Source organism: Pinus tabuliformis, chromosome 6 (genome assembly GCF_031772625.1).
Source record: "Pinus tabuliformis cultivar Carrire ecotype Pingquan chromosome 6, CPIR1, whole genome shotgun sequence".
Taxonomy (NCBI): Eukaryota; Viridiplantae; Streptophyta; class Pinopsida; order Pinales; family Pinaceae; genus Pinus; species Pinus tabuliformis.
The window spans coordinates 1,910,784,661-1,910,856,749 of NC_142292.1; positions in this window are offsets into that span (position 1 = coordinate 1,910,784,661).

Below are 72,089 nucleotides of genomic sequence, written 5' to 3' on the forward strand. Positions count from 1 at the left end.
TGAGTAGAGGTTGAGTAGAAATGAAAACTCATCTCTAGAGCAATCTTTCAAGACCCAGATGTCCTTTGGAAGAGGAAGAAGTCAAGGTAGAGGAAACAAGAGAGGAAGAGGTAGAAGCCATAACAGAGGTGGAAGGAACAGTCCTGCAAATGCTCAAGGAAGAAGTAGCAATCCAAATAAGAACCAAGGTCAAGGCAGTAGCCAACAAAGTGGACAACATCATGCTCAAAGACAAAGGTATGAAAAATCCAATGTCCAATGTTATTACTGTGAAAAATATGGGCATTATGCCAATGAATGTAGGAAGAAGCAGCATGATATGAGTAATAGATTTAATGCAAATATTACTAGAGAAAATGTCAGCCAAGACAATGTGTTGTTAGCTTATAACATGGCTGAAACAAATAGTGAAGATATATGGTTTCTAGACTCCGGTTGCAGCACCCATATGACAGGAAAAATAGCTTTGTTTTCTGCTTTAGATCAAAGTGTGAAGTCACAAGTCACACTTGGGACTGATAGCAAAATTTCTGATATGGGTAAAGGAGAAGTTAAAATATTTATAAAGCAAGGTGAAAAGAAAACCATAGCAGATGTCTATTATGTTCCTGAAATGAGATGTAACATCTTAAGTATTGGACAGCTTGTCCAAAAAGGTTACAATGTTTTCTTTGAGAATGATGTATGCACCATAATGGATATTACACCCAACAAATGATGTATTGTTGAAGTGAGGATGACAAGGAACAAAATGTTCCCTCTTAAAATAAGAGCAGATTTGAAAAACAAAGAAGAAATTGCAGCAGTTTCCCAAGAGGCTTTCCAAAGTATGCCAAAGGATGAAAATTGGTTGTGGCACTTGAGATTTGGACATCTCAACTTTGGAGGTCTTAACCTGTTGAGCAGAAAAGGAATGGTAAGTGGATTACCACTGATAGAGAAACTGGACAGCCTTTGTGAAGGTTTTATCGTGGGGAAACAACATAGAGAAAGTTTTCCATCAGGGAAAAGCATAAGGGTGAAAGCACCCTTAGAGATTGTCCACTCAGATTTATGTGGACCAATGCAAACCCCATCTTTAGCAGGCAGCCAATATTTTCTAACATTCATTGATGATTTCACCAGGAAGACTTGGGCTTATTTCTTGAAGAACAAAAGTGAAGTGTTTGAAAATTTTCGAAATTTCAAAGCACTTGTGGAGAATCAAAGTGGGCTGCATATTAAAGTCTTGAGAACTGACAAGAGGAGGTGAGTATATCTCCAAATAATTTTTATGTTTTTGTAAAGAAAATGGAATTCACAAGCAAGTTACAGCTAGGTACACCCCACAAAAAAATGGAGTTTCTGAAAGGAAGAACAGGACCATTATGGATATGGCAAGAAGCATGTTGAAGGCAAAGCATTTTCCAAATGATTATTGGGCTGAAGCTGTAAATTGTGCAGTATATATCTTGAATAGGTGTCCTACAAAAGCTGTGATGAACAAAGTGCCGGAAGAAGCATGGAGTGGGAAAAAGCAAGGAGTCACCCACATGAAAGTTTTTGGATGTGTGGCCTATGCACACATTCCTGATCAGTTAAGGAGCAAGTTGGACAACAAAGGGGAGAAATGTATCTTCATTGGATACAGTGAGGAATCCAAAGCTTAGAGACTGTATATCCCATCCACCAAGAAATTCTTTGTGAGCAGAGATGTTTAGTTTATTGAGGAGAAAGCTTGGGATGGAAGCATAGAGAAAACATTTAGTGTTAAAAACTGTTTGTCTCATGATGAAGATGATGAGGAGATGGTAGAAATACATCCCCAAACAGCAACGCCAACACAAGGATAGCAAGAAACACCTTTGAGGAGAAATGAGAGTGCTTCTCCAAGCACACCACAAGGAGGAAATTCAAGTGCATCTTCAAGAACTTGCACACCAAGTGAAAGAGGTAAGAAGTTCAGAAACTTGAGTGACATTTATAATGAAGGAATTAATTCTTTGTTTGCATTATATTGTCATGTTGATGACCCTATTCATTTCGAAGATGCTATTAAAGATAAGAAATGGATAGAAGATATGGATGAGGAGATGAAAGCCATAGAAAGAAACAAGACATGGGATTTGGTTGAGCTACCAAAAGGTAAAGAAGTTATTGGAGTTAAATGGGTATATAAGACCAAGTGTAATGCTGAAAGAAAAATTGAAAGACACAAGGCAAGGCTGGTTGTCAAGGGATACAAGCAGCAATATGGGAGAGATTATGAAGAGACTTCCGCACTGGTTGCAAGAATGGAAACCGTGAGAGTAGTGTTGTCCATTGCAGCACAAAACAAATGGAAAGTCTACCAGATGGATGTGAAGTCGACATTCCTAAATGGAGTGCTGAAGGAGGAGGTATACATTGAACAGCCACTAGGCTATGAGAAGAAAGACCAAGAACCCAAAGTTTGCAGATTGAAGAAAGCTCTTTATGGGCTGAAGCAAGCGCCAAGAGCATGGCACAGTAGAATAGATTCCTATCTACTGGAAAATGAATTTGACAAATGTGAGGGAGAACCCACCGTCTACATCAAAGAAGAGGATGGAAATATTTTAATTGTTGTCTTGTATGTTGATGATGTAATTTTTACAGATAATGATGACTACCTCACTAAAAACTTCAAATCAGTCATGAAAGAGGAATTTGAGATGAATGACATGGGTTTGCTCAGATACTTCTTAGGAATAGAAGTAGATCAAAATGAAAACGGAATTCTTATCTCTCAAGCAAGATATGTAAATGAAGTGTTGAGCAGGTTTAATATGCAAGAGTGCAAAGCAGCAGACACTCCCACGGTAATGGGATTAAAACTCAGCAAAGAGGACAACAACAAGGATTTTGATTCTAGCTTGTATAAGAGCATAGTTGGCAGCCTTATGTATTTAACCGCAACTAGGTCTGACATAATGTTTGCTGTTAGTTTTATTTCCAGATTCATGGAGAGGCCAAAAGAGGCACATTGGCAGTTAGCAAAAAGAATTCTAGGGTATGTCAAAGGTACAAAAAGATTTGGCATTTTGTATACTTTTTCATAAAGTTCAGATTTAGTTGGATACACTGATAGCGATTGGGCTGGAAGTGTGGATGATCGGAAAAGCACATCCGGTTACGTTTTTCACATGGGTTCAGGAGCAATTTCATGGGCTTCCAAGAAACAGCCAATCGTGGCGTTGTCTACAACAGAAGCAGAGTATGTGGCAGCTACAGCAGTAGCGTGTCAAGCAGTTTGGATGAGGAGACTGTTAAGAAGTCTATGCCAAGAGCAGAAAATAGCAACGGTGATTTTTTGTGACAATAGCTCTGCTATTGCGTTGTCCAAGAATTTTGTGTTTCACAAGCGAACGAAAGACATTGATACAAGGTTTCACTACATCAGAGAATTGGTGAACAACGGAGAAATTGTTTTACAACATTGCAGCACTCAGGAACAGGTTGAAGATATTCTGACCAAGCCATTAGACCAGAAAAGTTTTGAGTTTTTAAAGAAGTTTCTGGGTATGATTGATAACCCAGCAGTTGAAATTAAAGGGGAGTGTTGAAATATAATTTCAACTGTAGCAAACCATTTTTCCTTACCTTTGCGATGCGATGAGATCGTAGATCGCAAATCACAGTACCCTTATGCTAAGCCCTCCGCCTTTCTGGGATGCGATCTTGCGATGCGATTGCAAATCGCAGATCGCAAGTTTCGCCTTACGCGTGTTATGCTCCTGTCTCTCACAATGCGATATGTTTTAGCGATGCGATATTATCGCACACCGCTGATCGCTCATCTCTCAACTTGTCTCAGCCTCCCGATAGCCTTCTGCGATGCAATCCAATAGAAGTCAATGGTTGAAGTACAGGCCAGCAGCAAATGAATTTGACGTGAAGTAAAAGTTTCTTTACCGCCAGTAAATGTCAGTAGAACAGTAAATGCAATTTACTGTGGGTTGGTAAGTTTTGGTAAGGATTTTAATTTTATTTCAGCGGGAGTATGGGCACAAGAAAAAGTTGGTAAAACCATTTAATTTTTATTATTTCTTTTACGGAAGCATGGCAAATGAAAATGTGAAGTAAGTTCTTTTTGTTGTCATATATATATGTAATATTTTTTTTGTGTTGAAGTGAGAAGAGGGAAGAACGCAGCAGCGCGTATGAAAATATACACAACAGTGTAAAATGTATCGTAATGCACAAGAGTGCGAAGTAAAAAAATAGAACGCAGCAGCGTGAGAAAAATTGATGTGTAATTTCCACATAGCAGTGTGTTGATCTCTTTAGCAGAGACATAAGTTTTTTTTGTAATGTAGTGTAAATCCTTTTCAAAAGGAGAGACAGTGAGTGTTTATTTAAAACTGGAACTGAAGTGTTCTTAGTGAATCCCTCTGAGAGAGAGGAAGAAGTTTGTAAACAACAGATGCCTTTATTAATGAATAGAAATTTGTTGGTGTGTGAGAACTCTGTCAGCTGCAAATATTTTTTTTTTAAGTTTCTACTGTGTTAAAGATCATGTGTTTCAAACAGAGCTTCCTTGTTCTCTGTTCTGTAATTTTGTTTTTGGAATTTTACGAGAAAAATTCCCAACAGTGGTATCAGAGTGTTGTTCTCTGGTCTTTTGAGTTTGAAATCACCTAAAATTTCCAACATCTTGCTTCTGTGTTCTGTGACGATTGGCCATTCTGTTCTCTGACAATTCGTGATTTCAGGCCAGCCTGCTTGTTCTAGAAAATTTGTTGGCTTTGCTGTGTGAGGTAAGCCATTTTTTCTTGTCATACTGAAAACCCATCTCTACGGTCTTCAGTTCCTGATGGAAATTGGGAAAATTGAGGTTTCCTTTTCTTTTTTCATAGATAATCATGGCTTTATTTCAAAAGACAACAATTTTCTTTCTATTTCTTCCCTCTTATATGAATTCTCATTACACTCTAAATTAATTCATATTGGATTCGAAGTACTGGAATTGGTCATTTTTAGATGGGACCTTATAAACCCTGAAATATAGTCGTAATTAACCATTGTTTAGATAGTCAAAAAGTTTTTTAGACGGGTTACATAATGTTGTTTCGAATCATACTTACCGGCACATACATCCACTTCCCACCATTTATTAATAGTAACTAGGTGTAATAGGTTAATTAGGCTGATGATCCAGGTGGATGTTGATGGCCACACACCTATCCCACTTGGACCCCCACAACTGTCTCTTTCAGTTTTTCAGTTTCCTTAAGTATAGCGCAGTTTACTATTTTTAGCAGTTTTTTAGGGTCCTAAACTTTCGGAACCATTTTGAGGCCCTAAACGACGTTTTTTGGGAAATCTACCGCCAGCGATATGTCTGATAAAAATCGTCTTTTTCGTCGTAGTCCTAGGAGAGATCTTTCCAATGGGCAATCATGCGCGTGAAACAGAGATAATACGACCAATTCGCGACCCCGAGAAGTTGGCTGTCCAACTCACCCCAAAACGGGGCCCACAATTTGGTGTTTCATCTTCTAGGGTTAGGTTTTGGAATGTGAAGGGTTTTCCATTGTTTCTCAATAATAAATAGGCTTTCGAGCCTCATTTTAAACACAGTTCGAAATAGTTCAGAGGCATGTAGCCGACACATCTCTTCTCAGAGATAAGCTACCATCGCCCTAGCTAGGTTATTTCTATTTGTAAGCATATTTCAGTATTCTCCATTAATGAAATGAAGTATTATTTCCGCTGCATCTTTGTTTTTATGGTTATCGCATCTCTGTATTTATGGTTATCTCTATAATCTATTGCACTCTTGCTTAAATCCGGATCAGTGGTATCAGAGCGGTCTGCTTTTTCTTTGTTTTTCTTTGCATGTCCCCAACGAGGTCGGGATATAAGGAGTTAGGGCTTGAATTGGTCGAACCTTTGCAAGACCAACCTCGCAAATCTCGACGACCTCCCATGGCGGATGAGAAGAAAGACGAGGGGGCAGGAGATCCTATCAGAATCTTGCTCGAAGAAGCCCTCGAGCGACAAGGGAACGCGATGATGGATAGCTTTACACAGATCCTTCAGCGACTACCCAGAGGTTACGCATCGGCTTCCAACAACTAATCTGGAAATGCCACGCCGTTTAAGGTACAAGTTAATTTTGAAATCCCCATCTTCGAGGGTCAAATAGACGCAGATGCCGTAGATAAATGGTTAAATCTGCTAGATGGGTATTTTTCTGTTCATGAATTTTCAAGTCGGGAAAAGATCGTTTTCTCTCTTCTCAAAGCAACCCCCCACGTCAAGGACTGGTGGGAAACATACTGCGAGAAAAAGGATGAAAGTACAGGCTCACTGTTTTCAGCCGCCCCCACATGGAATGACTTCCGGGATGCCATCAAGGAGCAGTACTACCCTGTCAAAAGCTATGAGGACAAATACATCAAATGGACCACACTGCGGCAGGGACGAGACCAAGATGTGCCAAAGTTCACAAATATTTTTCATACCCTTCGCACACAGTTGGGTATCAAAGATTCTGAGCTGCATCTGGTACTCAAAAACCGCAGCTGCCTACACAGATACATCCAGGAAGAGATGGAGTTCTTGAACATCTCCTCACTCGGCACAACATACCGATACGCTGTCAAAATCGAGCAAAAGTTCAAATAGAAGAAGCGAGACTTTGGATCTGCAAATCCAAAGCCCAAAGGACAAAGCCAAGGCGGGGTGACCCAAGACAACCCGTCGAAGCCGCAAGAAAAGAACAACACCACGAAGCCGAAGAAGGACATAGGAAAGTGGTGTGAGTTCCACAAGAGTCCCACTCATAACACAAGTGAGTGTCGGACCAAGCAGTCATTGGTGGCCGAGTTGAAGGCTTCCGAATCAGATGCATGTTCCGACTCTGAGTCAGAACCCGACAAGGGGAATGACAAAGGGAAGTAGATCATTGATGCAGATCCCAGTGCCACTGTTGCTACTGTCAAGATCCAGAAAAATGAGCCCGAAGATCCAGAGGAGGGGGAACGACTTTTCCACTCACAGATGTGGGTGAAGGGTTTACCGCTGCAATTCATTGTCGACAATGGCAGCCAAAACAACCTCATTTCAGCAGAGGTCGTGAAGCGGTTGGGCCTACAAACTACACCATACCTACAGCCGTACAGTATCGGTTGGCTTCACGAAGGACGAGATCTCAAAGTTCGCCAGCAGTGCAACCTTCCCTATAGCATCAAGCCCTTCACAGACGAGGTATTGTGTGTATGAGTCAAGGCCGTTTTGAGGCCCTAAACGACGTTTTTTGGGAAATCTACGGCCAGCGATTTTTCTAATAAAAATCGTCTTTTCCGTCGTAGTCCTCGGAGATATCTTTCCAACGGGCTATCATGCGCGTCAAACGGAGGTAATACGACCAATTCGCGACCCCAGGAAGTTGGCTATCCAACTCACCCCAAAACGGGGCCCACGATTTGGCGTTTCATCTTCTAGGGTTAGGTTTTGGAATGTGAAGGGTTTTCCATTGTTTCTCAATAATAAATAGGCTTTCGAGCCTCATTGTAAACACAGTTTGAAACAGTTCAGAGGCATGTAGCCGACACATCTCTTCTCAGAGATAAGCTACCATCGCCCTAGCTAGGTTATTTCTATTTGTAAGCATATTTCAGTATTCTCCATTAATGAAATGAAGTATTATTTCCGCTGCATCTCTTTTTTTATGGTTATCACATCTCTGTATTTATGGTTATCTCTGTAATCTATTGCACTCTTGCTTAAATCCAGATCAGCTGAACATAATCCAATGCTCAGAAAGGATCCTCACGACTTGCAGGAATCCTACAAATGCTATCACAATGTAGATTTCGAGCTTCCCAATGCCGATAACAGAAACTCTGAGGTTAAGTTCAGTAGGGTTTCACAAGAGAATTTTCTTGTCCGTGTCATTTGAATTAGCAAAAAGAAATAAAATGTTTGATTGGCACAATCAAAGAGTATATTGGGTATGAAACTGTCATTGTGCTCCAAATTTAGCAAATAAGCGTAGTTGATCACCACAAGAATTTAAACCGCCCATTTTTCAAACAAACAAAGAGAATGATCCATCATGGAATCTTCAAAGCTTGAGCAACATTCATAAATTTGAGGAGTAAACCCATCGTAGGCAAGAGTAAATGCAATAAACCAAACTATTGTGCAAGTTCAGGGTATTTGAAATGTTATATGAAAATTCCATTTCAAAATTGATATCTTCTTTCAAAGAGAAATGCCAAGAACTCGAACAACTTGCAAATACATTTGATCATTCCCAAAACTCGCATTTAGAACAGTGAGGGCTTATTTTTTTAGGTAATAAGCTCCAATTTGCAACATGGCTACTTACTAAGAAACACAATCTAACTAAACAACCTTCTTGTTTCATAAATAAACCTAAGAAGCATCATGTTCTAGTTGTCTCATTATTTTTATTTCTACAACTATATGGTGTCAGAGGATCCAAATTTTAAGAATAATAATCCTCTCATGCTATTCAAATAATTTTCTATCATTTTAATGGAATGTGAATAATATAGCCTTCATTGAAGATGATGTCATAAGCATTGTCTCCTTTCCACAAAATCTTAGAAAGTGTCTAGATTTAAATTTGAAAAATAATTCAGGTAATAGTGTTGCATAGGCGTAATACGAAGTACATTCAACCTTAATGACTCTTTTTTTGTATCTATTGTGATATAGTGCATCACAGGTGGATACAATGAATGATTAATGTGATCTACCAAAAGCAATCTTCATGTTATTAGACAAAATAATTCAGGTAATAGTGTTGCATAGGCTTAATACAAAATACATTCAACCTTAATGACTCTTCTTTTGTATCTATTGTGATATAGCACATCACAAGTGGATACAATGAATTACTAAGGTGATCTACCTTCATGTTATTAGAGTATCGAGGCTGAAAATTATAGATAATTTGGTTCCATGTATAAAACATTGTAGTAAATATTTATGAATTACATAAAAATGACCTATAGGGTAGGATTTCATATTGTGCGCATAAATTCTCTTTTTCGTGTGTAATTTCCTCAAGCCAAAGTGTAACTCTAAAGGTGATCTAAGAGAAATTGTGACAACAAACTTGCATAAATCAGTAACAAGCATTGCAAAGTGCACAAAGTACCTCAGATAGAGTTCTTGAATTTTAAACATACTTTTCCTCTCTCGATCAATTGCTTTATTTCACTGAAATAAAAATCTAGACTATACTCTTGTATGTGTTTTCATTATTTGTTTGAAACTACAAATTATGGCTTGCAGATTCTGTTAAATATAGAGCTTACTAATTTTGTCATCTATTTGTGTTTATATAAAACACATTTGTAAGAATTCTAAAGTCAAACACAGAAAGAATGAGTGTTGGTTCTATTTTGACATTAGTCAAAATTAGTCTTCTCATGCAAATTGGACTTCCTCCACCAAGTTGCCACATGGCACCATTGTAATATGTGTAGGAGATAAGTTGCTCCTTCCAACTAGCATATCATAATTGCTTGCAAAAGACACTTCATAAACAATTTTATCTTCGGCCTTAGGGAGTGGTTCTCATCAATATGTGTGCAAAAAGGTCCATGGTGGCTCTAGCCACCATTAGAACCATGACGCCTTTAAAGATTTGTGCTTTGACTTTGATTTATGCTTGATGCACCCTTGGAATATGTCTGAGGAGTAGATTTCTTCCTTCAATAGAGCCTTTAAACCTTCAACTCTGTCTTCACTAACCTTCAATATCCCTCTAGGTAGGGAACCCTAGAATTTAGGTGAGATGCTTGATAATTTTTTTTAAGAATCCTTGGTTCCAAAATAGAAATAATAGTCACTGAAAGGGGAGCTGCTCCTCAAAGTTGTACACTTTGAAATTTTGTGTAATTGTCTCTCTCATTTGATAATTCTACTAAGTCATCTACTTGGTTTTTTGGAGTTATGTTCAGAGGCGAAAGTCTTTGTGCTAATTGGGTATATTATTGCAAATAAGAGAAGGCTCTTAGGTTAAAAGTATGTTTGGTAAAATTTTTTGAAAAGGTATAGTTAGGGTGTAATAAAATTTATTTAAGGCTTAAAGTTAGCCTACATAAACTTAATACATGCCAAATATACCCAAGAGATGAAACTAGGTTATGGAGTGGTCAAGCTTAGCATATGGATTGAAGGATTGGAAAGTGAAACTTGGAAAGAATGACTATAGCTCCTATTTTGAGATGAGTCAAACTTAATATTCTCATGCAAAATGGAATTCCTCCATCAAGCTCCAACATGTGACCCTTGCAGGAGTTATGTTTCTCCACCCAACTAGCATATCATTATTGTTTTCAAAACACACTTCATAAACTATGAGTTACTTGTCCCTATGGAGTGGTTCTCATGAAGATGTGTGAAAATAAGGTCCATGGTGGCTCTAGCCACCCTTACAATTAGGATTCCTTTATATCTTTGTTCTTTGAATTTGATTTATGCTCACTCAAAGTTGATGCAATGATGCACCCTTGGAATATTTCTGAGGGGTACATTTCTTCCTCTAATAGATCCTTTAAACATCTAACCCAATCTTCTTTAACCTTCAGTATCTCTCTGGATAGGGGGCCCTTAGAATTTATGTGAGTATATTGATAAAAAATTCTAATAATCCTTGGTCCCCAAATAATAATAAAAGTCACTAAAAGGGGAAATGTTCTTAAAAAATGTGCACTTTGATTCTTTGGGTAATGCAATAAAACCCTGAAAATTTAGCCTTATAGGCTATGCTTTATTGGTGGGCATACTTGGCATGAACTCAGGCTCATTAATAGGGCCTTCTATGCACGTTGGCATGTTGACTCTGCACCTAAAATTGTGCATTCAGTAACAAAGATATATATTGAGACATACACACCCAAAATACGGTTCATATGGGTTTGATTCATGTCACATGAAGTAATGAAGCAAATTTTTTCAAACACATGAAGAGAATGGCCTAGTCATGGAATATTCAAATCTTGAGTAGCATTTAGAAATTTAAGTAAATGCATCATTGACAAGAGTAAATGAAATAAACCATATGTTTTTCCAAGTTCATTGTACTTGAAATGTTATATGAAAATTCCATTTCAAAATTGTTATGTTCTTTGGAAGAGAAATTCCTAGAACTCAAACCACTTATGAACACATTTGATCATCCCCAAACTGGCATATTGAATAGTGAAAGTTTATCTTTTAGGTGATGAGCTCCAATTTACAATATGGCTACTTACTAAAAGAACAAAATCTAACTAAACAACCTTCTTGTTTCATAAATAAACCTAATAACCATCATATTTTTGTTGTCTCATTACTTTCATTGCTACAACTATATGGTGTGATAGGATCCCAATTTTAAGAATAATAATCCTCTTATTCTTATTCAAAGAACATGCTAGAATTTTAACAGAATTTCAGTAATATAACCATCAGTGGAGATGATGTTATAAGGATTGTCTTCTTTCAAAAAAACCAAAGAAAGTGTCTACATTGGAACTTCAAAAATAACTCAGGTAATAGTGTTGCATAGGCATAATATATAGTACATACAAGTTTAATGACTCTTCTTTTGTATGTATATTGATATAGTGCATCAAACGTGATTATAATGGATGATTAAGGAGACCTACCATAGTTACCAAGAATATTTTTAAATTTCCCTATGGAAAAAAAACCTTGATGCTATTTGAGTACCCACGATCAAAAGCTGAGATAATTTGGTTCCATGTATTAAAATCTAGAGTAAATATTTATGAATTACTTAAAAATTACTTATACGGTAGGATTTCATACTGTGCACAAAAATGGTCTTTTTACTGTATAATTTCCTCCATCAAAAGTGTACCTCAAAAGGTGATCTAAGAGAAATTGTGACAACAGACTTGCAGAAATTAGTAACAAGAATTGCAATATACACAAAGATACGTAATATAGAGTGCTATTATTTTAAACATATTATGCGTCTCTAGATCACTTGCTTTATTTCAGTGAAATAAAACTTTGGACTCTACTATTATGTGTGTTTTTAGTATCTGTCTGAAACTACAAATTCTAGTAAATTCTATTAAATATATAGCTTACCGATTCTGACATTCTATCTATGTTTATATAAAATACATTTGTATGAATTTGAAAGTTAAACTTAGCAAGAATGAGTGTAGGGCATGTTTTGACATGAGTCAAACTTAGCCTTCTCATTTAAAAACCACTTCCTTTGGCAAGATGCCACATGAAACGCCTAGAATATGTGCAGGAGATAAGTTTCTCCTTCCAACAAGAATATCATAATTTCTTGCAAAAAAAAACATCATAAACGATGCGTTCTTCATCATTAGAGAGTGGTTACCACGAAGATGTGTGCAAATAAGGTCCATGGTGGTTCTAACCACCCTTAGAATGAGGACACCTTTAAGTATTTGTGCTTTGACTTTGATTTATGCTCATTCAAAGGTAATACAGTGATGCACCCTTCAATAGAGCCTTTAAACCTTTAACCCAGTCTTCATTAGCCTCCAATATCTCTCTATATAGGGAGCCTTTTAATTTATGTGAGATGTTTGATAAAACTTTTGTAAGAATACTTAGTCCCCAAACAATAATAATAGTCACTAAAAGGTTAAATTCTCCTCAAAACTATGCACTTTGATTCTATGGGTAATTGTTTCTCTCCTTCAATAATTCGACTAGGTCACCTATTTGGTTATTTGGAGTTCTGTTCAGAGGTGGAAGTCTTGATGTTCATTGGGTTTTATATTGCAGATAAGAGAAGGCTCTTAGTTTACAAGTATTTTTTCTAAAATAAAATGAGAAGGGCCAGTTACGGTGTAAAATACTTTATTTAATGCTTAAATTTAGGTTGGATAGACTTAATACATGCCAAATATATCCAAGAGGTGAAACTAGGTTGTGGAGTGGTCAAACTTAGCATATGGATTTATGGATTGGAAATTCAAACTTGGAAAGAATGAGCCTTGGTCATATTTTTACACGAGTCGAACTTAGTCTTCTCATGCAAAATGGAATTCTTCCACCAAGTTGCCACATGTCACCCCTAGAATATGTGCAGGAGGTAATTTGCTCCTTCCAACTAGCATATCATGATTGGTTGTGAAAGGCACTTCATAAAATATGTGTTCCTTATCCTTAGGGAGTGGTTCTCATGAACATGTGTGCAAACAAGGTCCATGGTGGCTGTAGCCACCATTCGAATAAGAATTCCTTTAAGGCTTTGTGCTATGACTTTGATTTATGCTCACCCAAAGGTGATGTAGTGATGCACCCTTGGAATATTTCTTAGGGGTAGACTGCTTCCTCCTATAGATCCTTTAAACATTTGATCAAGTCTTCATTAACCTTAATTATATCACTAGATAGGGAGTCATTGAATTTATGTGAGAAGCTTGATAAAATATTTGTAATAACCCTGGGTCCCCAAATAATAATAACAGTCACTGAAAAGGGAAATTACCTTCAAAATTGTGCACTTTTATGCTTTAGCTAATGGAATCAAACCCCCAAAATAGAGCCCTATAGGCTATGCTTTATTGTTGGGCATACTTGGCATGAACTCAAGTTCATTAACATGACATTCTTTGTACGTTTTCATGTTGACTACGCATGTAAAATAATGCATTCATGAATAGATATAACTATTGAGAGAGGCACACCCAATATAGGGTTTATATGGGTTCACTTCGTGTCACATTAAGCCATGGTACCTACTTGTTCAAACACAAAAAGGGAATGATCCATTCATGTAATATTCAAAGCTTGAACGGCATTTAATTTTTTTAGTAAAACTATTGTAGGCAAGGGTAAATGCAATAAACCATATTGTTGTCCAACTTCATTGTACTTGAAATGTTATATGAAAATTCATTTTCAAAATGGATATCTTCTTTCGAAGAGAAATGCAAAGAACTTGAACAACTTGTGAATACATTTGATCATTCCCCAAACTGGCATGTAGAAAGTGAGGGTTTATTTTTTAGATGTTGAGCTCCAATTTGCAACATGGCTACTTACAAAAACAACACAATCTAACTAAGCAATCTTCTTGTTTCATACATAAACATAAGAAGCATCATATTTTAGTTGTCTCATTATTTTTGTTGATACAACTATATGGTGTGACAGGATCCCAATTTTAAGAATAATAATCCTCTTATGCTTATTCAAAGAATGTGCTAGCATTTTAATGGAATGTCAATAATATAACCTTCAATGGAGATGATGTCATAAGGATTGTCTCCTTTCAGCAAAACCATAGAAAGTGTCTAGATTGGAACTTGAAAAATAATGCAGGTAATATTGTCGCATAGGCATACTACATAGTACATACAACTTTAATGGCTCTTCCTTTGCACCTATTCTTATATAGTGCATTACACTTCGATAAAATGAATGATTAAGGAGACCTGCCATAGGTACCAAGAATATTTTCAACTTTCCCTATGGAAAAATAACCTTCATGCCATTTGTGTACCTAGGCTCAAAAGCATAGATAATCTGGTTCCATTTATAAAACTTTGGAGTAAATATTTATGAATTACTTAAAAGTGAGTTATAGGGCAGGCTTTCATACTATGCAGATAAATACTCTTTTTCCTATATAATTTTATTACAACCTGAACAAAGGTACCTCAGATCGACTGTTATGATTTAAAACATACTATGCCTCTCTAGGTCACTTGATTTATTTCAGTGAAATAAAAAGCTAGATTGTACTCCTGTGTTTGTTTTCATTATCTATTTGAAACTGCAAATTTTGGTAGCTTTTATTAAATATATAGCTTACTAATTCTTGATGTCTTTCAATGCTTATATAAAATACATTTCTAAGGATTCAAAAGCCAAACTTTTGGAAATATTATTGATAGGGGGGGCTGAATAAGTATTTCCAAATAATAACCTTTTTATTTCCATAATCAAATTTATATACGCTACTTCAATCAAGGGAACTCGCGTGTGCATGCAAATGTTCTCAAGGTAATCAACGTATATCCAATGAATTTATGATTCAGTTAATTCATTATATGTTGATCTTTAATCAGTGCATTGGTACTTTATTAAACATTAAAGAGTAACTAGGTGCAGTAATAACACAGTAAACCCCCACACATAAGCAACACACATGAACACCAAGATTTAAGGTGGAAACCCAATGTGGATGAAAACCACTTGTTGCTGTCATCTCTATCTTATTTTAATAATAAGAAAATATGTTTACAATCTTCTCCTGGTGTAGACTCATACCAGTACACATGCACCCACCTGCAGAAGGCTACAACCTTCTCTCGTTCTCTAGCTTCTACTGGAAGGGAATAATTATAAGTTCACTCCAATTCTTGATGTCAGACATACGCAGATCGCCACATATAAAGGATGAAACATGAGTTAGCAGTGAGATCTAGCCAATCCATTATCAAATCACATAATGATAACTTATTATGATCCCGATCCATCATTAGATCTCATCCATCATCAAAAGCTCACACGCATACTTAGTCTAGATCAGGCAAAGCATCAGAAAACCATAACATGAATATTTTCTTTTGATATAGCACTTCATGAGATATTCATTACGACTGCACTCAGCCCTTTGATCTTCTCCTCCTTGTAGAGTTTTGGCCTTTCTCAATACCTCAGACCAAAACCACTTAGGACTAATACCTTAGAACAAATACCTCGGACCAAATACCTCAGACCAAAACCTCGAACCAATACCTCAATACCTTAGATCAAAATCCTCAGACCAAAACCTTGGATCAAAGCCTTGGACTAATACCTTGGACTAAAAACCTCGGACCAATACCTTGAACCAAAAACACACTTAGGATCTGTGGTATTCTAGGACAGGATCAAATAGTCATTACTCTGCTCAATATTGTGGGCTAATACAATGGTATAGATCCCTAGTATTCCCTACTCTTGAAATCCCTTGATTTTCCTACCTATATGCACCTTTCCTCTTGTGAAAGTGTGTGCATACACATACGCCTTTTTTTTTGTGAACCTGCATGTATACACTACTGGGACAAGGTGAACTATCGTATACTTCTTAAATCATTCTCTTTCTTCAGTTTTTTGATTCTGAACTGTAGTCCTTTGTTCCTTCATCCTATTCTTTTTTTTACCATTACTTTGTTCCCATTGAATAAACCTGTTATAATGCGATTTGCCATATTACTTCTGAAATTATTCCTTTGAAATGCGCTACATTTTGTGATATCTATAAACTCAACTGCCATGCATTCTGTCACATCTGATATCTCTCCAGTAGATTCATATTGTTACCCTATACAAGTGATTTGTTCTTCTACAAGTGGGTTTCCTTCAAGTACAACACATGCATCATAATGACAACAATCTCCCCCTTTGGACTTGATGGCAACCATGTTGGTGTTGATTACTACAAGGTGTAGAAACTATTAGAAATAATAAGCAACACCAATATACTCTCCCGTTTTGACATCAAGGGTAAGGGGCAGACCAAGATATTCTTTGTTGGGTGTGGAACCTGATTATCTTCTATATTCAAAGGTTTCATCTGGATGTATACCCCAGGAAGACTGTACACCCCTCCATGCAGGGGGGTGCAGGGGGGACTTTTCCCCCCTGCGGGGGTCTGAGCCAGTAAATTCCCCCCAGCTGGGCGGTCTGGAGGCTAGCAGTCCCCTGGCGGGGGTTCGAGGCCGGTGCCCCCAAAGCTAAAAATAGATGTAAAATTACCTTGTAAAAGTCTAGTAATTTCTAGTCAATCTAGGTCGTTCATTAGGCAGATGATATGAATGTAGAAGTTATGTTTAATTTAGGATTTTTTGCCCTAGGAGGCAACCCCTCACCATATATGAGGGAATTTTATTGTGTCTATGTAGATCTGTATTCTGATTGAGGAATAGAGATGACATTGAGAGTGAAGAGGGTGTTACAACGGATCTGTTGTAGGTTGTATCTCTTCCGTTTGCTGGATAATATAATAAAAGAAGGACTAGTTGTTTCATCATGGATGTATCCCAAACTGGGTGAACGACATACATATGTGTCTCTCTTGTTTTATGCATTTTTTGTGTTTATATTTATGCAATATTTTATGTGTTCCATTGCTCCGCAATATATAATTTTCTAACATTCTCCCCCTTTGATATCAAGGGAAAATGGCTGACCAAAATGAATACTTTCATATCTAAACATTTGAATATGAACATTGATCATGCTCCCCCTAGGAACATGTTTAATTCTCTGATTAGAATCCCCCTTTGTACATGCTGAGATGCAGTATATTGTCCATGCTCCCCCTGAGAACATGCAGAGTCTGCAAAAAATATTCTCCAAAAGAATAACATGACTCTATAACTAAACTATGTGAGTATGACCTTCCTATCACTAATGAATCATACATACATCAATCTCCCAACCAAGTGGGGATATACCAAATTTGACTCATCTACCCAAACAAGTTGAGGATATACCAATTGTTTATACATGACTGAAATATAGGAATTATTACATCATCCTTCCCATGCATAGTGGGGGTAAAAATTACATCATATGACCAAAAAGGACTCATTAAAAGACTATGATAGACAAATAAGGATTATGGGCATTTATATGACCTTTACATCAAGTTATATACTTCACATTTATAACAAAGACCAAAGATCTAAACAAGACCATGACAAAGTATGCTGCATATAGGTATCAACTTATCTTCTTGATCTCATCAAGATAAACTTGCTCTATTTCCTTAGTAGAAAGAACCTTATCATAACCTATCATCATAAATTAAGAAGGCATCGTCATTATGTGACTGAGTAAGCCATGTCTTCATGAGAACTGCAATAACACCATTCTCTTGGCCAACCAATAATATTTATCAATATGCAACCTAAGTAATCATCCATGTATCCAGCATAATGTATATCCATCAAAGAGATAGAAATGTGTATCTAGAAAACCATGAGCTCATAGCCACTTGTTAAGCTTTCTTGATACCATCAACGGTAACAATCCTCAACTATGTGAGAGATAATAACTATAGGAATCCTGCATCATAATTGCATCATATCAACTCTATGCATCTTTGGAGGAATGATGACAACAACATAAAATAAATGAGTGGCTCATCATCAAATAATGAAGTTGTGTACTCAAGATTTGTAGTTCTCCTTGTCCTTATGAATATCACCATGTAAGCAACATATATGTATTTTATGCATCATCAAAAGGTCATCGACAATCATCCATAAATTTGATCTGAATAACAACTATGTAACCCCAAGAAATACAAGTATCATCTGAGACTTCATCATAGGCAACTCATAACTGCAACATAGCATGATGCATCATTTAAACAATTTAGCCACATAAGCATCATCAGCATTGATAAGAAAAATTAGGTACCAAATACTTCTAAACATAATTCCAAAAATTCATTATTATAAATATAACATATTCTCCCCCTGAACATGTGCCACCTGTTCACTCCCAGATCTGATCATTGCATATATCAGTAAGAAATATCAGGGCATCATCATCAATCAGGTATACATCAAGTCATCAAAGACTTATGAGGATAAGGAACACTTCTAAATAACATCCACAAACTGTAATCATCAATAATCAAGACAGAAATGATAATTGGTAACTGTCTAAACCATATCAGATCATTTTTGTGAGTCTATTCCACTGCTTCTTCATCAAACCAGCATATATGTGACTGTGCAGCTTCTAACTCACATATATACCTGACTTGTCTTCATGATATTTGCGTATGAGAATTAGAACACTGAAATTTCATACTTTCAGTTTCTACTGAGTCTATTCTATCTGCATACTGGGCTATGCCACATATTTCGGGTTGCACTTCCTTCTTCTTCTATATCTTGGAGTGTGATGATGTTTTCTCCTTTTGTTATGTTGGACAAAATTTTCTCCTGCATTTTTTTGCTACATGTCCAAACTTGTTACAAGAATAACATCTTATATGTTTCATATTCCCTCTATAAAATTTAATGGCTTTGTGACCAAACATATTGGAAGAAAATCAATATCCCTTGAAGTGACGTTGTTAGCTTAGACCATTCTACTTCTGCATCTAGCTACAACATGTCCAAAATTATGACATATAAAATATTCAACATTATTCATCATAGGAAAGAATAGATTAACACTTACATTGTTAGGAGTAAATGATTTTCTTTGAAGACTTTATGTTTTTGGTTGTCGATGTGGTTGACCTCTTATCTCATTGTTGAGAAGATTTTATTTTGCACTAGAGTTTGCTTCAGTTTGAGAGTTAGATTCACCTTTAACAGTTTCATGAAAACCAAGACTAGATTTGATGGCAGGAGACCTTTGACTACTATGAATATCATCCAAAACCTTAGTACTATCATGAAATTGTAAAAGTTTATCCTTTTCTTCTAATTTACCTTTTAGAATATTTACCTCAACCTGATATTGCTCTTCGTTTTCAAGATATTGTTTCTTTATGATTTGTTCAGCTTTTCTTTCTTCTTCCACTATTTCCTTAATTTGAGAACTTCATTTTCTTTTTCTTCAAATGCTAGGAGTAGTTCTTCATTCTCCTTATCTGAATTTTTGAGATATTCTTTTAGATAAATGACCATAGCTTCAAGACCTCCACAGTAGCTAGTTCTTTCTATAAGTTTCTAGGTTGTTGTGTCCTTTTCATTCACTTCATTTCTCAATGATGTCACTTCATCTTGCAGCCTTTGACATTGATATTCATTTTCCTTATATTGCTTCCTTACATTGTTTCCTTCTTCCAACTGAGATTTTAATATGGTAACTTCTTCTTTGTAGGAACATTCCCTTTTACCAATTAGATCTTTTTGATCTCTAATTGTGTCCGTGAGCGCCTCTATTTGATTTCTTTCTCTTTCACCCATAAGAGAAAATTCAGTTTTTTCGTTGTCACGTTCATTATATTCAAATGAATAGAGAAATGTATCACCAGAGGATAACGAATTCATACCTGATAGTCCTTTTACTTGTTCATCTTCATTTTGAGGTGATTATGAATCTAAGGAGTTTCTTCCACATAATGGCCAATCGTCTCTTCCACTTTCATAGTTATGTTGAGATGTCTTCTTCTTTTGAGGTTCATTCTTCTTTAGCTTCTTTCCTATTGTTTCTACGTATCTCCTCCAAGCGATCAAGCTTCTGCCAAAGGATCTGCTCTGGTACCAATTGTTGGAAATAATAGTGACATGGGGGTGAATCAATATTTACAAATCAATAAATTTTTAGTTTGCATAATAAAATTTATATACGTTTCTTCAGTGAAGGGAACTTGCATGTGCATGCATTTGTTCTTAAGGTAACTGGCATATATCTAGTGAGCTTATGATTTAGTTAATTCATCATATGTTGATCTTTAATCAGAGCATCAGTACTTTATTTAACATTAAAGAGTAAGCATGTGGAGTAATAACAAAATAAACCATCACACATAAGAAACACACATGAACACCAAGATTTAAGGTGGAAACCCAATGTCGGAGAAAACCACCTACTGCTATCGTATCTGTCTTCATTTAATAATAAGAAAATTTATTTACAATGTTCTACTGGTGTAGACTCATACTAGTACGTAGGCACCCACATGCAGAAGGCTACAACGTTCTCTCATTCTGTAGCTTCTACTGGAAGGGAGCTACACACCCCTAGTCCTTGTACTAGCCAGTATGTTTACTAGTACTCAGGCTCTGACCTACAAAAGGCTACAACCTTCACTCATTCTCTAGATGGTACTGGAAGGGAGCTCCAGCCCCCTGATCAAATCACTAGCCACTACTGGAAGGAAGCTTCTACTTCCTCACTGAAGGCTCCAACCCTTAGTATCCTTGAGGGACCACATTTCATAAATTTTCACACTCGATACTCCTGGTACACAATACTGCAATATGAAGGACATGATTCATCAAATTTTCACACTGGACCCGTTAGTAATATTGGTGCTCAAAATTGATCACCACTGGAATACAACCATCAAAACCAATCACTGAAACTCAATCATCAATCTCTAACATATCTGAAACCAATAATCAATCTCTGAATCAATCATAACTGAATCAATCAATCACTGAAACCTTTGACATACTAAATCATACAATCACTGAAACCTCTAACATCCCGAATCAAACAATCATTGAACCTCTGACACAACTGAATCAACCATTCATTCAAACTTAATAAAATTCAACCAAACAACTGGAACAGACATATCACTATAACCAGTACATAGATCTGTCAGATCACTACATCAATAACCAAAACTATTTGTAACTTCAGAAGGAATGTGTCAAAATGTATACGCTCCTTTAATGAATCTAACCTGCGTGTATATGCTACTTCCTTTAGCCCAACATGGGTATACCTCTAAAGATATTGAATCATAAAACCTCTGAACAACAAACTATACCAATCAATGAAATTCTGAAGATCTAATGTCATATTACAGAGTTCTAAACATATAGAGACAAGGATCACCATTTTTTCTCAATCAATCAATCAATCAGACTTAATTTCCTTATACATTCAGTTCTACTTTCAGGTCTAAGAAGACATCATTGACAAACAACGGTAAAACAACAACAAAACAACAATATTAATCTAATAGATCAGTCATCCCTCAACATCAAGATTTTCTTTTGCATACACTACTGGGAAGAGTTGCACTAGTGTGTATACTCACATTTACCAAAGAGAACTAGTGTATATATCTTCCAATACTTACTTATAACTTCGCTGCAATTCCCAACTTTAGACATACCCAGATCACCACATATAAAGGATAAAACATGAGTTAGCAATCAGACCTATCACATTGATTATCTTATCACATAACGATAATTCATTATGATCCTAATCCATCATTAGATCTCATCGATCATCAAACACTCAAGTTCATACTTAGTATAGATCAAGTAAAGCATCAAAAACCCATAACATGCATATTTTCTTCAGTGAAGGGAACTTGCATGTGCATGCATTTGTTCTTAAGGTAATTGGCATATATCTAGTGAGCTTATGATTTAGTTAATTCATCATATGTTGATCTTTAATCAGAGCATCAGTACTTTATTGAACATTAAAGAGTAAGCATGTGGAGTAATAACAAAATAAACCATCACACATAAGCAACACACATGAACACCAAGATTTAAGGTGGAAACCCAATGTGGGAGAAAACCACCTACTGCTATCGTATCTGTCTTCATTTAATAATAAGAAAATCTATTTACAATGTTCTACTGGTGTAGACTCATACTAGTACGTAGGCACCCACATGCAGAAGGCTACAACGTTCTCTCATTCTGTAGCTTCTACTGGAAGGGAGCTACACACCCCTAGTCCTTGTACTAGCCAGTATGTTTACTAGTACTCAGGCTCTGACCTACAAAAGGCTACAACCTTCACTCATTCTCTAGATGGTACTGGAAGGGAGATCCAGCCCCCTCATCAAATCACTAGCCACTACTGGTAGGAAGCTTCTACTTCCTCACTGAAGGCTCCAACCCTTAGTATCCTTTAGGGACCACATTTCATAAATTTTCACACTCGATACTCCTGGTACACAATACTGCAATATGAAGGCCATGATTCATCAAATTTTCACACTAGACCCGTTAGTAACATTGGTGCTCAAAATTGATCACCACTGGAATACAACCATCAAAACCAATCACTGAAACTCAATCATCAATCTCTAACATATCTGAAACCAATAATCAATCTCTGAATCAATCATAACTGAATCAATCAATCACTGAAACCTTTGACATACTAAATCATACAATCACTGAAACCTCTAACATCCCGAATCAAACAATCATTGAACCTCTGACACAACTGAATCAACCATTCATTCAAACTTCATAAAATTCAACCAAACAACTGGAACAGACATATCACTATAACCAGTACATAGATCTGTCAGATCACTACATCAATAACCAAAACTATTTGTAACTTCAGAAGGCATGTGTCAAAATGTATACGCTCCTTTAATGAATCTAACCTGCGTGTATACGCTACTTCCTTTAGCCCAACCTGGGTATACCTCTAAAGATATTGAATCATAAAACCTCTGAACAACAAACTATACCAATCAATGAAATTCTGAAGATCTAATGTCATATTACAGAGTTCTAAACATATAGAGACAAGGATCACCATTTTTTCTCAATCAATCAATCAATCAGACTTAATTTCCTTATACATTCAGTTCTACTTTCGGGTCTAAGAAGACATCATTGACAAACAACGGTAAAACAACAACAAAACAACAATATTAATCTGATAGATCAGTCATCCCTGAACATCAAGATTTTCTTTTGCATACGCTACTGGGAAGAGTTGCGCTAGTGTGTATACTCACATTTACCAAAGAGAACTAGCATATATATCTTCCAATACTTACTTATAACTTCGCTGCAATTCCCAACTTTAGACATACCCAGATCACCACATATAAAGGATAAAACGTGAGTTAGCAATCAGACCTATCACATTGATTATCAGATCACATAACGATAATTCATTATGATCCTAATCCATCATTAGATCTCATCGATCATCAAACACTCAAGTTCATACTTAGTATAGATCAAGTAAAGCATCAAAAACCCATAACATGCATATTTTCTTTTGATCTAGCATTTCATGAGATATTCATTACTTCTCCACTTAGCCCTTTGATCTTTTCCTCCTTGTATAGTTATGGCCTTTCTCAATAGCTCGAACCAAAACCACTTAGGACCAATACCTTGGACCAAATACCTCAGACCAAAATCTCGGACCAATACCTCAATACCTTGGATCAAAAACCTCAAACCAATACCTTGGAAAAAAAACCTCGGACCAATATCTTGGAGCAAGAGCACACTTAGGATTTGTGGTATTCTTGGACGGGATCAAATAGTCATTACTCCACTCAATATTGTGGGTTAATACCATTGTATTGATCCATGATATTCCCTACTCTTGAAATTCCTTGATTTTTCAACCTATACACGCTTTTCCTCTTATGAAAGTGCGTGCATAGGTATACACCCTTTTTGTTTCAAGAGAAACTTCAAACACTATGTGTTCTTTGTCCTTATGGAGTGATTTTGATGGAGATGTGTGTAAACAAGGTCCATGGTTTCTCTAACCACCCTTAAATTTAGGATGCCTTCAAATCTTTATCGTTTGACTTTGATTTATGCTCTATCAAGGGTTATAGAATGATGCACCCTTGGAATATGGTTGATGGGTAGATTTCTTCCTCTAATGGAGCCTTTAAACCTTTGACACGATCTTCATTAACCTTCAATATCTCTTTATATAGGGAGCCCTGAAATTTATGTGAGATGTTTGATAAAAAAAATTGTAAGAATCCTTGGTCCCCAAATAATAATAAAAATTTCTGAAAGGGGAAATGCTCCTCAAAACTATGCACTTTGATGCTTTGGGTAATTGTATCTCTCCTTTGGTAATCCTACCATTCATCTACTTCATTAAATTTATCCATTCTAGAATTTCTTTCTTTTATAATAACATCTAATGAAAAAGAAAGGCATGGACCACTAAGTAAGCACAACAACTTGTAACTCTACTTTCTCAATGAACAGTTAACAAATTTCAAAAGTAAATTAAAAAAAAGTATCTCAACAAATGGCAAACAATGCCAACAATGTCCCAAGGTAAACATTAAACGTCAACATGATTGCATAGGATAAAAGTAAAACATATCTCTTCTATCAATAAATATTAGGCTAGAACTGATTGTTGGCACAACCATGATGCAAATTTAACTTTAGAGGGAATAATGTTCTAGAGTGTAGATCCATCAATCCATCTTCAATTGAAGGAGATATATAACTTTTCCTCATTTTTCCATGAAATTGAACTATTAAACTTGAAATTTTGACCAGGTGGTCAATAATGAAATTCCAAAATTAGTGCATAGGTTCAGTAACATTCCCTTTCAGATGGTACATTAGCAACAGCTTACATAACAATAATTACCACTAGATCTAACTATTCAATTAAGTGTACTAGCATATACTATTTTTCTCTAATTTTAAACATACTCTGGCTCTTTGTATTACTTTCTTTATTTTAGTCAAATAAAATCTAGACTGTAGTCTTGTCTCCCAAACATTTGTACTATCAGACGATTACCTTGACCTCTATGGAAATTTGGTAATAGAGAAACATATCATTCGTAAGCATACTCTACCTCTTTGGACCACTTACTTTATTTAAGTGAAATACAAATCTTGATTGTAAGCATGTGTGGCTTCGTATTGAGTTTTAGTTTCTATTCCTACACAACTTCAGGCTCATACTCTAAACATCTCTCTTTCTCCTTTCACTTCTTCATGATGTTGACCCTTGGGACTACATTTGTATCTATCGTGGAGCACTAAAAGACTTCTAGTAGTACATAGACAAAACCTGCTCATGTACATTACCTCTTCACCCACGATTGTTGGCACACCAATGATTCAATTTTAACTTTAGAGAAAATAATGGGGTAGAGAGTAGATCACTAAAACTATCTTTAATTCAAGGATATATAACACGTTTTGTTATTTTTCCATGAAATTGAACTATTGAAGTTGGAATTTTGACTGGGTGGTTAACAATGAACTCCCAAAATCAATGCATAGGTTCCATAACATTCCCTTTTAGATGGTACATGAGAAAAAACTTACATGGAAAGACTAACCATAGGATCCAACGATTTAATTAAGTGTAGTAGTTTATACGTTGTTTCTATGATTTAAACATACTCTTCCTATACCTTTTCGATTGTAGTTTAACATTACGTTGTTACCTTCCATAGTTTTCTATTTATCATAAATTCAGTGGTAGTCCATACAATGGATTTTATCTGATTTTCTTTAGATCACCTCCCAATGACAAGAACAACTTTGTGAATGTGCTATAGGTTTCATAATTGTTCCTGAGATGACCTGTAATATAGAAAATTTCACATGAAAGAAGTATGCATTCATAGTTTTCCTATGTTATTATCACTTACATATTCAAACAATTTGTCCTATTTAAATGCATTTATATTGCAAATAGCACCTCAATATTTTCATACTAACATAAGAAAATTCATTTTTTTGTTTATAATTTTAGACAACCATTAAATTAGAATCAGTATGGACGTGCTTCATGCCCCTTAGTTCATAAGGATATTGTGAAGTTTTCATGTAGTGTTATAGGAATCTTATTAATCGTAAACATCTAATGTGAGAAAAACCACATACAAATAATTTTAAAGCAAATTCCACCTTTATGAATTTTGTTCTCTATAGTACATATTCTGTTATCCTTGCTTTTATAAAATGGCAACAAAGCATTATGAGAATTATATTTTCTCAATGCTCTCTAGATCAACTGATATTCAACAATTTCTACAAATTGTTGAAATTGTCCCTATTCAATCGATGCAAAGTTTGTGTCTACGATATCACACTGATATCTCTGATGGAACACATATGAAATGTGTTATGCTTCCAACATATTTCAATGACCTCGTTGCAACAAGATTGCTTCATAAGGGTTCTATTATACATGTTAAAAGTTGGACAGCTTTGACAGTTATTGGTCCATCGATGTAAGTTTGTTACAAAATTTTAATTTAAACTTGACATATTTTCTTCTTACCACTTTCGATTCTAACCATTACTCCTATGACTATCATTTACTATGTAGGTCTATAACAGTACTAGACTTCGATATTTCTACTACATCTGCAGCCTTAATTGGTAATCCATAAAAATTTAGTATCCCAATAACTTCTCAAGAAGACACTCCCTCCTCATCGAATGAAGATCCTTCATAAAAAAGGTACTACCCCCTTCCTTCTATTCCAACCCCATCCATCATGCTAATCCATATTCCCATAAAAGCACTAAAGCCTTACGATTCAATCTGGTGCATAAAAGAATATGTCCAAAAAAAGAAACCTCTTCATCAATTTCAAAATCAATTCGGACCCGGTAAAGTTTTTTGCTTCAATCTCTTTGATGAAAAAGGTGGATAAATACACATTACTTGTTTCAACAATGTTGCTGACTATATTTTTGACAATATGCGAGTTGGAAATGTCTACATCGTCTTAAAAGGAAACGTGAAAATGGATAATAAGCAATATAACCACTTAAAAAATGAGTCAGAAGTTTTGTTAAATGTAACATATACCATAGAGTATGTTTCCTATGAAAGAACATACAACCCTATGGTGCATTTCAATATAAAATCCATCAATGATACCAGAACAACAAATGTCAACTTGATTCTTGATGTTCTTGGTATTGTTCCAAACATTTCCAATCCGTGCACTATACGTAGAAAATACAACTTTGAATTTACTAAAAGAACATTGCACCTTCAAGACATGTCTGGATATAACATGGATGAAATATTTTGGGGAGGAAATTTCAATGATGTATCAAAAAAATATTCCTCCTTATGAATTGCAAGAAATAACACCATAATTGAAATTATCTCTACTCGTGTAGGAGAATTCAATGGAAAAAATGTTAGGACTACATAAAAATCCATTATTATTGTAAATTCTAATATTGAATACGTCAACACGCTAAAGTCATTGTTTAAAAAATAAGGTTCCACTTCAACTTCTACATTTGTAACAACAAGATATTCCGCTTCTTTTGGCCATTAACCAAAAACAAAAGAAATTTTTTATATTTTATACTATCAATTCCTTCGAGAAACTGACATTCTACCAGTTCAAGGGCACAATAACAAAAATTTGGGTAGATAGGTTTTACTACCTTTCTTGCTTATTTATCATTGATGGAAAAAAATGCATGAAAAAACTTATTCCAAAAACAAAAGCACATGGTATTTCAAAAAATGCAATGTTGAAGTAACTGACTCTGATTACAGATATTTACATAAGATCAACATACAATATTGTAACATCCCTTCCAACATATACCTAAGAAACTAGCTAGTCAAGTTAAACATCAGCTAAAGGTCACGAGGATAATATTAAACCTCCTATGTAAGCTTAAGGAATTGGAAGTGACGGAAACACAACACATCAACCTCTCTCAGGAGTTTCAAGACACCCAGGAGCTAATCCACCACTCTAGGTGCCCAACCCCTGAGTTAACCTAGAATTTTAATGAATTAAACCCAAAGTCACTCCCATGACAAGGCATGCATGTGACTGTAACCGTATAGTCTCTCCTAGAATTCCTGCAAGGGAGAGATTGCAGTCTCCCTTAGCTAGTTCTATGCTAGAGACTATGAGATTTAAGCCACATTTTAAGGGCTAGTCTCCAAACCAATGCCTATAACTTGATTAGAATTTCCAAGACATTTAAATGACACCAAGGCAAAGCCTCTAACACAAAACTTAATCAGGCACCTAACCTAACCAATCCTAATCATCACAGGGATTTCGTCAAACATATCCTCAATATGCAATATATAGGTGTAAATAACATAATTAAGTATAGGGATCTCACACTTATATGAGAATTAGAATGAACCATTGTTCCCTCACGACATTCGTTGCAGTATCATCTAGTAGGCTATAGATACGTTATCTATTCATATACAAGTAAAGACATGATATAACCATGCTTATAACCAACATTAAACCATGTAAATATTAGAGATATGACAACCATAAAATCCATATATAAACAAGTGAAAAAGTAAGAGAAATTAGCTTTCGTTAATCATAGGCAAATCTGACTGGGTTTGGAACTTCCACGTACCACCCGATAGTAGACACGGCTAAACCAAATCTTTCTTTCATCTAGTCACCCCTGTTGCATATTCGAAGCATGAATGTGGGATCTCATAAAAAAATCAATCCAAGAATAACCAAGGGAATCTAGAGGTTAAGCTACCTTCTCCCTCATCAAACCATGATCACAGCAAAACTAGTACTTTGAGCCACAACCAAACCAAACTTGGAATTCCATCAAGAATCCATCACTATCCTTGAGGAATTTTCTATCTCCTTGTCTCTCAAGCTTTACCAAAATCTAATCCAGGATCACTAGGCTCTAAAATGAGATTGGTCTCTTAAGGTTTACCACAATCCAAATCTAGATCACTAAGCCCAAAAGTGAGACTTCTCCTTTAGGCTCTACCATGTACCTTGCAAAAATAGCTTAAGTGATTCCTAGGCCTTTGGAAATGGAAATTTAGAAAACCTTTGGTCTGGATTCTGAAATCCCTCCGAAAACCAAAGCTCAAAAACTGAATGAAAAATCCCAGCACCATGGCATCTAGAAAAAGGTGAGGCTAGGATGAAAACCATTTTCATAACCTGGAAAAAAACATGCCACTGACAATAAGAGAAAAATACACCAACATGAAATCCATGCATTTCCAAACCAACTAGGAATTCACACATGAAATATGTTACCTGCAAGTATTCCTCTTGAAACTGCTTCGTCCTTGCTTTCCTTCCTTTCTCTTGCTTTATTTTCCTTCCTTGATCCAAAAATTGAGTGCTCCAAGAAAAATCTAAGTGACCAAGAGTGAGAGAGAGAGAGAGAGAGAGTGTGTGTGTGTGTGTAATGAGAGATATCTAAACTTGAACTGACCAAGAGCTTATCCTAACCAAGCTTGCCAACTGATCTTCATAATCCTTTCTATCAATAAGGCCTCTAATTTCCACATTTTCCATTATTCTCTGTCAATTTCCTCCTTACATGCAACCTCTGACCTTTTACCTTCCTTTTATCCTATTTTCATTTATTTTCATAAATAAATGTGCCAAAAATTGCTTTCTTCCTTTCAATGCCTTTTCCTTAGCCTTTCCCAATTTCCTTTAGCCGAAAACACACATCTAGTGATGCCCACTAGGATATATTTTCCCAACATTCAACTTGGAATAAATTTCCCTTGTAGTTTTATTTTTCCTTTATTAACTTGTATTACATGGAATTTTCACTAGGGTTGTTAAAGAACACTCCCCCTAGGGGAACAGGTCCTCGGTGTTAACCACACCAAGATCACTAAAAAGAAAACAAATTGCCCATGGATATTTATAACTTAGCGCGTTGCATCATTTACAATGAATGACCCGCTCAAAAGTCAAACATGATGAAAACATGACAAGATAAGAACCCTACCACATACTGTAGCTTTATAACACAACTCATTAAAGTATTTACAATAACGACATATACACATATGCACATTAGCTAAACTAGAAAATAATATGATATGGTGCTTGCCTCTGCAACAAGGTAATCCAAAGGCTCACACCTACACCCTTAAACTAATACCAGGATTCACCTCCTTCGTAGGATGTTGAGAATCCACTGTCACAGTCATAGTTGCAACCAATGTCCAACACTACAATATTGTGCCACTTGTCCCCTCAGTGAATAGTTACTAGCTCGTTGTTCCAGGGCACACTCCCAATGTGCATTTGATTCCATCTCGCAATGTTAATAACCAAAACCAATATATCTGTGAACTTCCCTTTTCTACTACATAGTCCCTTGGGAAATTCAGTCACCCCCTTCCATGTAGTCACTCACCTTCTAATCTCCCCGGAATCAACTATCTCAGGCGATCATCCCTTGTAAAGTCTCCCTCACATGGAAAGATATCAAACAAAGGCATATACTTGCGTCGAAAACATCAAACTAGTCATACCATGCCCATGGAAGTCAATGGACACTATTGGGTACTAGTGTGCCATAATGGACTTGTTCCTAAAGTTTTTTACCAGCATACTGCTACATGTTCCAATTACATTTGTTTTTGTTGCCAATTCTTGCAGTCGATTTCAACCACCCAAATAAGCATTTTCATGCATTCATGTTCTAAGCACATAATTTCCATTAGATTCAAATAAATTCAAATAACCTTAAAGCATACCTCATTGGTAGTTCGTCAATAAGGTACACTTGCAATCCTATTCGCTTCCTATCGCAACAAGTAAAACTTAACTGTTTGATAAAAACATCATGTATAAACATGTCACATATGATTACGTAAAAATACAACCATCCTAGATCGACATCATAAATCACATGTAACCATTATAAAACAAAATCATAGATCACATATAATCATCATATATCATAGTCATAAATCAAATGCATAGTAAAAATGAAATAAAATGTTGATACTTATCCTTTCATCAAACCATATCTTCTACTTTTGTCTTTATCCCATACGCATTTCAGATTGGTTGCCACACTAGACAAATACCCAGTGCCTTCTCCTCAACCATGTGCACATACACATGGTGTGCATCACACACATACAACTACACACATCATACAACACCATGCAATACATGCATCTACACAAGTACCATATGTAGCACATGTACACAGTACCACCTGTACATTGCAACCACCTACACAACATGTACACAACATCACATGTACACGACACCCCCTGCATAATGTGTACACAATCCCACATGTACATTGCACCATTGTACAACATGTACGTGATACCATATGTACATAGTACCACACACATCACATATGTTTGACACCATATGTACACATTGCCACATGCACAACATGTACACAACACCACATGCACACATTCCCACATGCACAACATGTACACAACACCACATGCACACATCACTACTTCCAAAGTCATGGACACAACAACATATGTAGATAACACCACAAGTACAACATGCACACAACACCATATTTGCATAACACTGCATATACAACATGTACATAACATCATCTATATAGAGCACTGCATATCCAACATGCACAAAGCACCATATGCACACAACGCCATATATACATCATGCGCACAGTACAATATGTGCATAACACTACATATCTAACATCTACATGGCACCATCTATACCTATCACTGCATGTGCAATATCCACACAAAACTAGATGCATAGAACATCACATATGAAACATTTGTACAACAATATTACCACACATCCAAAACCACATTGTCTTTACCAAGCAATCTTCCCTCTAGTGCCTTATCTGTGCTTGTCCCGACATGTCACAAACCACACTGCTTTCATTTTGTTGTTTTAACCCTTAGTATAACCTATCCATAACATAGACATAATATAATCCCATAATATCAACTCATAACCATATGATACTGACCTTGTATATTTGTTAGGCTACTCTTCCCACTTGCTTCCTCATGAACCGAGAATCTCTTCATGCCATTCACCTACATAAGAAATTATTCCTATACAATAAAGATCCCTGACAACCCTATCAGATAGTGACATAGATACATATATACACACACACACACACAGAGGTATATATATATAGATATATAGATAATCATTGTCATAAAAAATCATCTTGTTATACAATGACATACATACATACATGTATATATATATATAAACATTAGCATAATCATGATCATAAAATAATTACCAAATAACATATGGTCTAGATTGAGAGAAATTCCTCATTTGTGCACAACATGCACAACATTGAGAACCATAGTTCCCAACATGTCCAAGGCATCTAACACCTTAGATCCATTTACTTTACCTTTTTTGGTTACCATTTCATGTCTATGTTGTCACCTTCCACTTACCACAAAGGACCCAACCAGTTCAACTAATTGTCATAGTCTTACGTTCCGCTACACTTACTTATGCATCGAGGTACACCCATGTCTTACATATTCTATTGGTTACCATACAACTATCCTAAAAATCCGTTAATTTCCTTCTTTCCCAACCAACTCCCATGGCTCAAAACATAAAAGCAAATACCAAGAAATAAATAAGAAGCGAAACCATGAAAAACAATTACAACATGACACCGCAACAAAGTGGCATAGCTATGCACGAGACACATGAAAAATTTCAAATAGAGCACAACAATTGGAAATGAACAAGAGCATAAGACTAACAAAGGACACCATGACTCAATCCCCATGGTTTCCAAGGAAAACTCAAGTCAAGCCTTCTTTAATTTTTAATGGAAATTTATTTTGCCATGCAATCCCCTGTATCATACTTCCATAAACATATAACTGTCAGTTCTTAAATAAACATAACAATACATCAGTTACCTTACTTTGTTGTGCCAATCACATTCCTTGGAACTAAACACATCCAAACCATCTTGTAAGGGTCTCCAATCCCCTTGATAGATCCACCTCTCGGTAATGTATTTTCCTGGGACATGTTCACGATTCTAGCAGATATCCACATATTGCCAAACAAAATCAAGATTAAGAACATTTCCTATATGTGAATCACTAATTCACTTGGAATTAAGGTTGTCAAAGGAATTATTGTCCAATTCCTTCTATTTGCCTTTTTACTTGTTGGAATTGAGGCTAACTATGTGTTGTCACATCACTAAACTGTTGGTTATATAAACACATCAAGTGTTACCTTGCCATGCTAATACCAAGCATGTTTTGTGCAACTGATCACACATGTCAACCACATGTTCCAAATATCAAGACAATAATATGTATAAATTTGAAATTAACCTTTACCAAGACTAATAGTCATGTGATAATGCATAGTCAACTCATAGTCATTAGACATAATGCTACAATTGTCAACTATATTCAAGTACATATCAACTATATCAACACATATATGTGTTATTACAATCATATTAAAACAAGATCATTTGAACACATATATTATGCAATCCATCAAGTGCTCAACCAACTTGCACACATACCATGTTAAATAAATCAACTAGACGACATAATCAAATCGTCAAGCACCAAATATATGAGGTAAGCAAGTTCATACCTTAATATATCTCAAGGGAGGCTATCTTGTCTACACAATCAAGCTAGTTAGGATGATATAACTTCTCAACACATCAACTTTAATATATCTAAGAACATGTCATCCATAACAATCACTAACTAACATGTTCACATCCTACCTCATAAATAATTATTATTCATGCATAACAACCACATATGTACAACTGGTCTAGATTAGTATGACACTATATCACAAATATGTCGGCTCATACCTGAATATCATAACCATGACCATCTTCATAGGACAATCCAATTTAGCATGATACATATGACGTCAAGATCTTAATGAAATAACCCTAATCATCAAGTTACTAGCATATAACAATCATAAGAAATATATCATTCTCATCAATAACATATAACCTAATCGTCAAGCTAACTATCATATAAAAACACCAAGTTAATCTATAATGTACTCAGAAACAACATATAACACAATAATTGGGTTATCTAATATAAAACAACAATAGAAATGCATGCAACTACAAGTTACTGTCATCCTTAACTATTCGACGTATGTGCATATAACTACACCAATCAAGTAACATCTATCATGAATACAACCATAACATCAAAGGACATGTAAATAAACATAATGTATATAAACCTAATTCATATGAAAATCCTTTACTTACATACTTGCATGCCAAAAATACAATATGTATATGACAATCTACTCTTACCCCAAAGTCCAATTCTGCAACCACGTTATGATGATTTGCATCTCCTGCTATATCTCAGCCAACACATTAGCATCCTAACATACCAATATCACCTTCACAAGCTAAGTTGCATACCATGACTTCACAAGGCACGTTTGACCTACTTTTCATGCATAACTATAACCAAGACCATACATGCATAAAAAATGCATATAGACATAGAAGACATGAGTACCAAACCACATTAGTATGATTCTAGATAGAGTCTAGTCCTCAACCCATAACCATATCATCTTCAAAAACCATGAAATCATGCATGGCAACAACCATTACTCCATTGTACACATTGCTACATGCAATCATCAACATGCCTAAGAAATTCCTAATCAACTACACATACACATGAATGCATGTATTCGAGGATAAGCGATCAATTCTTGTAACCAACCTACAAGACTGATACATGTAGTCAAACATACAAGAATGAAACCTAACATACAAGGATGTAATCAAGCTGCATATATTCATGTAACCAGTCATATACTTTTGACAATGCATTCCATAAAATCAACATCAAGTTCTTCATGATGCAATGCAAAAAGGAAGATGGAATTCAATTGTAAGAGACACACATGCAACTAACATGCATTTATGGCCAACACATTCACCCAAGGAGAGTGCAACCATGCTCTAATATCACTCTATAACACCCCCTCCCACATCTACCCAAGCAACCAGCCAGTGAGGGTAAACATCAGCTAAGGGTCATTATGATAAGATTCAACCTCCTAGGTAACCTTAAGGAAATGGAATCGATGATAACACAACACACAGAACTCCCTCAGGTGCTTAAGGACCCCGAGGACCTAATCCACTACTGTAGGTGCCCAACCCCCGAGTTAACCTAGAATCCACTATATTTATTTTTCCCTGCATTGTTGTTGTTGGCAACATACTTGTCTTTGCATTAAAAGTAAATCTAGCATACATTAGGTTTTTTTTCACTCTATAAGATTTTTATGTGTTTGTGTTTACACTAGAAGGAAATTTAGCATGCACTAGATTTCCGTCACTTTACAATGTTGTTTTTGAAATGTGCTTCTGTCTGTGTTGGAAGGAAATCTAGCATGTGCTAGTTTTCTTTCGCTCGAAAATCTTGTTGTTGGAAATTTGTTTGTGTTTGTGCTAGAATTAAATCTAGCATGCGCTATATTTTCATCACCCAACAATGTTGTTATGTGCTTTTGTTTATGGTAGAATGAAATTTAGCATGTGCTACATTTCTTTAATCATGCAACTTTTTTTATTGATAATGTGTTTGCGTTTATGTTAGAAGGAAAATTAGAATGTGGTAGATTTCTTTCAAATTCCAAGGTTGTTATTGACAATTTGGTTGCTTACTCTTGAAGAAAATATAACACATGTTATATTTCCTTCATGATGCAATACTATTATTGGAAATGTGCTTATGTTTTTTCTACAAGTAAATCTAGCATGTGCCAGATTTCTTTTGGCTTACAATGTTGTTGTTGGCAACATGCTTTTGTTTGTAATACAAGTAAATCTAAAAAAAATTAGATTTATTCCACTGTGCAATGTTTTTATTGACAATTTTTTTTTTTTTATTGAAGAAAATATAACACACAATAAATTTCTTGGCCTTGCAATATTCTTCTTAGCAATATTATTTTGTTTATGCTAGAAGTAAATCTAACAAATGATTAAAAAAAATCACTGTGCAATGCAATGTTCTTGTGTTTGTGCTAAAATAAAATCTATCATATGTTATGTTTCTTTCATCTTGAAATGTTGTTGTTTCCAATGTGCTTCTGTTTGACTAGCCTAGATTTATTTTTCCTTGTAATGTTCTTACTGGAAGTATGTTTTTGTTTGTGCTGAAATATATCTAGCACACATTATATTTATTTCACCATACAATGTTGTTATGTACTTGTGTTTGTGGTAAAAATAAATCTAGGGCATTTTACATTCTTTCATGTTGCAACATGCTTGTATTTGTGGTGGAAGAAAATCTAGTAGGCACTGGATTTGTTTTTCCCTACAATTTTTTTGTTGGCAACAAGCTTGTGTTTGTGCCATAATTAAATCTTGCACACTAGATTTCTTTCATTGCATAATGTTTTTATGTGCTTGTGTTTATGTTAAAATGAAATCTAACACATGTTATATTTCATTCACGTTGTAGTTTTCTTATTAGCAACATGCTTATGTTTAAGCTAGAAGGGAATCTATAATTGCTAAAAGAAATAGGTGTAATTTTTTTGGTGTTATGTCTGTGTTTGTTCTAGAGGTAAATATAGCACATGCTACATTTCTTTCACCCTGAAATGTTCTTATGTATTTTTTTGTGAGAAAACATCTAGCAAGAATTATATTTTTTCCACAATGCAATATTCTTTTTGGAATCTTGGTTGTTTGTGCTAAAAGGAAATGTACCACACATTATATTTCCTTCCTCTTGTAATGCTATTATTCCCAAAGTGTTTGTGTTTGATCTGGAACAAAATTTAACTGGTGCAAGTTTTCTTTGGCATGCACCTTTGTTGTTGGAAATATGCTTGTCTTTATGCTAAAAGTAAATCTAGCACATGCTAGATTTCTTTCATCTTGTAATGTTGTTATTTACAATGTACTTGTATCTATTATAGAAGAAAATCTAGCACATAGTAGATTTTTGTTGCCCTGCAATATGGTTGTTGGCATTATACTTTTGTTTGTGTTAAAAGTAAATCTAACACGAGCTAGATTTCTTTCACCCTGCCATGTTGCTATGTGCTTGTGTTTTTTTATAGGAAATTCTAGCATGGGTTAGATTTCCTTCACATTGCAATGGTGTTATCAACAACATGTTTTTTTGTGCAAAAAGGAAATCTAGCGTGTACTTGATTTATGTTGTTATGTGACTATGTTTGTGCTAGAAGAAAATCTAGCACATGTTAAATTTTCTCACCTTGTGATATTCTTATTGATAGTGCTTATTTTTGTGATAAAAGGAAACCTAGCTTGTGCTATATTTCTTCCAAAATGTGATGTCATTATTGGAATTTGGTTACTTGTGCTAGAAATATATTACCATGCATTACATTTCCTTAACCTTGTAATGTTATTGTTGGAAATGTGTTTGTGTGTGTGAGAGAATAAAAGGTAGCGAGCACTAGATTTTTTTGTTCTGCAATATTGTTGTTGGAAATTTGTTTTTCTTTGTGATAATAGTAAATCTAGCGTACATTAGATTTCTTTCACTTTGAAATGTTGTTATTGGAAATTCCTTTTCTATTTTTTATAAAGGAAAATCAAACATGTGGTAGACTTCCTTTGGCCTATAATATGGGTGTTTACAATATGCATGCTTTTTCTCTAGAAGTAAATCTAACATGTTCTAGAATTTTTTTAAATTGCAATGCTGTTATGCTCTTGTATTTGTGGTAGAAGGAAATATAGCACACATTATATTTATTGTACCTTGAAATTTTGTTATTGATAAGGTGTTTATACTTGCGATAGAATAAAATATATCGCGTGAAAAATTATTTTACCTTGCCATGTTGTTGTTGGCAATATAATTGTGGTTGTGCTAAAAGTAAATCTGACATGTGTTGAATTTTTTAGTTATGTGCTTGTGGTTGTGCTAGAAGAAAATATAGCAAATTTTAGATTTGTTTCACTCTGCAGTGTTGTTGGAAAAATGCTTGTGCTTGTATTAGAAGTAATTCTAAACAAAACTAGGTTTTCTTGAAGATATAATGTTGTTATGTTGTTATTTGCGCTAAAGGAAATATAGCACAAGTTAGATTTATTTCATTTTACAATGTTGTTATTAGCTATGCACTTGTGTTTATGATAGAATGAGATCTAGCATGTGTTATATTTATTTTTCTTCATAATGTTTTGTTGAAGCCCCGATAATAGGGTCTACAACGAGGGAGATGACCACCCAATCCGGACCTTGAAAGCAGCTCCTTTTCTGTTTGGGATAGAGGCTCCAACTGGGGATAATGGGACTAGTTTCCCAATTTGTTTGTGATGATGTTAATGGATGATGTTTTCCTTCCTAAAAGTTTCTAAAGAGAATGTTTTTAATATAAATCTAATCTAACACATGCAATTTTATTCTAATGAACAGAAACATCTAATTATAAAAACTATCCCAGGATTAATTCTTCACTTATGTGATCTAAAATAGTTTCCAATAAAAATCAGTAATAAATATTATTCAATTGCTATGAGAAAAGAATCCATTAAAAGTAGATTGTTTCATATAACAAATTAGCCAAAATAATTATGATAATCATATTGTTTAATAAGTTATTCATACACTCAGCATAAAAAGAATAGTTACCACTGTACAAAAGTGCCAAATGATCACTGAACATTCAGGTCTTCATATATAAACAACTGAAAATAACATATCACTTGAAACATAATCAGAAACCATTAAGAGATAAAAGTACCATTGATAATAAGTCCTACTCATGAGCTTCAGGAATATAGATTTATCTTCTCATAAATCAATATCTACTAAGAGTACAGAAGTCCATTTCAGTAGCAGACATTAAACACAGATATAAATAAATCTCATCCCACTCATTTATCAAAACCTCCTCAGAGGGGGAAGTGCATGGTCTGAAGAACTGTATTTAATAAATTTCTAGACCCCTCTCTAAATACATGAGAGGGGTTTAAATACTACTAAATAAAGACTAAAAATAGTTATTACAAAAATATAGGAAGAGGTTTAAATGATAATCCTCATCTAAATAAAAAATAAATTGAAATAAAACTAAAATTGTATCTAAAGATCAACTATGCATCTGTTCTCTTAAGTCACAAGCATCCAACAACAGCTTTAGAAGTGTCGGTTAGCTAACCTCCAATTTTAATTTTTCCGCGAAAATGGAATCAGCTAGTGTTGACGCTATCTTCTCAGCGGAATTTGTAAGGCACTTCAGAGTCATACACTAACTGTGTGGTTTCAACAAATATTGCTAGTAAGTGTCCCATTTTAACTTAGTTAACTTTTTTATTGACTCTGCCCTTTCTTTAGCTTTCTATCTCCAACTTGTTTGCAGTTGCTGTGTTTTTGGGAGAAATCCTGGAGTGGTTTCTAATATCAGGTTGGCTTTGTGCAGATTTTCATTGGAATAATCAATGACAATGCTTATTGTTGTTGCTGCTTCTTCTGTTGCCTGTTCTGTTTTTTTGATCTGTGCATCCCGTTTATTGAACATCATTTCATTGTGGGATTCATTGATCTTGGGCAACCCTGCTTTCTTGCCTTCCTCTGATTCCTGCCAATTCAGATAGTCAGAAACTTTCTTATCAATTAAATCATAGTAATGTAGAAAATCTACGAATTGACTTGGGATTTTGTCGCTCATTTCGCAGTGAGAGTTCCATTACGATATTCTTTGGCAAAGTGCTTCCTGCTGTTGCAAGAGTTCATCATTCAGGGCAAGGGATTTTGTGACAAATTCTTTGACCTTAGGGTCATATTTGTGCATTTCAAACATGGCGTGTAATTGCTATTATTTTTTGGCCATACTGCTTTGATAACCCAGCTTTATTTGCTGGAAGTCCTATTGTAATTTTACCAATTTTTCTTCTTCTTCCCATCTAATGCTAGCCCGTTGTAACTGTTGCTGCCAAAATAGGATTTTATCTTGTTTATATTTAAGCAATAGTTGAACTTATGATGCTTTTTCAATAGTAGCAGAAGCATAAGCTCCTACAATTTGGGATAATCTAGTCAGGTTCTCTGTCAGATCAGTGGTAGGGTCTTGCCAAAGGACATCCAACGGCTCTGCTTTCGGTGAGAGCATGTTGTCTAGTTTTCATTTCATTCTCTATCTTCTAACCACAGCTTTGCACTACGGATTGTAAAACACATGTAGAGGAGGGATTTCTTCTATCTTTAACATGATTTCAGATGACAGAGCTATGGGAATGTGCTCAGTTTCTGGAGCATTGAAAACTATTTCAATCACCATTTCTGTGATTGTCTGTGCTGGATTCCTTGGTGTCTCCATGTTTTTCTCCTCCATGTTGATCAATTCATTAAATTTTTCCCATTATTTCTCCAGCTCTATTCTTAATGGCTTTGTTGGTTGGATGAGAGTAGTGGGAATTTCCACCTGTGTTGGCGACAACACTTGTTGCTCAGGATTCTCCTTGGATTGGGCAGTATCCCTGACTGATCCTTCACTCTTGTTGTGATCGCTCTCTAACTGTCTAGAATTTTCTGGCGATTCTCTTTCAGACTTAGATTTAGACTTGTCTGGTCCTGAGCTTCCACTCATATTGATTCTCGGAATGGGTTCCCTCATTGGTTCTACGTGTAATTTCTCCAAGGGGAGATTTGCCAATCTTAGTTCTCTGTAGAGTTTAAACTCTTGAAATTCTGCAGGGCCAAACTAGATTTGGTCCTGGTGTAAGATTTCTCTGAGTTTTCTCTTCTGCTGGAAAACATAATTGATGAGATCATCTTCCTTAGTGAACACCTTCATTTTAACTGCCATGGTAAAATTCTTTATCACATCAAAAGTATCAAATTGTCTCCCTAGGAACTTAAGAAATCGTAGACTCAACATGTTGTCTACTTCCTTGAAAGTGTGACCTAGATCAAACAATGAAAAAGCTCCATAGACCATAGAGAATTGCGGCGAGATTGCCTTTTTCTTGTCCTTAAGTTCTCTGCTCATTCCTCCAACCCCACAGGTTTGGAAAGCTATTTCCCGAGCCATCAATTTGTCAAGAACATACAAGGGAAGTACATGAGGAGAGGCAATGCTTCTGAATACTCTAATATAAGTGAAAAATTCTTCTCTGAACCATCTTCCAACAGGGAGAATATCAATTTCGGCTTCAGGAGAAAATCTTGGGGCATATGTATTATACAACATCTTGTGAATGGGTAGCATAACTCCACTGTAGATTTTATAAAAATATTGGTTCTTGGTGGCGTTATTAATTTCCAAATACTCTTCCACCAAAATATAGTCTGCTCCGGCTATTTGTGAGAGATTAGGTTGAGGTATCCGTTCTTTGGAGTATATATGCCATTTTCAGCTAGACACCAGATGAGTTCATCAGGTCCTTCTTTAATCTTGATTTGTGATTCACATAATGCATTTATGTATTCTTTCCATTCCTGCTACCACTGAGGGGGTATATCAAGCAGCTGGGTAGATTTCGAACCTTGAGAGAAAATGTTGGTGTTCTGTGGGTCCACTATATGTGTTATAACCTTGATCTCATGAGAATGTAGATGTTGGATGAGATCTCTTGATAGCTTAAATCTACCACCTCCTCCAATCTAGGGATGCAATCCAATGCGAGCCTTTGATCCATCATTTATTCTCCAAACGAGGTTGTCCTTGATGCTAAGCAGGGAGTGTAGGAGAGCTTTCCATATAGTTGAAATAGTTGTTTTAGGCCAGCTCGGCAAACGGACCCAATCCATCATTTGATGTGGCCAAATATACTTGTGATATGAAATTGTAGTCCATAGATTCTGTCCAATTAGTAGAGTCCAGCCCATTTTTGTAGCCAAGGCTTGCGTAAAGAGGGGAAGGAATTTTAGTCCCCAACCTCCCCATTTTTTAGGCAATGCTATCTTATTCCAACTAAACCAAGCAAATATCTTTTATCTTGGTGGCCGTTCCAAAGATATCTGCTACAAATTTGTTGCAATCGTGCCAGAATGTTCCTGGGGATCCATACTAGTGCCATCCAAAAAACAGGGGTGGCCTCAAGAACTGATTTGATGATCACTAATTTGCCTGCCCTAGATAAGTATCTATGACTCCAGTTTGAAAGCCTTTTTTCCAATTTGGTGACAAGTAAAACCCAATCTGTAATTTTTTGGCTGAGAGGCTTTATCCAGAATCCCAAGTATTCGAACCTCCTGTCCAGTGTATGATGCAATAAGGGAAAAGTTGATGTGCAAGTTGTGATTCATGGATGGAAGTTAGGGCTAGGGTAATGGTAGATTTTTCATGATTGGCCTACATACCTGTAGCTGATGAGAAGAGGGAGAGGATTTTGGAAAAAGTGAGAGAGTCCTGAATGCTCCCATCCAGGAATATGAGAACATCATCCACAAATAGGAGGCAAGTAAGGAAACAAGAGTCAATTATATTAAGACCCCGAAGTCTGCCATCTCTTTTGGCAGAAGCTAGCAAACAACTAATCCCATCCATGACAATCAGAAAGAGAAGGGGGGAGAGAGGGCAACCTTGTATTAGTCCCCTCTCAGCATGAAAGAAATGGGAGGCAGATCCATTGATGAGGACACTGTAGGTAGGGGAGGTAATGCAGGCCATAATCCAAGCAATGAAATCATGGGGGAAGCCCAGGTGAATGAGAAGCATCTTAATGTAGAGCTAGCTGACACGGTCAAAAGCTTTTGCCAAATCGATCTTTAGGATGATGCCCTTTAGGTGTTTAGTCTAGATCTAGTGAATGGCCTCTTGGGCCGAGCCAATGGCTTCATGTATCTAGCGGTGCTCAAGAAAGGCGAATTGCTAGCGGGGAATATGTCACAAAATAATGGGCTAAAGACAATTAGCAATGACCTTGGAAATGATTTTATACAGACAATTGCATAATGAGGTAGGCTTGTAGTCATTGAAAGAGGAAGGTGTATCAGATTTCGGAATAAGGGCAATAAAGGTAGAATTAACAACATTATATAGAGATCCAGACATTCTACATTCTTCCACAACTTTTAATAGATCATTCCTCAATATTTCATAGACTGCGAGATAGAATTATATCGTCCACCCGTCTGGTCCAGGAATCTTGTACTTTTTGAACCATTTCAGCGTTCCTTCCAATTCACCTGCAGTAACAAGAGAGATTAGCTCCTCGGCCTCATCATCATTTACAAATCTGGGAAAATGTCAAGCCACATTGATGATATCTACTAGATTTGACCCTGGAGGGTTTTTGAAGAGATTATTGAAATGTGAGGTGCCAAGATGGGAGAGTTTGTTGAAAGTATCAGCTACTCCCCCATCAGGTAGAGGTAAGTTCCATATAGTGTTTGATACTTTTCTACCTTTTGAAAAGTTCTAAAAGAATATTGTGTTGTCATCACCTACTTTTAACCATATAGCTCTGCTTCTGAGCTACCAAGATTCCTCTTTCTCCTTCAAGATCCTATCCCTTTGGTTTTCCAGCTCAATCAGGTGAGTTTTGTCATCTGCTGAAGCAAAACCCGGATTTCGATCATTAAGCAATATGCTCAATTTAGATTCAATTTGTGATAATAGAAACTCCTCCCTTTGATGTTTCTCTTTTTCCCATTTGATAGATAGATGCTTGAGCTGAGACAGGTTGTGACAGAAACCCTTAGTCAAGGAATCATATCTATCAATTGGGTTGGCAGCCCAGTATTCCGACACCATGTTAATGTACTCAGGATCCTGTAGCCAAACATGGTTAAATTTAAATGGGGCTTTTGGTTTAGGATGAGGACCAAACACCTCCAGATAAATGGGGGAGTGATCTGAGATGCCCCTATGCCAACCCATTATTTGGAGTGATGCAATTGATTCATAAGCGGACCTTCATCAGAAACCGATCTAATCTTCTTGCAAGTGCAGCTTCACCCACCCTTCTTTTTCGCCAAGTAGGAAGAGGTTTATTCATGGGAAAATCCACCAAATTGTGTTGTTCCAAAATGTTGGTCATATATCCGATAATAGAGTCCACTTGTGCCATTGACCCCCGAGATTCTACAAAACCCAAAGAGAAATTGAAATCTCCTCCTAGGATGATGTGATTAGGGAAAAAAATCAAAAGATCAAGTAGGTGTTGCCAGAAATTTTCCCGCTGATGGCAGGGACCATAAATGTCCATAACTCTCAGGTTAATACCAAGCTCCAAGAAATAAAGGTCTAAACCAATGAAACCATGGCCACCCTAGGATGCTAAAACCCTGATGTTGCTTGGATTTTATCTAGTGGCAAGGCCCCCTGGTTGACCCACAACATCCATTGCCAAAAAATTCCAACTGGGGGTTATAGAAATTAATGAGTTGGTGATGATATTGGCCTCACCTAGGGTTTCTTGAAGCATGATAATGTCAGAAGTCTCTACATCAAAAAGTCTACGCAAGGCTAGTTTCTTGGAGGCATTAGCCATGCCTCTGCAATTGAATGAGAGACACTTCATGGGGGAACCATACCTGGGGTGTTCAGTGCTCTAAGAACCCCATCTAGAGTGGATTGCTTGCCAGAGGTGACCTCTACCCCTGCCCGCTTGATGGCTTTGGAGAGGTCCGATTTCCTCCCCTGAGATGAAAGGATGACCGAACTAGGTTGGGTGAGTCCCAAACTAGCGAAATGCGATGGGGTACCACCAGAGAGAGTACGGGAGCGAAGGTTGTAATTGCGAGATGTAGAATTCTGATTTGATGATGGAGAGGTGGAGGCAGTGGATAGAGAGTGCAAAGATGGCATGGTGGTGGCAATGGATAGAACCGAGAATAGGAGAGCGATTCAGAGTCGTCGAGTCAATCCTTGTAGAAGTAGGAGATGCCCTCGAAGGATCCTCTGGTTTCTTGATGAGTGGACAGTCTTTAAAAATGTTCCCCACTCTGTGACATCTCCTACATCAGAAGGGAACTCCTTCATAGTCTAGGATCTGAACCCTGGTATATTTCCCCCATTGCAGAGTGATTTTCTCTTCCAATCCCTCATGAGTATCCAAATGAACCAGGATGCAAGCTAGGGTTTTTTTCTTTAATTACATGAAAGTTTGATCATTGTCCAAGTAGGTGCCTAGGTCATTTCCAATTCTGATGAAAACCTCCTTGCACCAGTACTGCAATGGAAGCCTTAACAAGCAAACCTAGAGTCACCTTGCCCCTCTTTGCTCCCTCTCTGGGTTAAAGAGGGGACTCCATCTCTTGAGGAGTACCGGAGCCATCTCAATATGCCAGTGCCTTGCGAGGACCAGGTCTGTATAGTTTTCTTTTTCAAAATGTAGAGCAAACCAACCTCTGGGCAAGACCTACACCTTATGCAGTTCCTTAAGCATACCTCCCCAAATCTCATGGACCCATAGGGTGAGTCTGACTGCTAAATATGATCTGCCTTGAACATGTCCAACCAGTACAATGTTTGCCATGTATGCAGCTTCCCCTATAGCAGAGGTCTCGCCAAACCGAATGATGATGTCCTTTGTTGTTCCCTTCACACACTTCATCTTCTGATTCACAGTTCGTGGGGTAGATGGATGATCCGACAATGGATCGGGTGAACCTTCGAGAGAGGTATGGGTCACAGGCTTGAATTTTACTACAGGGGTTTCAAAGTAGCCCGACGAAGAGTGCACAAAAATGGGAGGGTTTAGAGTCTGAGGTGGTTGAAGATCTTCAGGCGGCGTAGAGAAAATGGTCAAATTGGATGGATGGGGATGGTTTGCCAGCGGATTGGGGTCAAATGAGGGCGAGGGAGGAGTGTCTACAGTGAGAAAATGGAGAGTAACAAGAGATAAAGGGGGGCAGTCCAGTGCAGGAGATTCAATAGAAAGTGACTCGATAAATAGAGGAGCTGTACTATGCCCCAGAAAGGAAGCCACCAACGCAGAAATTGAAGGAGCAGGACCGAACGGGGGAGGTAAGCCAGATGCCGGTGAAATGAGATTAGGGTTTCCAAAAATTACATGGTCGAGGAAAGGGTCCTCGGTTTAATCAAGCTCCTCGACATCCATAGAATCGCCCATGCTACTAGCAGTTACCATCAGCAGATGGAGATAAATGCAGCTACAATGGAAATAGAGAAACTGTTTCCATTTCCCAGTTCCAGGTTCCTGCGGAGAGATGCTACAGTAAATCCTAGGGTTTTACCCTAAACCCTTACGGTGTTCTCCTAAATTCACCATCTCAAAAAAATCTTGCTAAAATTTGTTCTTGTTCTCCTTTCTTTTTGTTTTCTTTTAGAACATCTACTTGTGTCCCTAATGTACTTAGGAGATCAGTTTTGAAGTTTTCTAGCAAGCTTCCTATCTCTGCTCTTGTTACTCCTCCTGCTACTGATTTTGCTACTTTTGAACTAACATCTCTCCTTCCAGTTTTTGATCTTCCTCTAGAATATTTTTTACATAAATATGCAATTTCATTAAATGGCAAGTTTCAAATGTCACCCTTGCCCATTACATTCAGAATCTCAAGGTATTCATCCCTTATAACTTTGAGAAAGATTGTTCGAAGGGTGTCTTGGTTTAGAGAGTATTGTTTAGATTTTTATGGATTATATGCAAATGTTTCTAAGTATTCTTCTAGACTCTTGTCTTCTTGTTGTGTCATTCTGAAAACATCCTCTTTTGAGTCCCTAGGCCTACAATAGGCTTGATATTTTTTTAAGAAAGATTGATTTCATTTCATCCCAAGAAGCTATTGTTTGCTCTCCTAAACCCTTGAACCATTTGAAGGTTGATGCTTTCAATGTAGCAAGAAAGAGACCAAGTTTGTCTATGTCATCGGTGTATCCATAAGTTCTACACAAGATATAAAATTAAAACATAAAGGAATTAGGATCTTTCGTTGACATTCCATAAAAATTTAGCAATACAAAAGGTGTAATATTTTTCATTTTTACATCTTCTCCTAATACTGCACTTGTACCGAATATTGAAAAGCCAAAAGTAGTTTCCTGATCACCACCATATTCTTGTATTTTCATATCCTCTTCTCCTTTCCTATCATTTTCTCATTTTTCCTCTTCCTCTTTGTGTCTTCTTCACTGTCGTTATTGTCTTTCATATTCAAGTCTTTTTTCAGGAGTAAGAATAATAGATCCATGTCCCTCTTCTGCCGTAGCTTCAATTGTTTCAATGTCAAATTGAGGCTCAAGTTGTTAAAAAATGGGTTGATCTAAGGATTCAAAAAAGTATTGCTTTTCATTAACAATTTCTTTTTGTTTTCTTGAAGTAGGTGTTGTTGTTGAAGTTTGTTTTCTTTGCACCTCCCAAGCTAACAAAGTTTTCCTTTTAATTAAAGTTAATCTTTGTCATGTTCTTTGTTTTTCTTCCAATTCCTCAATTGTTGGTTTACTAGCAACTGGTGTTGTTAGCTTTGATGGTCCTACTTCTATTGATGGGGGATTTTGATTAATAAATCTACCTTGAAGATCTCTATTTCTAGGCATAAAGAAACATAACCAAAATAAATATATAAAAAAAATTATTTTTGTTTTATCAAATTTTAGTGCTTTTGTTTATCTTTCTATTTGACTATGCTGATAATTGCCTCCCCAACAACGGCACCAAAATGTTGAGCTAATTTATTAACACAAATTAACACAAGTATTCATTATCAATACAGGTTCGTAAAACTTGGAGGCAAGTCCATAGTGTATGGATATCAGGTATAGCCAATCCTAGAAGATAAATTTTGAAAAACTAGAGAAGTGCATATTACAAATATAAGCCTATAGTAACACTTTCTAACTCACTTTTCCAATGTATGAAAGATGAAGTGGCTCTTAACCTAAGAGATCCATTTGTGTCCTTCTGTCCCAATTATCACTTAATGAATAGAAATAAAAAATCATGAATTAGCAATAGCTTAAGACGCATAAATAAACAATGAAGGACACTCTTATCACAATTCATTCATCATTATGCTATCATTGAAAAACCTGAAAGTACATAAAAACTGCTGTCATGTAACAAAGATGAATTCTAGTTTTGATCTATTAACTCAATAGAAGGAGAATTCAACTTGAACACTTTGTTGTCCCTTCTTATTAAAGTGATAAAAAAAACTAAGATTAAACAATAGTATAAATCATCACACATTGATTCATAAGAAAATCTGAAACAAAGCAAGTAAACAAATTCTAAAGTAACTAGTTCATGAAAATTAAGCTAATCTAACAATGAAGTATACTTAGCTTGGAGTGAGGGCCCTCCACCCTTGCCTTGCACACTTGAGGTTGCTGTCAAATGCTGAAACTTTAGTCACTCATCCACATAAATAAATAGAAAAATGAAAGTAGAATAGGTTCTTCAAATTAATCTCCAAAATCCAAATGTCTCACCATAAAGTTATACAAAAATTACATATCATAAGCCTTCAAAGTCTTGGCTTAAATAGAAGCTTATGAAACAAACTAATCTAAAGTCCCTCCAACAATCATATCTATTCATAACCATCTATCTAAGTCAAACCCATTCAATCTATCACTAGAAATATGGACAATCCCATGAAATCATAAAACCACCCTATTTCCTAGGGATTTTCTCGGTGACTAATCATGTTTGACCAGCCTTGATCGGGCCTAATAAAGCTTGTTTTGATCGAAACAAGTGGAATTAGTTTAGTCCTAGTTCCCAAGCTTTCCATTCATGCATCCAACTCGAGCCCAAGTGTCTTGCAAATATGTCATCCACATAGCTATCACGGGAATTTCGGATTCTGTCCAAAATTGCACTTGAAACTCAATTTTCATAAAAACTTCTAGAAATTGCAAAATTAAAATTAAATACCTGAATATGCATAAAATACATCAAAATGAGATGGATGTGATGGAAAATGGACGTAAAATATAAGGATTAAGTAAGTTCCCTTAAGAAAAAATAGACCAAAACTGAGGGCCAACAGTAGGGTGACACAGGAAAGGCTTTTAAATTAGGATTTTTGATCATGATTCATACCGTGCAGTAATGTTTCCTTATTAATTCTAGGTTATTGGAGGTCTAGTCCACGGGGGCTTCAATAGGGTAGCAATACCATACCACGTGGGTTCATATTGAGGGATATATATTAGGGAAAAAATGGCATAATATATTGGGGGATGTATATTGAGGAAAAACTGGCATAATATATTGGGGGAAGTGTAGGGGGTTAAAGGATTCTATATTGGTAGTTTAGAAAATAGATCTCAAAGTTAATGAAAACATATAAAGGGCTATAAAAAATGTTAATGAAAAAATGGATACCTACAATATCTAGTGGAAGTAGGGGTTTTTTAAATTGGGAAGGTTTATTGGGTTAGTATTGGTAGGGGATTAAATAATGTGATTTTTAGGGGGATTTTCTAATATGTAGTCAAACTAGGGGTATTTTTAAATATTCCATGAAGGTGCGTAATAGGTTAGAGGTTCATTGACTGAAGCCCCCATTGTCTAGTCGGAGGTAGAATTCACTTTTTTGGCATGATCGATAATTAACTCACAATGATTACCATATCATCATGCTTTGGTTGTAGTTTTTAAACACTCACAGGTCATGCAAAGGTCATGTCACCATCTAGAAGAATACCATTAAACCATACAACAATAAAATAAACAATAATATACAACTACTTCTACTATTGCAGTCCATGCTAAAGAGAAGGGTGCTTCATCCCTAGTAGGGGCACAACAATAAACACGAGATTAGTTAAAGAATGAGATGAGGAGTAGTAACATCATCACCGTAGTGAACTGAATATTAATAATAATTAAAAGTTACAAGATAAAAGTAACAATTCTTTTCTATATGTCGTCCCTGTACATGAGAAATCAGGCTTCTTTTGAAATTATTACATACTCGAAATCAGGAATAGACGAGTCATGGGAATTTCACGATTCTCATGCTAATCATAAAATAGCAGTAGTTCTAACGTATTTCTAAATAAAAATTCTTCTAAGATACATTGGTTAAAATCACAACCACTTGGATCTATTGCTTCTAAATAAACAATTCATAACTTCGATAGCTATTGTGTGGAATATATCAACAACTTTGCTAGCTACAATGAAACATCATCCTGTAGTCAAATGATGGTTTGAGATGTAACAAAAATCATTGGGTGATAGCATCCTTGGTGTAAAAACAGTCATATTCATCAGAATGTGGTGTAACAGTAGCTTGTAACAACATACAATGTGTAACAACAACCTGTAATAGCATACAAGGTGTAACAACAATTTGCTCTACCCTACTCTGAAACAAATCAACCGACATGTTCACTCCGTAACCTCATCCTTGCAAGAAACACCTCAAAAAGAGAATAGGGTCGAAAATACATCTGTAATTCTTACCCTAGTTAGCCACAAAAAGGTATATTGTATCGTAATATTCATCAAAACATGGGAAAATAACATGATAGTGAAATAGGCTGTATAAATGAGAAAAGGGGTCATTAACATGTTAAGGTTCATCGGCCTGGAGGAAAAGAGGATCAAAACTGGGGAAATAAACTGTAGGAAACAGGTATAAAATCCACACTCAACATCTCCTCCCTACTGAAGCAATTTCATGTCCCCATGCAAAACCTCAGCTTCTCCTGCTACACTCCTTATGCAAGTTTGTAAAATTATAGGCACTAGCAGTGTCTTCACCCGAAGCCCTGTACCCCTAAGTAGCCATCATCTTTCACGACTAGGATTCTTATTCATAGTCACACATGTGGTATTTCGACTGATATTATTCTATTGGGAACCAAATCAAATGAAATTTAAATCTAAGTCTGATCCATAACGCTCCCAATGTTTGCAATACCCGAGTATATTCAGGTACCCATGTAACAACAGCTAGGAAATTTCTATACTCAATAGGATCTCCTTCCTGAAACTCAATGCTACGCCTCCTTCCGCTTAAGGCACCCTCCTAGCACTCGACTTTTCATATGTGCATGCAAATTGAGATAAATCCTCACAATCCTCTTGCTATAAGTGTCTAACTCTTACCTTACCCTCGAGGTGTTCAGGAATGACTTAAACTCATGTCTTAATTGATAAACCATTCCTGATTCTACTCTGACCCATAATACTACCCTTTCTTCATTAGTTTTGGCTGATTTCATGGCCAGATGCCATTTGATTTGGTTTCTCATAAATGAAAGGAAATCCCACAACTGAAAATCTCCCATATAGGAGAAAACACTTGCTACCATCTTTGTTCTGACATACTCACACATTATATTATGCAAAAATAGATCACAAAGTAAGCTCTATTAATTAAAATAACAAGTATGAAAAATTTCAAGAAAAGTACGGGTAGAAGAACCCAAATAAGGCATGTTCTCAAAACCTGCTTTTAACTTAAATAAATAATAACGTTCCTAGAGGAACACTGCATACAATGGGGAAGGATGCTTGCATCCTAGCAGGTTCAAGGCAACCTCATGAACCTTTGTCTTGTCATTTTTCATATCCAGAACCCGTCATTGTAACAACTATAGCTATTCGTCCTTTTTCTTCATGGCTTCCTTATGTCTTAGCGCTTCCCATTCTCTTTCCCACTCTTCCTTTAAACATTTCTCCCTGAGTGAACCCATTATCATTTTGTGTGCCATAAGCGAGATCATTCCCTCTTGTAGAGAGAGTGCCTTCTGCTTCCATTTCTATAACTCTGGTATCAACAACATCTTTTAGAACATCATCTTCCTTCAGGACCCAATGTCCTCCCACATGTACTAAAAATAGAGGTTGTAACAACCTCTCGAGGGTGAAGATGCTCCATTTTGGCTACTAGTTCTTGTGTAAATACAACGTCATCAATGGATTTTTGTGTAACAGTTTCTTTCTCTCCCTGATAAGCTTCCACTTCCGCTTCGGGTTCTTATGTAATAGTAGTTTCATCCACATGTTCTTGTGTATCATTCTTCCTTTGGTAATCTTTTGTTTCCAATGCTGGTTCTTGTGTAATAGCAATGTCAACCACAAGTTCATGGATATCATATTCTTCTTTTTTCCCTTAGTTAGCTTCTATCTCCACTTTTGGTTCTTGTGTAATAGTAGTGTTAACCAAGGGTTCCTGTGTATCAGCTAAAAAATTACTTTATGTGGACTGCTTTGTCTCAGCTACTAGTTCTTATGTGAAAGCATCACCTTCAACGAGTCTTTTTTGCGTTAGATTCCTAGGATTCAGTTTGTGTTTCCCTCGAGATGATCTCTACTTCATAGACTCTATACCTCGCCTCCACTAGCTTCTTAGCACAATCCATGCACCCAACACCTTGAACATTTTCCTTCCCGACCTTCTATACAATACCAACCAAAGTGTCTAACCCCAGGGCCCTTGCCTCTACCTTCTCCTCTACTAAATGCTTCCTTAGATTTTCATTCTCTTTCTCTAAATTTTCAATTTCGAACAACAAGGATTGAGTCTTGTTCTTACCTGGTAAGGAAGGTTCCTTCAGCTGAGCCTTCTCTTCATCCTTTTGCTCTTTTCTCTCCTTGTCCTTCTTAGAAATGGATGGGGAATCTAGGTGCATGATAACCCTTATTCTTTATTTTTGCCTCCTATCACTAATTGTCTTGTCAACCGACCTCTTTCCAACCCTTACTTTTGAGGGCTGAGGCTGCTCCTTGGTTTCCATCGGAGCTTTCTCAGACGTCCTTGTTTGTTTCCTATGGGTAGTTATATCCTTTTTTCTCATGAATTTTGTTAGTTTCAGTCTTTCCAACCTTCCTCCAGTGATCAAATATGCTCTTACAAAGTGGTCTCAGAGTGTCCAGGTCAAATTTTGTCATTTCAAAGAGTTTTCAAGCAAAATTTGGTCATTAGGCATTAGGTCTAGGGTTTTCTTTCACTCCTTCTAAAGTTGTCCAAATGTCGGTCCATTTCATCATTCTGCTGATTTTATCATCATTCATAGGGTTTTCATTATCATGTTAGTGTCTAATGAGTCATTTTACACCTTGTTCATGCTTCAGTTGCGCCTAGGCAAGGTCATTTCCCTCTCCTAGGGTTTTGAAAGCTAATTTCTCTTGGATGGTCAAATCATTAGCAAAACTTGTATCCAGATGTTCATACACCTTCCCCTATCTTTCTTGTACCTTATCAAACACTTCCCATCACTGAGATCCCCCAAATTCCTCATTTTTGCACAAACCCTAGTTTCTTGCCACAACTTGGCAATTTTCTAGGCTAGGCCCGTGTTTTGCTCTTTTGGACCCCTTTCCCTCACTCCATCTCTAAGATTCCACTTTCCATTGCTTCCTAACATCCCTCCCTACTTCCCAAAATTTCCCCAAGAATTTACAAGCCCCTCATCCGCTTCATTTCGCTTCATTTCCACAAAATTCCTTGTTTCACACATCGGGATAAGTTTCACTCAAAAGATGTTACAGAGCAATCAAAGATGAATTTTGGAAAACTGAGAGAGTTTTTTATCCAAAACATGCCAAAGACGAAAAACCTCCCTCAATTTTTACACAGGTATCATGGTTTTAGAGAAATGTCAAAAATACAATCGCCTCGGTAGAATTGATGAACCTCTGAAGTGACCTTGGGAAAATCAGGTTTTCTCCTAGCTTGGTTGGCCAAATAAATTTCTTGGTGAGTAAAAGGATAACGAGACAAAAATATATTTCCAATGAGCTATCATGAGCTCAATTTGGAGTTGAGGAAGGCATTCAAAAGTTGACTGCAACAGCACTCTGCCTTGAGGCAGCCTCATTTGGCACATTTTGAACAGTCTTGGGAGATTTGATTTTTGATAAGTCAAATGAACTCCAAATTGAAAAATTCCAGTTGCATTGGAAAGTAGACTCAAATAAATTTCCAAGTAGCTATCCTGTGCCTGATTTCGACACCGGGAAGGCCTCCAAAATCCTCCTTCAAAATGCACTATGTAGCTGGGGGTGCGCTACGCATCAGGTTGGGCGCGCTACGCATCAAGCAACAATTCTCAGTGCAATTTTACACGGGTGAGGCGCATCAGAGGCGTGCGGCGCCGATGAGGCGCGCTATGCGTTGGAGTTTATGCCCATAACTTTGCCTGAAACACACTCAAACACCTCTTCTCATGCATCAAATTACAGGTAGGCTTTAATCCACGGCTCGTTCTTGGTTTTGAAAAATTTATGTAAAGAAATTATGCTATATTTTCCATGAAAAGCCATGTGTATAAACCATCATTTTCCATTAGTTTGCTGTGAGGATTCAAATGCCAAGATTGCTGTAGGGTTTTCAAACATAAATGTTTCCAAGGTTTTCCCATTTCTTGTGTTTCCCACCCCCTATATTCACCAATATTTTCCCCAATAATTCCTCATAAAACCCTATATTATTCTCCCTCCAATCCTAACCCCTCCCTTGTACTAAAAACATATTTTTCCTACCTTACCTCATCCTAAACCCTAAAACTTAAAGATTTTCATGTCCCTTCCCTTCCCTAAATTCCTTGTTTTATTTCCATTGTCCCCATTTCCCTAATGTTTCCCCTTTCCTAACAATTCCCTTGTATATTTGTGTCCCCATTTGCACACAGTTGTATATCGGCATATATATATTCGAGCCACCTTGTTTTTAAAGAACATGTCAGAGACCGAGTCAGCTTATGAGCAGGATTATGATAGTGATTCTACACCAGAGGTAAGTGTGCCAAGGAGGTATCACAAAGGTGGCAAAGGTGGTCGGCAGGTCAGGGAGGAGCCTACTTCTTTGGCTCAATTGCAAGCTTTTCCACTTGCAATGGACTATTTTCGGTATCAATCATTTTTTGAATACTGTGAGCGGATCTCACAAATCCAGCATCATCGGGAACTAGTCCGTTTATTTGTTCTACATTTGCAGGCTGGTCATGTAAACCTTGCCGGAGTGAATTTCACCTTGTCACCCGAGATTATTGCTCAGGCCACTGGGATACCAAATGTAGGGGAGGAATGGAGTAAATGCCAACAGTTAGACAAATTCCACTATGAGCCATATATTAAGCCCGGATATGTAAGACACTTGACTGCAGTTTTTCCTTTCAGATTCCTAAGGGATGAGTATGCACCATTGATGAAACTCATCATTCGATATTTCAGTTGCGAGGGCAGATTCTCACGTCTCTATGCGTACCATGTCCGTTTGTTGATGCATTTTACCAGGGTACGTATGATGAACGTTCCATTTTTCATGTGTCGCAACATAGAGAGGATGGTGCCTTTAGTACAAAGGAAGAGCCCAGCACATCAGCATAAGAGCATCTATCATTATGCATTGATCAAAATTGTAGTGATGCATTAGTTGGCACAGCAGGGCATTACTTGGGAAGATTTCATCTCCCGTGATTACTTTGCACCATTACAGCCACCTCCTGAGATAGTTCATGATGAGGGAGGACCTTCACACCAGCCAGACATTCCCGAGACTGAGCATATAAGTGCTCCTCCATATGTGACATATCAGCGAGGTCATGGGGCATTATTTGCATCTACACGACGAGTACTATCTCCACCCGGGGTGGAAGGGGTCTCGTTGACTTCATCGACACAACGAGTGTTATCTCCACCTCGTGTGGAAGGGGCCTCGCTTTCGACAGCAACACCGCAGGTACATGATAAGGGCAAGAAGCCCAAGCATGAAGTGGGACATTCTGGTGAGCCATCCGGGTTTGTTACTATTCATCATGAGACAGCTTCAGAATCAGAGAAGACCCAATATATCAGGTATCTGGAGCAACAGAATAAACAGCTTGAGGACCAGCACTGGATCATAGAGCTACAGATCATCCGTGAGAATCGCCAAGCTGCCCAACATAGGCAAATTGAGTTCACCTCTCTAGAACAACAGGTAAATGAGGATCGAGAGGCTAATCTCGAGAGGGTCAACATCTACTTGGAGGAACGGCTGAAAAGGGCTGATAGAGACCATGCATTATTGAAACACATGGTTATGCATTACAATGTCCGGAACTTGGTTTGCAAGGCGCGAATTAGGAGTCTTAAGGCAAAATTGAGGAAAATGGTCAAGAAGCAAAAATGAAAAAGGAGCTTGATCGTCTTCGGATTTTGGCCGAAGCCTCTTTGATTGAGCATAATACTTGATTGGGGACCCCCAGCCAAAATTTCAACAAGTTTGGGGAAAATTTTGTCAATTTTGAAATTTTTGTGTAAAAAATACGTTTTTGGGCTCAACGCGTAGCGCGCCGCGTGCTACCCTTAAAATTGGGAGGTCCAAATCATGAAAGGTTTGCATTTTTGGATTTTCCATGATGAAATACACCTGCTCAGCCACTACCAAGGCATTTCATCAAGGTTTGGGTCCCCAAAAGGTCAAAAAACATGCAAAAATGACCTCACTGCCCCTTTTCGGACACACAGGTAGCAGCCTTGGGAGAATGAACTTTTGGAGGCGAAAATGGACATAAAATCGGAAACTTCCACTTGGGTTGGAAAGTAGACATCTAGGGCTTTCCAACAAGCCAACCTGAGCTCAATTGGGATGTCGGGAAGTGCCCCAAACGCAGGTGGAAAGGCACGTTATGCGTAGGGCTCAGGCGCGCTACTTATCAGGATTTTTGTACAGTTTTCACCTTCTAACTCAGGAATTCGGCCAGTTTTGACCACTTTTGACTTGTGATGGAATTTTTCACCCTCCTTGATGTAATTAATGGAACTTTATGTTGAATTTCCACTTGTTTACCTATTCTAGATGATTCATTCATAAAATAGCAAAAATTTAATGAATGAATTGGTTTCCTAGCTTATAGAGGCAAGTTGTTTTGACTGCCTAGATTGTAGTGCTTTGTTTAGAATTGGTTGAAACAGCTCTTAGGATGATGATCTCGACCCCTAGAGGCAAGGGAATGTGTTAGCTTGCCTATATTATGTATTTTCTTAGTCATTTTCAGGGTTGGACTCTTTGGAATAGCTTGATACACTATTGTACATATTTTATCTGCAATTATTGCAAAGGATAGACCAGGGTTTTGCAACACTATTTGGGATTCATGTGGACTTATGTGTTGATGGTGTGTTTCTCTCAGTACTTGTAAGTTGTTTATGTGTATCACTTTCCTTATTTAATCTTCTGCAATTAAACAAATGAAGTGTTAAGGTAGAATCCATAAATTTGCTATGCTCTGCCTTTAAGTTTGTTTAATTTTCAATGTTTTCTTCAGTTTAAGGAGAATCCTTGAGACTTACTTGCTCTCCTTAGCTCCTCACCTATCAGGAATATTCATTCACTCACTTTAAAGGCATCAAAACAATCGCCTATCTTGCCCCAAGTAGACCTATGCAAAAGTTGTGCCTCATCCCCGCACCCAAAATTGCCTTTCCCTTGAATTCAGTAAAACTTCAAAAAAATCAATTTCATAATCCTTGTACTTCATACCTAGCCTCAAATTAGTCATCAATTCAGTCATATTGAGCCTCTTTGATTACCTTTTGCCGAGATTGACCGGAGAGAGCCCTCTCCTGTCCTCGTAGGGCTAGCTACGAGGCTAAGCGTGGTTTGATGTGGCCTCGAGTTTTGCCTTCCTCAGCCTGAGGCAAATTCAAACGCTAAAAAATTCCTCCCAGCTCCTACCCTAGTGACCTAGTGCATCCAAAACAATTATCTTAATGAGGGCATGGTTTGTGACACATTTCTCTGGATACACAGTTGCTTTCATGGCCATGACCATATGCCTGATATTTTCCAGCAAAAAGTAGGGAAGATTTATCAGTTGTCAATTTTGAAGGTGGTTTAGCAATGGAAAGTTGTATTTGAATACAATTGTTTCCCTTCTGTCATAGGTTATATACTTGATGAGGTAAAGGGCGACATCGTCTCATGGCTGTGGAAGTGACAACTTGTCAATTCCCCTTCCTTTCTTCACCAGTTGATCCTCCCCTTGGATAAAATCCTCCTTCAAGGAGGGGTCATTAACTATCATGTTAAGCCACCTTTTTCCTTCTATTGGTACTACATTACTTAAGAAATTACCCCTTATGTAACCTCAAGCTTTAATCCCTTGACCTACATTTGATTCCTCTCTAAATTCTTCACAAACTCCATAGAAATTCCCCCATATGATCCTTTCAGCCTCTGGAAAAGCTTAAACAAGCCTATGTCTTTAAAAATTTGACATGCTTCAGGACAGTTTTCTAAAGTCTCTATTGACCCTTGTTCATGCCAAATTGTTGCTCCACCCATCACTACAAAAATTCAATTTTGTTATCCTCTCTATTTCCCCCTTAAGTAGTTCTAGAGTGGTTGACACACTACTCAGTTGTTTCAACCCTGCAATTTTTCTTCTCCACTTCTTTGAGCACTCTAAATGGGAATGCAATTACCCAGTAGTGGATAAATGGTAGGGTTACGCAGGTGAGAATTTAAAATTAGGATTTGCAATCATGATTTGTAATACGGAGTAATGTTTCCTTATTAATGCTAGGTTATGGGAGGTCTAGTGGGAGGTACAATTCAGTTTTTTGGCATGATCAATCATTACGTGATAATGATTACCAGATCATTATGCTTTGGTCGCAATTTTTAAACACTCACGGGTCATGCAAAGGTCATGTCGCCATGTAGTCCCCCTCCAGCTTAAATGTGATGGCTGACCTCAACCGTCAAAAGGGATATCATGTTAGATTTCTATAATTACTGAATAAAAGTGGATAGCGATATTACCTTTGTACGACGTACCTGGTATGAAGTGGGGAGAAGATGTTGGTGGCAAGGCATGTGAATTTAATTCTCACAGTCAAGGTAATGGCTTTTTGAACCATGATGATGCATGTTGTGTGTCAGAATAAATAATTTACTCATATTATTTGTAGAAGTCATCAGCTATTACAGATGTAACAGTGAAGAAGACTGTTATGTATTATTGATTTTCACAAAAGATAAAAACAAAGAAAAATTTTGTGTAACAACATTATTGTAAAATATGGTTGAAATAACAAATGTTGTTATAGAGTGTGTAATAGCCACCATAGAGTGGTTTTCAACTACTATATAAATTGTCTGTCTACGCCCGTGAAAGATTTTCACAGCCAAATTATTTTATTATGTGTGTGTGTGTGTGTGTTTTTTGGAAGGTGTAACAGTGCCAACAACAGTTGGCTTTCAGCGATTACACTTATTGAAAAGTTAGAATTTTGGCAACAAAGGGGGGTTTTCCCCTATTCCTGTAATTTGAAGATTTGAATTCGTGACAATTTTGACAAATGAATCCCTTGAAGCAAGTTTATTTTATAACTGCAGATGGTTCCCATTTGCGATCAATGGTGTCCTTGCACTGTCAACGGTAACAAAATTCAGAGTCCCATTGTGAACTACTGCATCTACCTCATAGGGACCTAGCCATCTGGTGCATAGATTACCCTTTAAGTCCTTGAATCTTGAATCATATAAGAGATCCCAATCTTGTTTCTGGAACTTCTTCTTATTGATGAACCTGTCATGCCACTTATATCTCTGCTGCTCGATAATCTCTATTTGTTGGATAGCATCTAGTCATTTCTCCTCCAATTCATTGAGCTGGTTCAACCTCTGCTCTTGTGTTGTAGGGAGATCCAAATTAACCTATAATTTTGTTCTCAACGTCTTCATTTTGTTCTCAATAGGAAATAAGATATTTTTACCATATAGAAGTTCATATGGTGAGAATCTCGTAGCATTCTTCCACATAGTCATGTATTCCCACAACACTTTTGGAAGTTTATTGTCCCAATTCCTTTGGTGACTAGCAATGGTCTTGGTAAGAATCCCCTCAATGATGTTGTTGGTGCTTTCCACTTGGCCATTCGGTGGTGAAAGATAAGGAGTTGTGATTCTATGATGGATTTATATATTTTCAACCAATGTTTCAATCATATGGGATGTCAATTGGGGCCCTCCATCTGTGACTATCTCTCTGGGTATACCAAAATGGACAAATATGTCTTTGAACAGGAAGTCTAAAACAACCTACTCCACGGCTCTAGTTAGTGCTTTTTCCTCAACCCATTTTGTGACATAGTTAATGGAAACCAAGATGTAGGATTTTTGTTTGGATGAAGGATTAATTGGTCCCAGAAAATCCAAGGCCCATTTCTCAAAAGGTTCTAAGAAAATTTGAGGCTGTAAAACCATCTCATCTAATTGCAGTGGTTGGCCCATTCTTTGGCAACTATCACATCGTTTCGTGAACTTCTTGGCATCCTAAAATATTGTTGCCCAATAATACTCTATAGAAAGGGCTTTGTATCTTGTTCGGTTGTGTGCAAAGTGCCCTCCAAAATGTTCCTCATGACAAGCCCTAAGGATATCAAATATCTCATATTCCATAGCACAACGTCTAATCTGGAAATATCATCTAGTGTGGTAGAGATTCCCATATATCCAGGTATAGGTAATACTCTATTTTATGATCTTTCTCTTCTCCTTGGCAAACGAATATTGTCGAAACTTCCCTACAACAAGATAATTGGCTATATATGCATACCAGGCTGAGCCAGTAGAAATAGAAAATAGATATTCATCAGGGAAAGTATCCTCAATACGAGTACAATTTCCATCAATGGTTAACCTAGAAAGGAAATCAGCTACTACACTATCTTTTCTAGGGTTTATCGACAATTGTGATATCAAATTCCTATAACAGTAATAACCAACATGTAATTCTACCATTGGTAATTAGCTTATTCATTAAAAAGTGAATGGCAGAGTGGTCAATGTGTACAAATACTTGATACCCGGTGATATAATCTCGAAATTTACTGATGGGGTGCACTACTGCTAAGAATTCCTTCTCGGTCGCTAAGTAATTGAGCTCAATTAGAGACAAATTCTTTCTTATGTAAATAGCATAAGGTTTCCTATCCTCCAGTTGGCCCAAAACAACCCTTATAGCAATATCAAATGCATCTGTAGTTAAGTGAAATGACAGCTCCCAATTAGGTCCACGTAAAACCAGAGCTGCTGATACACAACATTTCAACTTCCAAAAGGCCTGGTCACACTTTCCTGTCCACAAAAAGTTGACATATTTCATGAGAAAAGAAAACAATGCTGATGCAATTTTTGAAAAGATTTCTATAAATATTTTGAAATACCCTGCATGCCCCAAGAAAATATGTACCTCTTTTTGCATCTTGGGAGTTGGAGTTTTTAGAATTACCTCTATTTTAGTAGGGTCTACCCTGATCCAGTCAGTAGAATTGTAGTGTCCTACCATTATCCCTTAAGTCATCATCATGTGACATTTTTCAATGCTCAAAGCAAAATTAGTCTGTACACAACATTCCAACACTTTTTCTAAATTAGCTTATTCTATTTGAAAAGAATCACCATAAGGTGCAAAATCGTCCATGAAGATTTCAAGGCAGTCATTCAACAAATCGGAAAAAAAATTCCTACCATTTCCCTCTAAAAAGCTGCTAGCACATTGCAGATTTCAAAAGGGAGTACTTTGTATGCAAAAGTTCGCCAAGGGAAAGTAAAGGTTGTCTTGTCCTAAACCTCTATGGAAATTTTTGTCTCTTTTTAGTAAGTAAACCCATCTAGAAATGAAAAAAATAAATATCTTGAAAGGGTGTCAAGGACCTGATCTATAAATGCTAAAGAAAAATGGTCCGTTTGAGTGGCCTTATTCACTCTTCACTTGCATTTTTCTTAGGAATGATGACAAGCAGAGACACCCACTGACTGTCAGATATTAGATAAATAAAGTTAGCACTCAAGAGTTTTTGTAATTCTTCCTTCACTACGTCCTTCAGTGTAGGGTTCATGTGGTGTTGTGGTTGTCTAACTGGTTTTCATCCATATTTCAAATAAATTTGGTGAATGCACAGGTTGGGATGAACTCATTTCATATCTATATAGTCCCATGCAAATTCCCTTTTATATTTTTGTAACAGTTGTAACAATAGCTTGTTTTGCTCAGAAGTCAAGTTGGGGTTAATGTTCAGAAACTTTCCTAGTTCTATTTCAATTAGAATGCTGTCAGTATTCAGAGTGGTTCTCATTTGTTCAAAATTGTAATGTTCCTAAATAGGAATTTAATTGATAAACCAGTTAAAAGAACAATGCAACAGTGGAAAATTAAAAGCATTTAGTGAACACCCATCAAACATTGTAATACTAGAACTGTTGAGCCATATATTATGAAATATGAGAGCATGAGTACAGTATATAAGTGGAGTAGAGCACCTCGGCTTGTCTTAAGGACAAAATGGACCAAACCTAGGTGATAAAATAGATGTAAAGATTGTTGTTTAGTTGTTGCTCTAGTATGCTTTGCGTTGTCCTAGTAAACTATTGATCTACTAATTTCGGCCTACTAGAAAGCACCCAAAAATTGCCCAGAAAATTTTTCCCCTTTAGCCTTGGACTCCCTCTACAAAACCCAGAAAAACCTAGAATGGAATTTCTCTGATTTTCACTTTGGATTTCCAGCCTCTTGCTTGCTGCTCTCTAGCTACGTCTGCTAACTTTCATCGTGTTGGAAAATGCCCAAAAATTGCCAACAAAATTCTTCCCTTTTAGCCTTAGAATCCTTGGACAAAACCCGGAAAATCCCATAAGGGAATTTATCTGATTTTGATTTTGGATTTTTGGCCTCTTGGGAGCCACTCTCTGGTTACATCTGGTGACTTTTGACCTGCCGGAAAGTGCCCAACAATTCCCCAGAAAATTCTGCCCTTTTACCCTTAGAATCCTTAGACAAAACCTAGAAAAACACTAAAGGGAATTTCTCTGATTTTGAATTTGGATTTTCGGCCTCTTGGGAGTTGCTCTCCGGCTATTGCTGCCAAATTCTATTTGTAGGAAATAACCTACAAATCAACCTAGAAACAACCCTCAAATGATGCTTTCCCCTATCCTATCTGATCCCTTGCTTCTCATATGGTCCTTGGCCCTGATGGCTGCTCAATCAAACCCCACAAATTTTTTGCTAAAGGCCACTGCATAGTCTCTCTACCCAGAAATGTATATTTTTGCGTGTACTAGCTGGCTGGCTACAAACACTATTAAAATACCCTCAATAATCCACCTTCCTTCCTCCCAAAAACTCCCAGCAAGTGAGGGGCCTCTTGGCTGGCTAAATCAACCTCTATGAATTTTTGGTTGCCCATAAAACACGTAGTCCCTTCCTCTGCATGGCTAGCTAAGCTATGAATCGCTGCTAGAAACTCATGAAATCTATGTGGAACAGCCTCTGTAGGGTGGGCATGGAGGGTCCCTCGAAGTATAGGTTGAATCTTCCCTATGAAAGACACATGGCTAAATAGTCGGTAGCCTCGCTAAGCAGCGGAGCGTACAATAGTGAGTTTCTTTGTCAAATATTCAGAATGAAAACAAAATGAGAACTGATCTATCTTTATAACTCCTTAGCCCCCCTCATCCTCATGTGGGCCACTCCATCCACCCATTCAATTTTTTGTCCAAGCATATCGAATGGATAATTCGAAATCCTATGTGGGTGGTCACCACATTCCACTAATAGCTAAATAAAGTCGATTTGGCCCATATGTCCCTAAGTCAAAAGTGTGCACCCTCTTCCTTGGTAAAAAATGAGCAAAATTGTGTAGCGGCACCCAATTACTAGTGTGTTTAAGAGGGGACATTACAATCCTCTCCTCCCAAATGTTTCTTTCCCTCAAACAACCTCAAATCTGGGCACTCCAAAATATGCTCACCCTCCCATGTGGCATCCTCATCTTGCAAGTTCTTCTAATGCACCAAACATCGCGTGTCCTCAAGAAATGCCTGAACAAACACCCTCTCTGACTGTGGACCCCAAATTTCACTACAAACTTCACCAAGGTCCCAAATGTGTCATTGGATCATCTCTGATCATTGTACTACCATATAGTGAAGGAGTCCCTCGATACCAGGATCCCAAACAAACCTGATCAATGTGAAGCCCCTTTTCTCCACTCACTATCTTACTAGATATGGGCATTATAACTCCTATGTCTATCACCAATAAGTAGAGAATCCTGACGATGCAAAACTCTACCCAAAACCTCATGAAGTTGCTCTACTGAATAGTGCATCTCATGCACTACGAGACTAAAGTCCTGAAGATGCAATCCAATCTTGGTGAAATTGAACCCTCATCTACCTGGGCCTCCCTTGATCTACTCCTATCGATCACCGTGCCACACCGGTGAAGTTCCCCACACCATAAATGAATCAATAAAACCAAATGGAAGGTTTGCATGACCCTCCGCTATAGAAACCAGCTCACCTCTATGGGTAGTTAAACTGCTCAACACTGTTATGCGAGAATCCCCTGCCCATCATAGAAGGAGCCTATCCTACTAACATCGTTACACTCTGGTCATGAATGACTGCCTAGCATGCTTGTACCAGAACATCCTCTCCCGTAAATCTCAGCCATAATCTATGTGACAATCGAGGCTAGGCCAATCTTCCCAAAGTGACTCAATAGTGCTAGCACCTATCACTCCATGGCTAGCCCAAATCCTGAGCAACAATTTTCCTTGTCGTATAGGGAGGAATTCTGTGATTTCCCATGTGTCTGCCTGTGAATGAATCAGTCTGCTTGTTATCCCAACCATGCTCACTAAGGAGTGGAGTATCCCACCAATCCATTGGATCCCTGGATCCCATAACCATACTGGATGTCCACAAACCCCACTCCTCTATGTCTATCAGTATGATATGTTGCTAGTTGTTGGGACCCCTTTGTTCCCCATCGTTGCCTCTTGTAGGTATCCAATAGGTAGGCACTGACCGTCAAGAACCCATGCCACAAATATCCAGCTATTTTGTGCCTGCCAAATCACATAGTAAGATTTCTATCTCAGCTCATGATGATGTGTTCAGGTACTGCCAGAAGCCTAGGTATCATCCTGCCAATGAGGACTATTGTCCCTCACACCTCATGGTCCCCTAACTCCTCAAGTTTTCCAACTAAAAAAGAACCATGTAACTCCCTCTTGGTCACATCCCCAAGCGTGAACCTAGTGGTGGAACATATGCTACCTCAACAATCAATCGTGCAATCCCTAAGTCTATAACCATCAACTCATGCACCTACCAAGTGTCTCAACTGGAGAGTCTCCTCTTGTCCCATGACATGTGGTGTGTCATCCAAGTGCCTAAGGTGAGTTCCCCATGCCTTGCTACCTAAATGGAGAGTGTCAAAGTGAAACAACCAAAATCTATGCAATTATAAGAAACACTGGAGGATGATGGTTGGGTATGTCCCAAGGAGTATGATCAAGATTCCACTAGAATTCTCAAGAATAATCCTATGGATGACGCTCTCTCCACCTAGGATATACTAATAAATCCCTCGAGGCCAGGCTTCCACTAAACATGGTCTCCTCAAATGCTCGATAATGTCCTCATCGATCCTAGGTGAGTTGCGTCCAATGGTACACCTACTATCCTTGTCCATATGTCTCCCTGGAGCCAAAATTGCAAGAGCTTGTTGTACCACATCATGTGTCACTGCATACCACCAAGTACCACTACACTCCATGAAATGCCACTGTATGACAAAACCTATCCCTATACACCACTAGATACCCCCGAGTACGGCTATACCATCCTGTAGCCTCCTATTTCCTGCCCTTGTCACTACACCTCTCACTCCCCGCACGTCCTCAATGCGATGCGAGTCACTCCTCCTACCCCACAGTGTAAACTGACATGCCATGGCATACCACCAGGTATCTCCATGCTCCTCTGCAGACCACTGCTCCTTGTTGCATAACCTTGCACATCACTAGGTGTTATGGCCTAGAATTGGGTCTATATGCATCAAGCCACATCTTAACACTGAACACGACGACCTGACTCTACGTAGTCTTGTGTACCACTGCATACTATCATACCACCCTGTAACATATGGTATCCTACATGTGTCAATGTGTCTGTCACTCTGATAGTGACCCCACCATGACACGCGTCATGTCCCCTCGTCCATCCTGGTAGAACTGAGCACCCTAACTCCACTCCTGCTAGGGGGATATCTCTACTGTACCAATTTTCTAGGGCAACTGAGTCCTAAACCTCAATGGGAGAACAACGTCTCCATACAATATCCGGTCTAGTGGCCTACCCATGCCACCTCCTTGAACCAGATCCTGCTAGAGAATGTTAATCATCCTGCACCCCCATGCGCAACCAACATGCCAAAACAACCAATGGATTCTGCTCACAAACCACCTTGCTACTACCATCAACTGCAGCTCCCCTATGGAATGCATGCACTCAAGCATTGGGTTGACTACCTCATCAATGCCATAGTCATCCCACATGTTTGAGATCGGATAGGAAGCCCCACCTGGATCCTAATGCCAAGTTGGGCCTCCAACACCCTCAATGTGAGAGCTCCCACTTAGCTTTACTCCGAACTACAACCATATCCATGATTCTAGCCCACTCCACTAGGTACCAACTCAGAATCTCTCCCCATCTAACCCCAAGAGAGGGATCAAATGCACAAACTCTAGCACATAGAACAAGCCCAACATGCAGATGTTGCATCTTGTACAACTTTGACCGTCTCATTCCACTACCCAGGTCAACACATGAGATCTCACTAGGTAGCTCTATCTCTCTCTCTCTCCAATGGGCGAAGGTGACCCAACAATGTTGCTAACCTGGTCATCCCCTTTCATATGTCTAGACAACCCTACCTCTCTCAATCCAATGTGTAAGGATGGGTTGATAATGATGTAGATCTTGTCAGTGTGCCTCTCAAATGAACTGTGCTGAAATCCAAACATGTGGTCTCTATGCTGCCCCTCATCATTGGCTAGCCCAAAGGATGGTTGAACATCCTCCTCCATCATGGGGTCGACATGAGCCTCCAAATTCTCCTCCCTAGACAACCCAACATGCAAGACATGCTCATCAGTCAGCTGTAGGCTATTGTCGTCTGGCAACTGTGTAATAGATCTGGATGCCTCTGTATCTATTGGCTCCTCATCAATAGTGGGGATGTTTCCTAATACCTCATCAATGGATGGTCCTATGGGTGTATGATCTACTTTCTCCCACAAGGAGTCAACTGGTGTTTTCAAAGAGGCCTCCAACAATGGTGACTCTTGTGCCACACGAGTATACCAATGTGATCCTCACACTCCTCCGTGTGCTCTACCTCATGTTCAATGTCCTCCTCAGGCCCCTGTTGTCTAAGACCAGGTCTCCACTAGATAAAATTATCTCTTTGACTCATCCTCTAACTGTCTCTGGCCTGCCTGCTCCTTTCCTGGATATCTAGCGCCCTGATTCTATCAGATTTCCCCACATAGTGTAGATGGTTGTACTCCCATGGGTTTTGCATGTCTAGTGTCTATGTTGTAAGGACAAGGATGGATCTGGTGTGACACCTTCCTCAATTGAACAAACCTCTCATCACTCCAGCAGATTCCACCCCAAAATTCATGTATATTGAATCTCCCTTAAGACATGGGTAGTGTATGGTGTAACTCGACACTGTGCATAAAAGCCCAAATATCCCATGATTTTACTAGTTACCCTTAGCTGGGTCAAGATCATGCTCTGATACCATTGTAATGTTCCTAAATAGGAATTTAAGTGATAAACCAATTAAACAAACAACAACAATGGAAAATTAAAAAAATTTAGCAAACACCCATGAAACACTGTAATATTAGAACTACTGAGCCATATATTATGAAATATGATAGCATGATTACAATATATAAATGGATTAGTGCACCTGGGATTGTCTCCAAGAGAAGATGGACGAAACCTAGGTGATAAAATACCTGGAAAGATGGTTGTTCAACTGTTTCTCTACTATGGTGTACGTTTTCATAGCAAATTGTTGATCTACAACTCGAAAGTGCCCAACAACTTCTCAGAAAATTATTCCATTTTAGCTTTATACTCCCTGGTCAAAGCCCAGAAAAAACTAGAAGGGAATTTCTCTGATTTTGAAGTTGGATTTTTGACCTCTTGGGAGCTGCTCTCGAGCTACATTTGTTGATTTTCATCTTGTTGGAAAGTGCACAAAAACTACCTATAAAATTCTTCCCTTTTAGCCTTGGACTCCTTGGACAAAACCCAGAAAAACCCAAAAGGTAATATCTCTGATTTTGAATTTGGATTTTCAACCTCTTGGGAGCTACTCTCCATTTACATCTGCTCACTTTCGGCCTACTGGAAAGTACCCAAAAAATGCCTAGAAAATTATGCCCTTTTAGCCTTAGACTCCTTGGACAAAACCCAAAAAAACACAGAAGGGAATTTCTCTAATTTTGAGTTTGTATTTTCGGCCACTTGGGAGTTTCTCTCCAACGACTACTGCCAAATTCAATTTGCATGAAATAACTTGCAAATCCACCTAGAAACACTCAAATGCTTCTTTCCCCTATACTATCTGATGGTCCTTAGCCCTGATGACTGCTCAATCAAGCCCCACGAATTTGCTGGTGGAGGCCATTGCATAGTCTCTCTACCTAAAAATGAATATTGTTGCATGTACTAGCTGGCTGGCTACAAAACACTAATAAAATACCCTCAGTCCTCCACCTTCCTCGCTCATGAAAACTCCCAGTAAGTGAGGGGCCTCTTGGCTGGCTAAATCAACCTCTGCATATTTCTAGCTGCCCAGACAACATGCAGTCCCTTCCTCTACATGGCTTGCTGAACTGTGAATCGCTGTTGGAAACTCCTGCAATCTCTATGGAATAGCCTCCCTAGGGCGGGCACGGATGGTCCCCCGAAGTAAAGTTTGAATATTCCCTACAGAAGACTCGTGGCTAAACAGTCGGTAGACTTGCTAAGTAGTAAAGTGTACACGAGTAAGTTTGTTTGTCAAAGATTCAGAATGAAAACAAAATAAGAGTTGATCTCACTTTATAACTGCTTGGCCCCCCTTAGCCTCATGTGGCCCCCTCCATCCACCCATTTTATTTTCCATCCAATCATATCGAATGGCTAATTTGAGCTGCTATGTGGGTGGCCCCCACATTCCACTAGTAGCTAAATAAAGTTGATTTGGCCCCTATGTCCCTAAGTCGAAAGTGTGGGGCCCTCTTCCTTAGTAAAAAATGTGCAAGATTGTGTAGCAGCTCCCTGTTACTAATGTTTTCGAGAAGTGGCATGACAAAAACATATATCTTCTAGCTCCTCTTCCCACTTTGAATTTTCAATGGAGGCAACAGAAAGCGAGTTACTAATAAAACCATTAATGATAACATCTTCTGTCTCATCCTTGAAATACTTGGCTTTCCCCAGAGTGAGGAGCGGTAGGGAAAGATCTGATTCAGGCTCAAACTCATTCGACCAAGGGTTATACAAATCCACATTTGGTTTTGGGTGTAAAGATTCACATTCTTTGTAGCCTAGACATCCGAGATCACCATAAATCAAGATCTGCATCCTATAAATGCATTTGCAGTGGCCAGCCAAGGTCTCCCTAAGATCAAAGGATGTCACCCCCAAGTTGGATTTGGGTTGTAAGATAAGAAAGTCAACCAGATACCTTGAGGAGGCTATTGTGATTACTATGTCTTCTAACACCCCCTTGGGTTTGACACAAGACCTTTTTGCTAATTCAAGTACAGTGGGAGTATGTCTAATAAGCCCATGTAGCCCCAAGGTGGTAAAGAGGTCCTTTGTCATCACATTAATTGCAGTGCCAAGATCAATCAATGTGTTAGTTATGGTCTGGTCACTAATGTAGGTAGTAACCGAAGGGTTTCCTAGATCATTATACTTGGTTAGAAGAGTCCGAGAAGACATTAATTCAAACAGTTTTCCCATCATGTGTATAGTAAAAGGCTCCTTAGGCTCCCTTCCAGGTTTCTTAATGCACAAATCTCGTACTGTTTTAGCATAAATAGGTACTTCTTTAAGAGCTTGAAGCAAAGGAATTCGTACATGGAAATTTTAAAACTCCCTAAGAAAATCAAATTCAGGCCATGAGATGTTCCAGGCTCAGTTAATCTCTAAGGTTGCGGAGGATTCTTAGTTATAGCAGTAGATCAGCTGTGATAGTTGTAGCAAACTTACCCGAGTTGTCTGTTACAAGGGTGATAGTCCTTCTCGGGTTGGCTATTACAGACATAATAATTTTCTCTGTATCAATTGTTACAGGTGTAACAACTGCCTCAAGATCTATTGTACCTCCTCTGGAAGGTTCAGATTCCTCCTTGGTAATGATAGGGGAGTGATTTGGTTTAATTAACTTACCCGACCGCAATTGAATTTCATTAAGTCCCATGAGGGTAATAAGGTAAGTTTGGAAGGTAGTTGGAGCCTCTATGCCCTAGGTTGCTTTATTGTTTGGGTTAGGGTTAGGTTGCACAGGTAGCTAGGGTCTTACAGGTGGTGTAAGAGCAAGAGCTTGGAAAGGAGGAAATTGTAGCTACTACGCCATTGGTAATCTAGATGGAGCCATATTCTAGGCATTCCTCCTCTAGTTTTGGTTCCAAGGGTATGATTGAGATGGAGGATACTTGATGCAGGGAGAGGGGGACTACTAGTTCCAGGGCAAAGGAAACTATGCTAGAGAAGGAGCATAATATTTCCATGGATATTGCTGAGTATTATATGCATTGTTCCATGAATTGAAAGAAGAAAAATCTTGGGATATACCTGGACGTCATGGCTACCATGGTCTCTTAGGTGCAATGAAATAAGAGGATTACACTTCTTCACTCGATTTTATAAGTACAAATTTCAGTCTAGGAAGCTCCACACGTGGACCTGTTGAATGTTCCAGCTCACAAATATTGCACAAGATGATGTTGTTCCTTTCACACTCCCTCAAGGGATGTTACATCTGGTAATTTGGGAAAAACATAGTCAGATGTGTATTGGCTTTTGCTTGTGTTTTCTTGATATATGTTGTCATTATCTTCGTAGATAGAGTATTGAGGATGATGTTCTTGAAATTTTTGAATAAATTCCCGATCTCTGCTCCGGTTACTCCTCTTCCAACGAATTTTTGGATTCGAGCAAAGGCATCTTCGATTGTGCTTCTTCCCTTAAATGATCCTCTAGATCATATTAGACAGAGATTTACAATCTCGGTGAATGGTTCCTCAGATATGTCCCCTTTTCCAAGTAGGTTCAGGGTATCAAGGAAGTCATCCCTCATTCCTTTTATAAATATGGTCTTCAAGATCTTATGGTCTTCACTGTGTTTAGACATCCGCAAATTATAGTGGAACCACTCTACACAGTCCTCCTTTCTCTCATCCTCCTTCTGTGTCATTCCGGATACATCCCCCCTTAAGTCCCTGGTTCTGCAGTAGTCTTGGTACTTTGATAGGAATGTCTCCTTCATATTGCTCCATGTTCGAATAGAAGCATAGCCTAATCCCATGAACTATCTCAAGGCTGCTCCTTTTAAAGTAGCAGGAAATAATTTCATTTTCTCAGCATCTGAGACATAGTCATAAGTCCTGCATAAGACATCAAATTCAAATAAGAAGGTGTTCGGGTCCTCCACAGTCATCCCTTGAAAGGATGGTAAGGATGATCAAGGACCGTTTTTAATGGGAGCCTTGCCTCTGATATCCCTAATTGGGAAATCAAAGGTGGTGATAGTAGCATCTGTTTTAGCATTGTTGTCATTGTTTCCCCCATTGCTAACCCTTCTAATCCTTACTGTAATAGACGTTCTTCAAACTATTCTTGCGGTTGTCTTGTAGGTGGATTTGATGGCTCAAGCAACTTCAGGGCTGGCTATTTCAGTGCACTACATGAATCTGGATATTGGTAAAGCAATAGGTGCTCTCCTGTCTGAGGTTCTTGATGTCACCCTTCAGTTTCCCCTTCTCCCTCGGCCCTAACGTTCTGGCTACTATCTTCCCCTTGTTGTTCCTGAATTGGATTCTTAATCTTGGGAGTATGTTCGCTAGCTTTAGAATGGTATGGCCCCAAGAGGGAGCAATCAAAGGTTTCTATCCTTGTTATGGGAGTAACAACTTTTTATGGCCCTATTTTCC